The sequence below is a fragment of the Rhincodon typus genome, chromosome 11 (genome assembly GCF_021869965.1).
Source record: "Rhincodon typus isolate 14 chromosome 11, sRhiTyp1.1, whole genome shotgun sequence".
Taxonomy (NCBI): Eukaryota; Metazoa; Chordata; class Chondrichthyes; order Orectolobiformes; family Rhincodontidae; genus Rhincodon; species Rhincodon typus.
The window spans coordinates 18,318,712-18,390,800 of NC_063342.1; the positions used below are offsets into that span (position 1 = coordinate 18,318,712).

At 41.3% G+C, this 72,089-nt stretch overlaps 1 protein-coding gene across 1 annotated transcript; it reads left to right on the forward strand.

Moving 5' to 3' along the window:
* Nucleotides 1-1,722: 1,722 nt before the first annotated feature.
* On the forward strand, nt 1,723-35,473 carry LOC109930481 (claudin-14). Its single transcript, XM_020529964.2, has 2 exons — nt 1,723-1,774; nt 34,685-35,473. Exon 2 carries the CDS (start codon nt 34,769-34,771, stop codon nt 35,471-35,473), a length of 705 nt encoding a protein of 234 aa, XP_020385553.1. The 5' UTR covers nt 1,723-1,774; nt 34,685-34,768.
* Nucleotides 35,474-72,089: the final 36,616 nt, after the last annotated feature.

Below are 72,089 nucleotides of genomic sequence, written 5' to 3' on the forward strand. Positions count from 1 at the left end.
AATGTTTACTGTTGCCAGTGTTCTTAGTTGAGGAAATGAAAAAAAGTTGAGGATTTTTTTCCAAAATGTTTTTCAGCAGATTATTTTGTTCCTAAAGCCATTCCGATTAAATACAATTACTTCCTGGGTCTTAAATGACATTCTGCTTGCATCCGAGACATACAATGTCAATTTACTTCAAAGAATTTTGAAAATACACCTCAGAAGCTCCAAGGGCTATTGGCTCTCCTATGGAAACCAGGAGAAACCAATGAAGACTACCATGGATTGTCGCATCACATTGTAATTAGAGATCTTTTGGGTAATTTTGTCAAAATGGGCAATATTCTGTTTTATGTCGCTCCTCAAGTTTGTTACAGTTGACTTTGCAAAAACAGAACTGCAATATCTTACTAAAAATGGAAACTTAATCTGTCCTTTGACCCAAAAGGATCGAAGCAAAGTTTTCACCTTTTAATCTCAACAAAATCATGTAGGATCTATGATGCAGCTAATTTGTATATGTCATCTTAGTTCTTCCCACTCCCTAATGTGATCTGTTTAGATGGATATGGGCAAAATACAGGCAAATGAGACTAGTTTAGTTTGGGAAACTTGATTGATGCGGACAAGTTGGACTGAAGGGTGTGTTTCCATGTTATCTGACTCTATGACTCAATTTGAGATGAAAGAATAGCATTCTTATTTATTAGACACAAGCTGAAGTTGGCTGTCAATATACTGAGAAATAATTATAGTTGAAAGTGAGATCTAAACATTTCCTAGGAAGTCATGTGTGAATGATGATCATCCTCAACACTTGGGACACTCTCACACCTTGCCAGAAAACATTCTATTTATAGTCATACAATAAACAAATTGATATTTTAGTAACATTCCAAGTGACAAAATATTCCAAAAACCTTCCTGTGTGGTTCATCTCTCCAAAGTTGACTAACCTGCCTGTCAAAATCTTGCTTTATTTCTTTGACAAAATAGTTCTATTGGCTGTAAGTTCACATTGAAATACTGATAAATCAAAGTTACAGCAGGATGGCTGTCTGGCATATGTGCAACATCAATAAAGTGATTAATAATGTAATTTTATGCTGCAATTTCAAGGTAATTTACTGTGTTTTGGCAGGATGTCAGAATTGACTTGCATGGGTATTACACTACGATGTCATGAAGAATGAGACTAGAAGTGATTTGAGCTCAGAATCTGGAAAAGTGTATCTGTTTATGTCAGAAATATTGACAATAAAGACAGATAGAACTGCCACAATAAAAGGAGGTAGAAACGTTAAAATCTTTATTTTGCAGTTGGTATTCATTTAGTTACTGTTCACATGTGCTGTATGGAATTTCATTTATTCTTTTCACATCCATAATGAGAAAAGAACATTGAGAAATCAGTCAGTTTGCTCTTTAATTCTGATTTATTCCATTGCACTGAATGCTATTTTTACTATGCAGGAATTTTTTTTGGTGACATATTTTCAATGAAACATTCTGTTCTTGTCATGCGAGAAGACCACATTTTATTTTCCAATAAAATCTCTCCCTCCCTCATTTGAAAATCTTGGACTTTTTATTTCCCTTTAGCTCAATGTAAAACAAACTGGTCATAATTGGCAGTGTTTAGTGTCAGGGAGAGGAAAAGAAAATGGAAGAATGAACAACAGAATCCATTGTACATGACCCCTTCAATCAACAACGAAATGGATGAATAGAGGGGGAGAAATTTGTTCCTGGTTAAATAAAGGTGGGACAAAGCCCCTGGAATTTGTCTGAGGTAAGAGTCAATAACCAGCCCTTTTCATAAATTTTATTCTGCTTGAGGTGTGAGTAAATTGGGCTTAATCGTCATTTCAGTGTGTTCTGGAGACACTAATTTGAGCAACATCATGTGATAGAGGGCAGTTAGGGGTTAGGTATCATAATGGGATAACTTCATGAGACCAACTGACATATTCTTGTGTCCAAGTTATTTTTTAACATTCCCGTAAGGTAGTGTTTGATAGCATATGGTTTTAATTCATCTAACTACCAGTAAATTCCACAATTCTTAAATCTCAACAACATAATATCCTAGTTGGAATCATCTGTCCAGCCTTGTTCAAAGTTATTGAGGCAAAATCTGTGTAGTGCAGATGTGTTTTCTTCTCCCTTTCTTCAATCTATTAATATATGAAGGTCCAATGGGCAGAAAAAGAACTATTCTTGTTTTTCACCTTTAAAGATACACCATTCAAAGCTTAATATTTTCTATGGCACCCTGCTCCATGATCACTATTCACTATTAAATTATCCCTTGGAAACAACTGCCACATTAAAATAGTTCTGTATTTCTGAATTAATCACTCCATACTGATGGACACGTTAAATAGACTATATATACTTCATGTAGTGGTCTTGTGATGCAGTGGCTATCCATACCTGTCTCTGAGTAATCAGTCCTGGATTCAAGATTCACTCCAGCTCAAGTCAGGTGCATTCATAATGTTGTCAAACAGGTTGAATATCAACCCACCTCAAAGGTAAGAGATTTCTGATCAACCACATGTTGGAAATAAAGTTGCAGCTTCTCTTGTCACTATTCTTGGCTACAATATGCATGTAAAAGTGGATTTTGTTGTACCAACTTGGACTCCTTGGAGTGCTGGTTGGCTAGACAGCCAGTAAGGATCATATTGGTGACAACAGCATGGATTTGATCCCTGTTCCAGCTGAGGAAGATTTGGGATCCACCTCCTTGCCCCACTCATGGTTTGGGTAATGGTACTGTGGGTTGAACCTATCTTCAATCAGAGAACTCATGAGAATCCATGAAGAATTGGTCTCTGGTATAAGGGAAATCTAGCACTGAGGACTGTTTGGAATTGGGGCTGACTGTATACAGTTATGTTGAGGGTCCTCTTTTAGTGCAGTTGTAGTGCCCCTATCCCTGGACTAAGAGACCTAGGTCCATGAGCCACCTGTTCCAGAGGTGTGTAATAACATCTCTGAACAGGTTGATTAGAAAAATAGTGGACAGTTATGTGAGTGACAATGGGACAATGAGTTGGCTAGATCTTCGCAGAACATGACTGAAGCAGTTTATGTCTGTTGGTTTTGTGTTGATCTGGTAAACATTTTGCTTAATATCTTAGCAATAACTGTCCTCTTAGTATTATTAATGTGAAGATGAGAGCTAACGTAAATAAAAGAACAAATAAATTCATTAAAAAAAAACTCAGGCTTCAGGCGAATGAGATTTTCTTTAAAAATACTTGTCATAAAGTGGTCAAAGGCAAATTGAACTCTGAACTCTATCCTATTTTATAGTTAGTATCTGTAAGAACAGTTGAGCAAGAAGGTGACTTGATTGTGTTATTTTAATTAATTTTTGGTGAAAGTTTGCATATATTTATTTACTGTATTAGCTACATCTTAAGCATTACCTGAATAGATATTAAATCTGGAACAAGCCTTAGAAAATGTGATCGGATTCTATCGCCAGTCCTTGCTGTCCTAGTTAATAAATAATTGATCCATTAATAATGCCAACTTTATGCTATCTCTAAAAATGGAATCCATATGTGATTCTTTGCTTGGCTAATGAAAATTAGACGGCTAATACCTCGAATGGGTGGGTTGTTTCATGAGGAAAGATTGTACAAGCTAGGCTTGTATACTTTGTAATTTAATAGATTAAGAGGCTACTTGATCAGAACACACAAGAGAGGTCTTGACACGTTGAATGTAGAGAGATGTCTCCTGTTATGGGAGAATTAAAGTGTGACTGTTTAAAAATCAATGATCACCCAACCAAAACAGAGATGAAGTGAATTTTTTACTTGTAGCCAGCCATGAGTTTTTGGTACTTCCTTCCACAAAAAGTTGGTGGAAGCACAGCTCTTGATATTTTTAAGGCAGAAGTAGATAGTTTCTTGTTAAGCTAGGGATGAACGATTATAGATGTGGATTTGAGGTTAAAATCAGATAAGCCATTATCCTATTAAATGGCAGAAGGCAGAGAGTGGGGATAAAGGAGTCTTTTTCAAGATGGCAGCCAGTGACTAGTGAAGTTCTACAAGGCTCCATTTTGGGACCTGAACTACTCACGTTATAGATTAACGATGTGGATGAAGGAGCTGAGAGCATTGTACTAATTTTTCAGGTAAGATGGCTGAAGGGACAGGTAACGTTGAGGAGGCAGGGAGGCTGCAGAAGGAATTGGACAGGCTAGGAGAGTGGGCAAAGAAATGCCAGATGGAATACAATGTGGGATATTATGAGGTTATGCACTTTGGTAGGAGAAATAGTGGTATAGACAATTTCCAAACAAGGAAAGGCTTCAGAGATTTGAAGGACAAAGCGACTTGGGAGTCCTAATTCAGGATTCTCTTAAGGTTTAACATGCAGGTTCAGTTGGCAGTTAAGAAGGCTAATGCAATGTTAGCATTCATTTGAGAGGGCTAGAATACAAAAGTAGGGATGTACTGCTGAGGCTGTATAAGGATCTGGTCAGACCACGTTTGGAATATTGTGAGAACTTTTGAGCCCCAAATCTAAAGAAGGATGTGCTGGCCCTGGACAGGTCCAGAGGGGATTTACAAGAATGATCATATGAGAAGCAGTTGAGGTTTCTTGGTCAGTACTCGATCGAATTTGAAGGATGAGGGGATTCTGATTGAAATTACAGAATACTGAGAGGCCTGGATAGAGTGGATATGGAAATGATATTCCCACTAGTAGGAGAGACTAGGACCTGAGGGCACAGCTTCTTAGAGAAGAGAGAAAACTTAAGAACTGAAATGAGTAATTTCTTCAGCCTGAGGAACTCCTTGGCACAAAGGGCTGCAGAGGCCAAGTCATTGAGTGTATTTAAGACAGAGATAAATAGGCTGTTGATTAGTAAGGGGATCAAGGATCACGGGGAGAAGGCAGGAGGATGGGGCTGAGAAACATATCAGTCATGATTAAATGGTGGAGCAGACTTAATGTTTGGAACAACCTAATTCTGCTCCCATATCTTACGGTCTTATTTTCTGGTACCACAATTGCAATGACAGTGCATTCTGGTATTGTTTTCTGCTGATTCCTTTGAGTGAATGTCACTATTAACAAATTTGTTTCTTTTTTAGCTTGTTGGATCTAGTTTCGCACAGTCTGATGTTTTACATTAACACTGTACTGAGTCCTGGAAAATGTAATCAAGAGATAAACTTTCAGCTTAATTTGGAATACGGTACCAATTAAAACTTTGGCAGCTATCCCACATAAATTAAATAGCTACTGGATTTCTGCCTGTACTACCAGGCGACCTTCTTTAAATTGCAAATTGAGAGGTGAAATATTACACCTTCCTCTATACAAATATTGCATATTCCTTATAAAATAGTGGTCAGTCATGAGGAAGAGGAAAGCAGTTGTAATTATGGAATGAATAACTTTTATCCTGCCAAAGGTAACATTTTTCTCCACACTGCAAAGACAGTGGGTGTATTGAAATTCTGTTTTCAACAAAGTCTACCAGAGGTTAGCAAGGAGCAGAAAGAATCAAACCAGTTCCATTGAGGTTAGTTCATTCAAAACCAAACTTTGCTTTACTTTGACCATCATAATGCTATTATTATTTTACCTGGATTGAATCAAACGATTGGGAGATTAAAAAACTTTTTACTAATGACAGCTATATTGTAGTAGACCATTTCAAAACAGGTAATTTGATAGTTTGGATTAGGCCGTGGAATTATGAGGAGAGAAAGGGGAATTTTTACATTGAACAAGAAGAGCCTTGAAAGTGATCTTAGGCCCAAAAAGGCATGGAGAAAATAAGCATTAGTATGGTTAGCATAGACACAGGCCCTATGAAGAGAGGATATAGCGTTAGGATCTAACAATAGTTCAAATTCAAATACAGTTCAAATTCAATTACCTGATGCTGGGACTCAGGAATGAACTTCAGTGGACTGCCATATCTGCTAAATCATCAAATTCAGGGGAAAGAATTGACTAAGTTCTTAGAATAGTATGATGGGCACTGCAGGATATATTTTGGTGACACTGTGACCAGTAAGATGGTCCCAGTTGTCTTCCTTTGGCCTGTAGTGGTGAACTGCATATCACACAGATACAACATTCTCAATGCTGACGCTACACTAATGCTCTATTTACTAAATGACCCTTTTGTTGGTCCTGGGCCACATTGACTTCTCCAGAGAGCACATACTAAATAGTTCACCTCTAGATCCTGATAAAGATGAAAACTGAAAGTAGTGTGTCTTTATATACACAGGAGGCATGCCGGGAATTAATCGTTGTGAACCTATTGCATTTATTTAGTAATGTCGCATGTATATCTAGTAATGGCAATGCAATTTTTGAGGTAATGCGATTTTTGTTTACTTGTTCCTGGATGACTGATAGATAATTAATGAGTAGAAACATATTTGATTTCCTTGAATGAAAATGGACAAGTTCTATTGGGCATGTAATGCACTTCACAAGATTCCCAATGACATGGTCATCGTTGTGTGGGAGTTCCATTAAGCCTGAAATGGTCTCATGTGGAGGAGGATGGCCACGGCATCAATTCACTCAGATATTTCAATCAAGCACTTTGGACTGAAGCTATTTTTTTTGCCAAAGTCCAAGCTACGTTGAGTTTTCTTCTGTCACAAGACTCGTCAAGTTTTCTTGTCATTTCTGTCCAAAGTTGCAGTATTAACTACCCATCTAATCCCACCCCCTACAATGTCTGTTAGAATCATAGAATCCCTACAGTGCAGAAGCAGGCCATTTGGCCCATTGAGTCCACACTGACCCTCCGAAGAGCATCCCACCAAGACCCACCCCCTTACTCTATACCTGTAACCTTGCATTTCCCGTGGCCAATGCACCTAACCTGCACATCTTTGGACTGACTGTCACATTCGATTCCAGCCCCATCTTACCACACACTGTTCTCAGAACATAATCAGATATCCTCTGAAAGATCGCCCCACTTTGCTTGTGCCATCTTTAAGGACTGGCATTCCAAAGTTGTCCTGCTTGCTCAAGGACAGATTGTGAAGATAATGAAAGAGCTGAAGATGGCATTGAGATTCTCCAAGAGGAACCTAGAGACCATGGTCAAGGGCATAGTGTAAAGGAGACCTTTGGAGGGCCAACAGAGGATGCCATGCCTCCAGACCCTGGCATCTGATCTGAGATTGCCATCCAGGACAGTGCCCTATCCACAATCTGGAAAAATGGCCTGCAGTGTCAAAAGAAGTTCAGACCTTCCCTGCTGTGCTAGCATTTTCTCTCTGCTACCGCACAGTCACTCTATCTCTGCTACTGCTCTGACCTCCCACCAAGGTTCACACACTGCCACTTTCACTATCGCCTGCAATATCGTCCCTCACCCTTCTCACCCAACCCATGCCTGACACCAATAACCCTGTACGGCCTCTGCACTGCCTCTTCACCACCTTTCAACTGTCTGCTCCAGCTCTAACAGGCATGTTGCCCATTTCCATCTTATTCAATCGCTCCCTTTCTCTCATAGCAGGGGAAGACAGTCCATACCAGGGCAGAGTGAGGCCGAAAGAGGTGTAGGGGTGCCCAACATTAAATGTCTCACCCCCAATGAGGATAGAAACCCGGTCCTTTTAGGGGATTACTCCTGGGGTGATTTGTAGAGATATCCATGTCCTGCCAACCATGTAAGAACTACTCTTCATTCCGTACAACTCTCTGATTAGCCCCTTTGTCAATCTCATTCATTACTCACCACTACTAAATACAGCCCACAGGTCTGTCTCTCTCTTGTGTCTGGCATGTACCACCAGGATCTCCACCACGTCCTCAGTGAAACGGGCAGCTTCCCCACATGTTACTTCCTTGATCACTGAGGATGAGAGTACAGAGGCCTCACAGGAAGCACCAGTAAGCTTGCTTCCTGAACCCCTACTAGTTCAGATACTGACAGTTCAGTGGGAACACTAGATCTAGTAAGTGCGGGACTGCAGTCTGGTGAGCACCTCCCCATTCTCAACTGGCCATGGCAGCAACAGCCCAGGCTTTTAGCACTCGGCATACTCCCAAAGATCAGGCCCAGAAAGGAAAGGACCCTGTTGAGTTGATAACCGGGAACTTGGTCTACATACGCAGGGAGTTACAGGAGCTGCAGACAGAGATGTGGACACAATGACCCTCATTGCCCAAAAATTTCAGCAATGTGACCATCTGTATGCCTTCATGGGCAGGTTGGTGGTAGTCATGGAGAGTTAGGCCCACTGTTCTCAGTTGGAGAGGCACACACTAGCACCCCTGGCATTTACTCTCAGGGCTGAAGGCATACAGACAGGGGTACAGGAATCCATGAGCACGCCTCAGGTGCCCCTTCCTTACAAGGTGCCAGGGTGGTGTCAGGATGCTCCCACCTGGAGGAGGAACCACATATAGCTCCTTCACAAGTGTCCTCTCAGGACAATGCAGAGGGTACCGCGCCTTCCATCTCCACCCTGCCCATCTCCCCATCACTAATCCTTGGGAGTTCATAACAAGGAGGGTCAAGACCCTTGCATGTTTATAGTGTCTGGGCACAAACTTGCCCCAGGGTCATCTGCCCAAACTTTCAGGCCAACGAGCTTCACTGCTGATCACACTGCCTCCATCTGACTGTGGAACCAGCAAGAGGAGGAAGAAGATGAAAACCTATAAGGGCATTTTGGTGATAGGGATAACAATGGATTTATACCGATGTCACTGAGTTCACCTTACATTTGTAAGCTTTCTCTGTCCAGCAGTGAGTTACATTATTATAGCAGCCGGCATTAGCTAATGGTCACAGCTGGAGTTCCATGGATGGAGGCCTGTGCTGAGAGCCCACTGCTTCATGTAGAAGCAAGAGAGACAATGCTTACATATGGTATTGAATCATGCTTGCACCGTCTGCCCTGCTCATACATCTCTATTCTTTTGCGGCCTCCGGGTCCAAAAGTGTAGCTGTAAATGGGTTCTTCAGCAATATCTGTTGCAGTGAGGCACCAGGTACAGAGGGAGACAATGCATTCGGATAGCAAGGGCACTGGGAGCGCACAGGTCTGTATCCTCTACAGTACATGGCTCTTTGCTGTATGGTTTTCTTTGGAAAGCCTGAATATCAATGGGTGCTGCAGGCCCCCTTCCTCGCAGGTTGAGTCACTGACCCTGCCCGCTTTAATCCTCACTGACATATTCAATTTACAGTCCCTGTCAGCACTCCCTGTAAACCCTATTAACAAGGTCCCCCCCAGGTCCCCACCCAATCTGTTGACATGAGCCTGAACCTGCCTAATTCCCAGAGACAAAAGTAGAAATTACTAGAAAAGTTCAGCAGGTCCGGCAGCATCTGTGGAGATAAATCAGAGTTAATGTCTCAGATCGAGTGACCCTTCCTCAGAACTTTCCTCTATCCTTGGTATATGAGGTGACCATGACAACTGTGGTCATATGCTGCCCTACTTGAAGCCAGTACTCACCATAGATAAAGCTAACCGCCCCCTCCTAGTCTGCCGAGTCTCATTCCTCTGGCAATAGCTGCCTTTGTAACTCCCTTCCATATCCCCAAACTCCCTTTCCCTTTAGTTTCTGTGGAAGGAGCTGACCATGGCCTACCCACATGAGTATCTCGAATAGACAGCTCCAAATGAGAATTGCTCAAACCCCTGGTGGTAGTTGTATATTTCCCTGTATGGGTTAACCCTAAACTCCAGACTGGCGCAATGGAGCCACAGGACTGACCATGACCCACCTCTCAGACTGCAGAGGCATAGAGCCCCCCGCAAGCCTGACTCGCCCTAAGTGGATGCCTGAGCATGGCCAATCTCCTGGACTGATATTGGAGGCTGCCCTTGACTTAGTGCGCAAGGACCCCATGACTGATGTGTGTCTCCAGGACTTCAGTGTCGAATACTCCCATTAGAGTTGGATACATGGCATTTTGGTTGAAGCACATGGTGTAGGTGTGAGATTGACGTAGCACAGGATCCCCCTTGACTATGGACTGCAGACCAATAAAACAAGTTGCCTGGTTATGTGATTGTGTTATTTGGTACAACAGTAATCCCAACATTGTGATGGACTTCACTGCTTATCTCATCCAATTCTGCCACAAATCTAACCATAGTTCATGTCACTCAGACCTTTATAAGATTCCACCTGTTATTTTGTCTCTGAGGTTTGGCTTGCCCAGTGATCCACACTGCTTCTTCAAGAATCAAATTCTCACTGGTTTATAAAAATTCTGACATGGCCTCATCTGAAACTCTGACCATGGTCCTGTTCTGAATGAATTCTTGCTACAGCCCCTCATATGCTCAATATTTTGCTGGCGGTCATTTATGACTGAATACATACTTGCCCCAGGCCTCCAATTAAATTTAGCACAATCTATCATTAAAATTCTTCTTACACTGAAGTAATCCTAAAATGTCCTCAATATATCTTCATACAATGCATCAATACCCTGCCTTGCAGCAATGTTGTTCACATTGGTCCCACCGCATACATTAATGCACTAACATGGTCTTTTCGCCTTTTGTCAACCAAGTTTGAAGCTATCGCTCATCAATCTTTTCTCGCAAACATTCTCCCATTCCTAAGTCTGGTGCAGTCTACTGCTCACCCGCATTGCTCCTCAGAATGGTACCTTCACACTTTGTTTGAGCTCTGAGGCTGCTCCTTCAGCTGTGGTTGTGACAGTCCTGCTACCTGCTTGCTTCTGGTCCGTGCTGTCAGTGGTCAGTGCTGTCTGGCCTCCTGGTCTGTTTCTCAACCTTCTGCTGTGCTTATAATGTTCCCTGATATCCTGGATGAGTCTTGAAAAATGTCTAATTTTTTTTCTTTTTTGACCTGATTGCTCGCTTCAACAGTTGCATTAAATTTGTCTGTTTTACTTTTCTTCGCTTTTTCTGGTGTCACTGTTTTATTATATGAATGAGGTCTACCTGCAATTGATCTCCCAAATAGTGCGTCTTAGGTTCTTACTACTTTCCATTAAAGCTCTCTATTTGCACCACACTGGCGACACAGTTCCCCAGTAAGGCTTTAGTAGAGCTTCTCCTCTCTTACGGTTCTCACTATGTAATCGTGTCACATTACCATTATATCATTATACGGTCTACTGAGATCTCATTCATCTGTAGCACCTAAGTCTCAGGGTAACTAGATGTAACAGCAAGCGGCAATGGTGTCAGGGGGCACTGAGTTGGGCAGCTGCACCAATTGAATGGACCCTCTGTGGAAGTAAATACATTTTGGGGGCGAAACAGGATTCATGAGTAGAATGATCAGAAAGGCAAAGGCTTTCCTTGACCAGATGTAAACCACAGGCTTAATGCGAGGTACACACTGTGTCTTCCATGTTCAACCTTAGTTTCCTTCCCTGTTTGAACTGACCTGATACTAATAGAATAAAGAGTCACGCCTTCATGATCTTTGTGTGCTCAAAGCTCATGTTGCATATGAATGGGCAATCGGGGCCAATGATACTCACATCTCATGAATGAATAGAACCAAATGAATAACACCTTTTGGTGTTTTTTTTTATTTTCAGTACTTTAGCGTGTGTTTTTCTTATTGTACATATCTAAATGGTAAAGAGATTAAATAAATACATTGTTGTCAGCGCAGAAAATCTAAGAATCGATGCAGAAAAATATGTGGAATGGACAGGAATGCATAGGAACTTGAAAGAACTATTTGGTTTAAAAACCATGTCCTCTTTATTGTCTTCAATCATATGCAGTAATGCTTTCTTCTCTCTCTATCATCTGCTTAAATTGTAGACAGCAGCGAACAATTTCTCCCCTGTACATTGTGCACTGATCCCTAGATAATGCATAATGTGCAGATGACAGTGATACTCAGCCAACCACCAGTTACTGGGTGACAGGAGAGAATTCTAAATCATGTTGTAGCACAATGACTGTTTGGCATTTGTATTTCAGGGCAAGCAGAGTGGAAAAAATATTGCTATTGTACATACTTTTATTCATTTCGATTGACCCTTATGCCTTTAGGGTAGCTTATAAGTGTGAGTAATTGCCGCTGTTGACAAAGCAATCTTTTCATAGTCGGTTAGGTCCATACTTCAAAAACTGTGGTCTGCTACAGGGAGCTGGCTAATTATTACACCAAGTATAATGTAAATAAAGCAGATAAGTGGAGACTGCTGCTTTGAATGCTGTGTCATAATTAGATGTATGTAAGAAAGGCAAATTTTCTGTCAATGTTGCGCTGATGCTAAATAATCAAAGTTTGTGACTTGAAAACTCGAAAATATTTTCAACTTGGGATTTTAATTTCTCCAGCTTTTTAAATATGACTAACAAATCAATCACTTCAATCTGTATTAACTTTGGCTGTCGTTGTTGCTACAGAAGTTATTTCCAGCAAGTAGTTGCGAAAATGAATTTATTCTGTAAGTGAGGTGGACCTGAAAACACCGGAGAAGTAAGCTTTGCACTGATTTTACGGTCTACCTCAGAAATACAGCAAATAATTACATATAAGATAATTCAGGCCTTGGTTTGCGGTTTTCATTCAAAAAAAGAGCATCATGATGTAATGTGATCTCCTAAGTTCCAGTAAAAAAATCACGCAATCCAATATAATAAAAATCGAATCTGACAAGTGTGAAATTTGAGTGTGAAGTCTTTCCCAAGGGAATAGCATGCTTCTGAATTTGTGCATAGGTCTGGTTTCTCAATGTTGTCCCAGTTGGTAATGCTCACTGTGTACTTGTGTAAAGTGACTCCTCTTAGGTAGTGCAATATAATTGCAAAAACACCAACAAAATTTCCAAATCCCAAGTAATAGAAAATGGCTTATTTGATGTTCAGCAGTGGCGTTGCCAATCAGCAGGGTGAAATTAGAGAGCTCCTTTATCCAGGTGTGGTCATTGAAACGCACAGCTATACTGCTCACAATCCAAATTGATGCAGGAAACATGTGAATTTCAACCAGCCCAGGACGGAACATGCAGACCACACACATAGTCTACTGTATTCGCTGTTGACAACGTGAACGTAGACTGGGCTACTGCTTCGCAGAACACCCACATTCTATCCGCAAAATAGACCTTGAGCTTCCAGTTGCCTGTCACTTCAACACAGCACCCTGTTCCTTGGCCAACATCTCTGTCTCGGGCTTGCTGCAGTGCTCCAGCGAAGCTCAGCACAAACTGGAAGAGTAGCACCGCATTTTTCACTTGGGAGTTCTGCAGCCTTTTGGACTCAATATCGAGTTTAGTAGCTTTCTCCTATTTCCTTTCCCCAACCCCTACACTCCAGGCCTTGTAATCACATGGTCTGCTTTCACACACAACCATGGAACCCATTGTTAGCCACTAATAGTCCCCATCAGCAGCTATTCATTCTCCTAGGCTGACCGTTATCTATTCCTTTGTCTATCCAACTGTCCTTCTCTCTCGTTGGGCTCTATTGCCACCTATCATTTACTCCTTACCCTTCTTCCCACTCTATCTTCGGCATAAAAATCAACATTTTCCGAGCTATCATCAGTTCTGAGGAAGGGTCATTGGACCCGAAATATTAACTTTGATATCACTGCACAGGCCTGCTGAGCTTTTCCAGCAATTTCTGTTTTTGCATTTGCAGTTCTTTCAATTTTTACAGAACATGCAGCCATCTGACTGGATGCCATAGCAGGAAGGTCAGGTTTGTGCGACGCTAGCCGCACTTAATGCTCTGCTGTACTACTGAAAGTCGGATGGCATAATATCAAAGTGATTGGCATTGTGGATGCAGCCGTGGCTGAAATTCCTTGGCCATGGCATTGTCTCTAAGTTGCAAAGCTGAACGCTTCAATTGTGGCATTGACTTGCGATTCCAGACGTTGCTGCTGTGCATGGGTCTCAGAGGCCCGCGTAGTCAGTCAAAACATGAGAGGGAATGCTGATTTTGGGCAATATTTGAAGATCTTCAGGAAGGATCTGAAGTGGGGCAACAGGTAAGAGAGTATGTCCCCAGGCTTTCAGATTCTGAAATCACTGGAACAGGGGGTTCTTTTCCCTCAGGGCCAGAAAGCTCTGCGGACTACAACACAGAACTTGAGATGGTGCAGAAAAGATTTACAAGGATGCTGCCAGGACTGGAAAATTTGAGCTGGGGCGTTTTTCCCTAGAGCTTCGGAGGCTGAGGTGTGATCTTAAATAGGTTCGTGAAATTGTGAGGGGCATGGATTAGCTGAATAGCCATGGGTTCTTTTTCCCGGAGTAGGAGAGTCCAAAATTAGAGGGCATAGGTTTAAGGTGGGAAGGGAAAGGTTTAAAAGGGACCTGATGGGCAACTTTTTCACGCAGAGGGTGGTGCATGTATGGAACAAGCTGCCAGAGGTGGTGGAGCCGGTACAATTCCAACATTTAAAAAGTATCTGGATGAGTACATCAATAGAAAAGTTATAGAGGGATATGAGCCAAATGCTGGCAAATGGGACTAGGTCAGATTGGGATGTCTGTTCAGCGCAGATGAGTTGGACCGTAGGGTCTGTGCTGTTTGACTCTACGACTCTAAGACATGTAAGAGCAGATGTGACTGTGTCAATGCCACTCGTCTGATACAAAGGGCACCGATACAGTGCCACAAAGAACTTAATGCCCTCACACAGGTGGTCAAGTTGTGATGCACCTTTCCATTCCATAGGCTATCAACTCGATCACTAACCTCATTCGTTGTTCCAATCTCCACATGCCATTCCCTCATTAACCAGCAACGGATACCAACCACATACTGGGCCTCTCATCTTGATGCTTCACTTTGTTACTTAACACAGCTGCAAGTTATACACTCACACCTCACAGCGTCCACATGCCGTAAGCTATTCAGCCGTGACAGGCAAATCTGTAACCACATGTTACTCCATTCATGGACACACTTCCCTTTCTTTTCCAGAGTGCAATGGCTCGTATTAAACAGCATCAGTCATGAGTCGGCAGTGAGCATCAGGGTAAGGATGAGCTGAGGGAAAGCAGTGTGGAGAATACAGAAAGGGCATGGTTACAGCATCTGCAGCTTATAGCTCAGAACAGCCGTGGCTGCATGTGATGATGCCGTATAGGAGACGCTGGGATGATTTGAGTGGCCACCAATAAAACTGTGGCTGGCAGCATCACTGAAGCCGTTGAGAATGATGGTATGTTCCTGCCTATTGCATCTGCTCTAATCTCACTGCACCCTCATACCACAATCTGTTCTGACCTCTCAGCTGCAGATGCTGTAACCATGCCCTTTCTGTATTCATTCACTTCTTTCCCTTGACTCAACCTTACTCTCGTGCATTAGTGCTTTCAGATATCCAAGATTTCTTGCCAGGCTGGCTAATGATACCCAAAACAGATCATATGTCCGGCTAGCGTTACAACACAAAGACAGACATCCAAATCAAATCAGCCTCCCTATCCCTGTATTCCCAACATAGTAAAATGAAAACATTCAATGACCCTCAAAATTGACCCCAATGGTTCCTAATCAGACTTTGTGAATAATCGCTGTTTGAAAAACAATTTCAAAAAGCATTTCTTGGGTCTGTAATATTAATGTACTAAAGTGTCCACATTTAATGTCAATGCTTTTGTAGAGTAGGATGAGGGTAACTTATAAAAATTTGAAGTCACCATCTTTGGAAGAATTAGATAATGCATTTAGGCACTTGGGAGTGCACTTCTGTCCAAAAGCTAGGAAAACAGAGATTGAAAGATTGGTACAAGAGAATCATAGAATCCCTACAGTGTGGAAGCATGCCATTCAGCCCATTGAGTCCATACTGACCCTCTGAAGACCATCCCACCCAGACCTCCTCCCTACCCTCTCCTTTCATTCTCCATGGCTAATCCAGCTAGCCTGCACAACCCCGGACACTATAGCATGGCCAAGCCACCCTAACCTGCAGGACTGTGGAAGAAAACCAGAGCACCCAGAGGAAACCCACGCAGACACAAGGGAACGTACAAATTCCACACAGATGGTTGCATGAGGGTGGAATCGAACCCAGGTCCCTGGCGCTATGAGGCAGCAGTTCTAACCACTGTGCTACCGTGCAGCTCCAGAGATTGATGGGTGGGGGTGTGTGTCCACTTTACCCCACTACCAGAGAAAATGCCACCCACTTTCTGCTCAGCTTGTGTGCCGTCACAGTCTGCGGTTCGGTGTTACCCGAATCGCCCCATCACAGTGTCACGATGACGTTGGGACAGTGGGAGAACTCGGAGACCGGGCCTGTCCTGAGGAAATCGGAGGGCCCTCAGCCACCAAACCAAACCCCTGCCTGGGTTGAGCAGTGCCCAGACTCCACCCTGACCTGTCCACTCCTCCCCTCCAAAATCAAAGTGAAGCTGCAGAGAAACACAAAGGTGCTGTCTCACAATGCTGGGGACTCCTGGGGGCTCCAGCATGTCCTGGTTGGCTATCAGAGGAAGACTTTGAGATGGCGGGGGGTGCCAAAAAGTCCCTCACACGTGTTCGTGGGAGACCCTCTGTTCCTCCCACCCTCCACACCCCCCACCCACCGCCACTTAGCCACTCTAACCGTGGCCTTTTGGAATTCCTGCTGTAGGACTCTTCCCCCACCTTTCATGCTATTGCTCCATGTGCCAGTCATCCTCCTGTAGTCAGTGGAAGCCAGAACAAGGAATTAGGGGCATGGGGTTAGGGACCTTAAAACCAGAACGAGTTTTGCTCCAGCAGTGATGTCAGGAAGTACTTCTTCACACAACTGGGAAATGGAAATGGAAAATCTCTCTCCTAGACTACCCCAATTAGAAGAAAAATACCTGTCACCTCAAGGCGGAGTTGGTAAACTGAGGACTTTCAGAACGGAGATGGATGGTGAAAGTATTAAGGGCAAGGGAGCCTAGACAGAAACTGCATCAGCTGGGCCTAGAATTGAATGTTGGAAAAGGCTCAATGGGCTGAATGTTCCTTTATGCTTGGGAAATTGGCACGTGTCAAAGGTCAATAGAAACAGGTTGAAAAGACAATAGCAGAAAAGCCCTCAGTGCTAAAATGCGTAATCTTCAACAAGCTCCTAAACAGTGCAAATTTCATCCCAGGCAAACTGTGGGCAATTAACCATGACCTGGTCCAGCGCTATGAGAAACCCTGGGAAGAAAGATATAAACACCTGACAGTCCACCAAAACAAAATAAGAGCACAACACCTAAGATTATGGCTAAGGAAACTGCTAGACCTGTTTCTGGCAAATAATACAATCTGTCAGTCTCTCTTGCTCTCTCTCCTTCCTCACTCTCACCAATATGTCAGACCCCTTTGGAAGGGGAGTCTAATGGAGTCACCGTTTTATTGATCCAGGAAATATTTCTTGTAACACAGTGTGGAGCTGGAGGAACACAGCAGGCCAGGCAGCATCAGAGGAACAGGAAAGCTGATGTTTCAGGTCAGGACCCTTCTTCTGAATATCTCTTGTAAAACTTGTTCATCTGCTCCTGAAATATGAAGGTGAAGACTGTGTGAGGCCCCAACCATGCGTTGTAGGGGTGAAGCCTTTCCATACGCTGAAGAACCCCTCTTGTTGGATTACTCTGACAAGGACATTCAATCCATTCTTGTAAAGAATATCTAGAGGTGAAAAGTGAAGCAGATAAGTTAAAATTGGAGCAGTGGAGATTAGAACTAGAACACCAACAGAAAACAGAGGAAAGAGAAATCCAGGAATTGGAAATAGGCAGAAATAGAAAGCAGAGAGAGAGTTCCAGGAATGGGAAAGAGAAAAGGGGTTTGAATTAAAACAGCTCAAGCTAAGAGAGGGAATCCAATGTAAACATTGAATGCACCTACTGAAACTGGAAACACAAATGGGAACACAAAACGTCATACAAAAATAAAATAAAGATCTGCAGATGCTGGAAATTTGAAACAAAATCAAAACCTGCTGGAGAACCTCAGCAGATCTGGCAGGATCTGTGGAGGGAAAAGGGTTAACATTTCGGTTCCAGTTCTAAAGAAGGGTCACTAGCCTCAAAACATTAAATCTGCTTTCTGTCCACAGATGCTGTCAGACCTGCTGAGTTTCTCCAGCAATTTCTGTATTTGTTTCACATTTTATAAAAAACCTGTCCAAAACACAAGCGATAGGGGAACAGTATCATTACTGCTCACGATTGTATTGTCACGATGCCTTAAATAACAGGTTTATTATATTTTTATCAGACAGAAAAAAAACTGCATTCTATGAAATGAACTGATTCACTATTAACAATTAATCATTGAACAAGATAACTAGAGGATTCATCCCAGTTACAAAGGAACCTCTTTTTTCTGTTTCAACGTTGTCTATATTTTAACAGCTGCTAGTTGCTATCAGTTTAAGCAAGATTCTTCTTGCAAATCAAGAAGGATCTCCTTCTGTCAGTTGCACATGTTTCCCTGAAACAAAATATGAGGTTGTTCTGCTAGAGCATCAACACTTGCTGGTAATTTATTCCGATACATTGAATTTCACTTCGGTTACTGAGTGAGACAGCCACCTTGATGATCAGGTACTAACATGTCAGCAGTTCTGAAGAGTATGAGTCATTGTAAGTGACTTTACTACAACAGTGTCTTTCTTGTGAAACTCTAAAGTGGATTTGAGCTCTGTGCTGAATTTTGTTTTGAAAACAAAACTAATTCTTTCTTTGGCTGTCCTTCCTGCACATTTACTCCACATTTATGAATAATCAATGGACCTTTCCTTCTTTACGCTGTTACATTAACTTACCTTCTTGTCTCATCATTTCCAGAAAATTCACTAGCTCTCACTCCTCTCTTTTTCAACATCCGAATCTCATTTTCCAGTCACATTTCAGTTTTTTTTCACCACCAGCTGGGGAGACATTGAGTGACCTTATGAACACAACTAACGTGTCCTTCAATATTGCTTGATCTATTTCTGTTATTCTGTTTCTCATCATGTTTGCTCCCTCTTTTCTTGCCTATTCAGACTAAGGCATTCGATTCAGTAAATCATCAAGCTCTGTGGATTGTTCTCTAGAGAATTAAATGAGCAAGAAAATTCAGCACAGTCTTGCAACTGCTTCATGTTACTATTACTGCAACTATCTAGAGTGGGCAACCTGAAACCGATATCATCAAAATCTGCAGTGTAGTAAAGCAAGACTGTCTGATAGCCCCATACTTTTAAAATGAGTGGTTCTTCACACCCCCGAAGATCACTGCCCTCTGGTGTGAATATTAAACACAACCCAAATGGAAATGTATTTACCCTCAGTTTCCACCATGCTGAAGCTAAATTGACCCCCACAGACATGCATAACCAGCATTATGTGGATAACTGCAGTGCCATTGCTCACTCTCTACTAGATTTGCAACTCCACCTCCACTTTAATCTCTTCAATTCTACATGCAAATTACTCTCCCTGTCCTTGAATGTTGCCAGATCCATGCGTATATGTCAATCTAACTGAGTCAAATATTCCTCCTCCAATATGTATTGAAGGAAAGCCTATGGAATATGTAGAGTACTTCCATACTTTGTCAATTCTCTCAAGAGGTCATCATTGATGAGAAAATAGAACACCAACTCAGGCATGCCAGTTCATCCTTCTACAAACTACACTAGTGAGTATTGACAACAAAGATCCCAATAAGTCTCAGAAGTCACCAAGTAATTGTCACCACACTCCTGTATTGCAGTAAGGCCCAAAGTGTACATCAGTGACAGATAAGAGTGTAAGGAAATGCCACAAGCAATGCCTCCACCGCATCCACCAGATACAATAGGTGAATCATCAAACTAATGCTTGGGTCCTTTTTGATGTCAAAGAACAAAGAACAAAGAAAATTACAGCACAGGAACAGGCCCTTCGGCCCTCCAAGCCTGCGCCAATCCAGATCCTCTATCCAAACCTGTCGCCTATTTTCCAAGGATCCATATCCCTATGCTCCCTGCCCATTCATGTATCTGTCTAGATACATCTTAAATGACGCTATCGTGCCCGCCTCTACCACCTCCACTGGCAACGCGTTCCAGGCACCCACCACCCTCTGCGTAAAGAACTTTCCACGCATATCTCCCTTAAACTTTTCCCCTCTCACCTTGAAATTGTGACCCCTAGTAATTGAGTCCCCCACTCTGGGAAAAAGCTTCTTGCTATCCACCCTGTCTATACCTCTCATAATTTTGTAGGCCTCAATCAGGTCCCCCCTCAACCTCCGTCTTTCTAATGTAAATAATCCTAATCTACTCAACCTATCTTCATAGCTAGTGCCCTCCATACCAGGCAACATCCTGGTGAACCTCCTCTGCACCCTCTCCAAAGCATCCACATCCTTTTGGTAATGTGGCGACCAGAACTGTATGCAGTATTCCAAATGTGGTCGAACCAAAGTCCTACACAACCATAACATGACCTGCCAACTCTTGTACTCAGTACCCCGTCCGATGAATGAAAGCATGCCATATGCCTTCTTGACCACTCTATCAACCTGCGTCGCCACCTTCAGGGTACAATGGACCTGAACACCCAGATCTCTCTGTGCATCAATTTTCCCCAGGGCTTTTCCATTTACCGTATAGTTCGCTCTTGAAATGGATCTTCCAAAATGCATCACCTCGCATTTGCCTGGATTGAACTCCATCTGCCATTTCTCTGCCCAACTCTCCAATCTATCTATATTCTGCTGCATTCTCCGACAGTCCCCTTCACTATCTGCTACTCCACCAATCTTAGTGTCATCTGCAAACTTGCTAATCAGACCATCTATACCTTCCTCCAGATCATTTATGTATATCACAAACAACACTGGTCCCAACACGGATCCCTGTGGAACACCACTGGTCACAGTTCTCCATTTTGAGAAACTCCCTTCCACTACAACTCAGTCTCCTGTTGCCCAGCCAGTTCTCTATCCATCTAGCTAGTACACCCTGGACCCCATGCGACCTCACTTTCTCCATCAGCCTACCATGGGGAACCTTATCAAACACCTTACTGAAGTCCATGTATATGACATCTACAGCCCTTCCCTCATGTAACAACTTTGTCACTTCCTCAAAGAATTCTATCAAGTTGATAAGACATGACCTTCCCTACACAAAACCATGCTGCCTATCACTAATAAGCCCATTTTCTTCCAAATGTAAATAGATCCTATCCCTCAGTATCTTCTCCAGCAGCTTCCCCACCACTGACGTCAGGCTCACCGGTCTATAATTTCCTGGATTATCCTTGCTACCCTTCTTAAACAAGGGGACAACATTAGCAATTCTCCAGTCCTCCGGGACATCACCCGTGCGCAAGGATGCTGCAAAGATATCTGCTAAGGCCCCAGCTATTTCTTCTCTCGCTTCCCTCAGTAACCTGGGATAGATCCCACCCGGACTTGGGGACTTGTCCACCCTAATGCCTTTTAGAATACCCAACACTTCCCTCCTCTTTCTGCTGACTTGACCTAGAGTAATCAAACATCTATCCCTAACCTCAACATCCGTCATATCCCTCTCCTCAGTGAATACCGACGCAAAGTACTCATTAAGAATCTCACTCATTTTCTCTGACTCCTCGCATAACTTCCCTCCTTTGTCCTTGAGTGGGCCAACCCTTTCTCTAGTTACCCTCTTGCTCCTTATGTATGAATAAAAGGCTTTGGGATTTTCCTTAACCCTGTTTGCTAAAGATATTTCATGACCCCTTTTAGCCCTCTTAATTCCTCGTTTCAGATTGGTCCTACTTTCCCGATGTCAGCTCTAAAAATACTCAGGCAAAGCTCCTGTGAAACCAGCTGGATCCTGGGATGCAAAAGTCAACTCTCCACTAGGTCCTATTTTCCCAACTCTCAAATAGCCAGCATTCCAGCAGAGGAGAAAGAAAAAGAACACTAACAAAGACACCTTGAGGCTGTCCTTGGAGTGTGATAGCATTAATAGTAATGAGTGGTTGGAGCTTGCTATCAATTGTTCAAAATGGCCACAACTTATCCGTCAGATTCTCAGTCCAAATGCCTTAATGATGAGGCAGAACAACAGCAGATAAGGAAGGAAATGGAAGCAATTCTGCACTCTGAGTCCCACTACTTCATTTGACATTCCGCCCATGTGCCCAAAGATCTATGGGACAAAGATCATTCTCTTCAGTCACATGAAGCCCCAGAGCAAAATCTCTTGATGCTGAGTAGACACCTTTCACAAATTGAGGGACAGTTAGTAACTACTCTCCTGTTGGCATCAAGAAAGATCAGGAACATAGTAGAAGAATAATCGGGTTGTCAATCAGCTTCAATATTGAAGTGCATCATCTGCTGAAGATTTTTTTTTGCCATGGTGTCTGTTTCCACCCTAAGCAACAATTTGAGAAGTGATTTTTGCATTTTCATGCAATCCTATGACTATATACATCACCAGCAAATATTAGCAAGACCCAGACTCATGTTTCAAGTGTAGATACTTATTCTGGTCAATGGTCTGTACCCAGAAACTGTCTTTTCTGACTCATTTACTCTTGATTCACTCACAGGATGTGGGTGTCGCTGACAAGGCCCATGTAATTATTGCCCTTTGATAATTGCCCGTGAGAAGATGGTGGTGAGCTGCTTTCTTGAAACCTGGCAGTCCAAGTGATGTAATCAATGTCGTTGGGTCAAAATCCTAGAATTGTCTTCCTAACAGCATTGTGGGTCAATCCACAGCAGTTGAACTGCAGTGGTTCAAGAAGGCAACTCACCACCACCTTCTCCAGAGCAACTAGAGATAGACAATAAATGCTGGCCAGCCAGTGACATTCACATCCCACAAACATTGTAAATGCATCCACAGTCCAATTAGAAATGTACCTTCAGGGTTTTGACCCAGTGACAATTGTTATGGACCAAGCCAGAGCCCCTCAAAAGTTTTAAGAAGGTAACCTAGACCCTAACTTTTCTTATTTTAAAGGCAGCTGTGAAGTGAGTGTTCCAGGTGTGATGCAACTGGTCAAACCACTCAGCTTTAAACTAAACAAGATGTATTTAAATACTACAGTTGAAACATGAACAAAAGAAAGCAGAACTTAAAGTAACTTAACTAATGGAAAAACTAACCAATCTGATACAGCAACTTAACCAATTAACTGTTCCGAGATAATAACATATTCAGGAGGTGGCTAGATATAGCACTTGGCGTGAAGGGGATCAAAGGTTATGGGGAGAAAGCAGGATTAGGCTATTAAGTTGGTAAATCAGCCATGATCGTGATGAATGGTGGAGCGGGTTCGAAGGGCCAAATGGCCTCCTCCTGTTCTATCTTCTATGTTTCTATGTAACATACCATAAACACACCCCTTGGCAAAAAGGTACATTCAAACACAGATTCTTACAAGCAGGAGAGAACAGCATCCAGAGAGAGATTTCAGAGAAAGTCAGAGGAATGCTTCACTGAAGCTTGCAACGCTTCTGGTACTCAAAACATCTTGTGACTGCTGCAGCTAAAAAAACTAGTAAAATCCAGAACTGAGCAAACTGGTCACTCCCCTTCTGTTGTTAAACTGTTAGTCCCTGGACTCTTCATCACCTCTGCCTTTACAACCTCTCTTCAAAAAAAAAGGATGAAATAACCTTTTAAAGTGAATCATCGTCACAGAATGAAGTAACAACAAAATAGTTCCAATTCTTGCAGGGGATTTTCAAGCAGTGATGTTCCCATACATCTGCTGCCCTTGTCGATCAAGGGGTTTAGAGATTGTGCGGTTTGAAAATGCTGTCAAAAGAGCTTGGTGAATAACTGCAGGGCATATACACCCTTATCTCACTGAGTGCTTGTTGGTGAAGGGAGTGAATGTTGTGGGCGGTGATTGGAGTGCCAAAAAATTGGGCTGCTTTGTCCTGGATGGTATTCTCAAGGGTTTCTCAAGTGTTGGTGAAGCTGCAATCATCAGGTGAGTATTACATTGTGAATATCTTCCAATTTGTAGGAATCATTCTGGAATCTGTAGAATCTTCAAAGTAGTTGAAGAGGTCAGCTCACTATACCATCTTCTCAAGGGCAACTAGGGATGTCAATAAATGCTGGACAACAAGCACACCCAGATCCATAGGTGAATTACAAATAAATACATAAATAAATATGATTAACAATGCACCTACTATCTCTGAAGCCACCTCCTTCAATATTTTGGGATATACTCCATCAAGTCACGTAGATATATCAACTTTCAGCCCCATTAATTTCTCCACTACAATCTCCTTACTAACACTAACTTCCTTCAGATACTCATTCTGGAATTCTGGGAGATTTCTGGTATCTTCCTCAGTGAAACCAGACACAAAGTGAAAATGTAGCTTTTCCACTCTTACTCTATTTCCTGTTATAAAATCTCCTGATTTCAGCCTTCTGCAATAAAGGGATCACACCGTCCTGGAATCACGTTTAATGTCACAGGAATGTCTTTCTGATCTCCTGACCTTGGGTTCACCTATTACTATTGCCCTTCCCTTGTTTCTTCTTCCCTTCCTTTGTACAGTGGATCCCATAGTGCAGTGAACTTGTCTCTCGCTGCACTTCCCTGAGACATCATCACCTTCACTACCTTCCAAAATGGAATACCAATTGGCATGAATTCATAGACTCAGGGGAGCCCAGCACTACCTGTTTGGCTTTATTGGACTGCTTGATAGTCACACATTCCCTCTCTACCTACACACTTCTAACCTCTGGTGTGACCACCTCTCTATTCATGCTATCCACATTGTCCTTTGCCTGGTGAATGAAGAACACAGATTCCAGGCCCTACTCAAGTTCTGAACCTCAGAGCTGAAGCTTGTGCAGCCGATGACAGGTCTTGCAGATGTGTTTGTCTGGGACTCTTAATATGTCCATGACTTCATATAAACCACAGACTTTACACTGCATTTGGGCCAGCTGACTTGCCATCCTGTAACTCCGAAAACTATTGCTTTCCTTACAATCAATGAAAATTTATTATAAAATATTACATGTAACCTACCTAAATGGGCTTATTTTTGAGTACATTGAAAATCTCTGCTCTTCTAGTTAATGGCAATAAAGAGAAACAAATTAATCATTTTGGTGATTGAAAATAGTACACTTTTGGTATGGCTCGTGGAGTAGTGGGGCTTGACTACCCACTCACCAGTGTCCTAACAAATTTTGGGGTCTCTTCTGGGATATTTTAGATAAGGTCAATGTGAAATTGGATATGGGGTAACTGTAGATGGTCAAGGATGAAAGGACAGATGCCATTTTTCTCATATTAAAATGTAAGATAGCATTGAAAGCAGCTAGACCTTTTTTAAAGATAGAGGAGGTATCTCTGATGAGTTTACAAGTTTTAATTAAGGTTAAATGAACAGAATTGGTGAAAGAGGTAAAGGTAAAATTTTGTGCAATGCTAAGAAAGCAGAGATAATTAACATAATGCACAGCATTTAGGATTGATGGAAATACAAGAGAGACCGAGAACTCCAAGTACTACATTACCAGAGTTAGTTATGATTGAGATAGAGTAAAAGTATTTTGAAGATGAAAAAAAAAGTGAACCAGTTAAAAATAGAATTCCAAAAACCAGAGAAAGAAAAAGAAGAATCTTTGGAATTGAAAAGGATAGAAAGGAGATTAGAACATTAAAAACACAAATTTCAGAAAAAAGAGTGAAAGAGAGAGCACTTCAGAGGAAAGGGGAAGAAAGAAAGAGCACTTTAAAGTCTGGAATTGAAGTTTCAGGAGAGAGCAAAGGAATATGAGAGGGAATTGAAACAGGAAAATTGGCTGAGAAAGCTGGAGTTACAAAAGAAGACCTTAGATGTACAGAAAGATTCTGATGTGGAAAATCCTTACCATGTCCAGGAATGATGCAATTAATTTTGTACAGGCTCACCAAAACCTGAGGATAATCATAGAATTATAGAATCCCTACAGCACAGAACATGTAGATGCATTCTTCGTGTCATTTCAAAAAGTAGCAAAACAACTTAATGGCTGAAGGAAGACTGGTGTTGCGGATCTTGTGAAGGTGGGGATAATTTTAAGTAAGTGCTTAGTAAATCTTCTTTAATTGAGGCTCCACAAGCAGATTCAGATTTAAGCAAGTTGACACAATCAGCCCACTCTGAAGCTGAAACTGATGGAGTTTCAGAGAGTTATTACGTTAAAATGGGATTCTGATTAGGAAGCGATGACACTCTCTCAGAGCCGCAAGTGATAAGTAGACAGTTGTTCATCATATAACAGCACCATCCATTTATCATACAGAGATATTGTGGTTCTCATATAAAATTCCCATGGCAGGATATGTAGGAATATGGAAAACTCAGGTATTCAAAAATAGGCATTTTTCCTAGTCAGATCTTCATAAGAATGTAGTGCAGTTCTGTATAATATGCCGTAGATGTTAGACAATGGGAAAAGCTCAGCATAAAATTAAACATTCACCACTAATCCCCAAACCAGTTTTTGAATGACCATTCCATAAAGTGTTAGTAGACTGTGTAAGATCATTGCTGACAATGCAACATTGATGACAGTGAAACGTGTGTTCTTACAAATATGGATATAGCAACTCAATTTCCAGAGGCTATTTCTTTGAGGACAATTACAGCTAAAGTAGAGATGGAAAATTAACTCAGTGTTTTATTAATTATGGACCATAAATAGGAATAGTCAGACTAAGGTTCCAATGTTATGTCTAGAAATTTTCAAACTATCATAAGTAACTTGTGTGTGGAGCAGTTGAAGTCCACAGTACATCATCTACAAACACGGGGAGTTTTAAAGAGATTCCATCTGACTCTGAAGACAGAGATGAAAGCATATTGTCAAGAATCCTTCAGGTTTGGGATATTTTCTTTTTCTTTTATTTTTATGCGCGATATGAAGACATCGCTGGCCAGGCCAGCATTTATTGCCCACCCCAGAGGGCAGTTAAGAGACAACCACATTGCTGTGGGCCTGGAGTCATATATAGGCCAGACCAGGTAAGGATGGAAGTTTCCTTCCCTAAAGGGCATTCGTGAACCAGATGGGTCTTTCCAACAATTGACAATGGATTCATGGTCATCATTTGACTCTTAATTCCAGTAATTCATTGAATTCAAATTCTACCATCTGCCATAATGGGATTCAAACCCGGGTCCCCAGAACATTACCTGGGTCTTTGGATTAACTGTCTAGTTATAATACCACTAGGCTATCACTTCCCCAAAACAGTTGGATTTCCCATTATTTATCAGCAGAGATTTTCTGAATGAATCTACTGGGTTTAGTCCATTTGATATGATGTATGGTTATGAAACAAGAAGTTTATTAAAATTGGTCAAGAAAGAATCTTTCAAACAGAAGGCTGAATCCCTAATGTTGGAGTGCATGTCTCTGGAGAGTCTCACAGGGGCATGCAAAGTAGCACAGGAGCATTTGAAACTTAGAATGGGCAGAGATGCTGGAAGTCAAATATTTTGAACAGAAGATGAAGTGTTTCTGCTGTTACTCTTCCCACCAAAGTCACAACAGCAACTTTTCTAGTTATTCCCTAATAGATCCTTCATAATCAGCCTTATGCTCTACTTGTAAGACCATTAAGCTAATTCATTTCAAACAAAGACCATGAGATATAGTTGGAACAGAAATAGGCCTTTCAGCCCATCCAATCTACTCCGCCTTTTAATGAGATCATGATTGGTCTGATAACCCTCAATTGTACTTTCCTGCCTTTTCCCCACAATCCTTGATTCCCTTTCTGATTAAAAACCTATCCCTCTTAGCCTTGAATTTACATAATTACCCAGTCTCTGCAGTACAGTAAAGAATTCTGCAGATTCACCACTCTCTGAGAGAAGAAATTCCTGCTCCTCTGTGTTAAATATGTAACCCTTTATTTTGAGATTATGCTCTCTCATCCTGGTATTTCCCACAAGGGAAAACAATCTTTCCACATTTACCCTATCAAGTCCCTTAAGTGCCTTATATGTTTCAACAAGGTCACCTCTCACTCTTTAGACTCGATTGAGTACAGGCCCAATGCACTCAAGCTCACCTCATGAGACAGTCCCTGCATACTGGTACCAGCCTAGTAAACCTTCTCTGGACTGCCTCCAGTGTCAAGATATCTTTCCTTAGATAAAGTCTTTTTTTAATGCTTGATGATGTCTGTTCTATCTGGCTTCATTCTTCACCAAGCTATGTCAAAAAACAAAGATAATCAATATATTGTTTTGTACCCCGTTAGCCCTTTATAGCTGGTATGCACTAGTGTAAAAAGATGCATATCCTGAAAACTTGGCAACGATTTTCTGTCTGTAAACAGGCATGAAAGTTACCACCATGTTCATTGCCATTAATAGGTCATCAGCACACTTTCTTCATCTTTAAGATTCAAATAAGTAATTAAAGTAAAGATTAAAACTTCAATTTTTCTCTATGTATTGAAAATCTGGTACAAAAGCAGGAAGCATTATAAGATCAATTTTAGAATTATAGATTAATAGAGTCATAGAGCTAGATCCTGGTAGGATCTTTGTACAGAAACAACCAGTTCTGGCAGGTTATCATTTTATATTCAATGAAAATTAAAATCTGAAAAAGTTAATTACTACTCATAAGAGCAGTAATAACTGATCAAAACTCAAACCTAAAATCTGCTATCCTTCCCTAGTCTCATCTACACATGATTTCAGACCCACAGCAATGTTGTTGACTTCTAACTGCCCTGTGAAGCAAGCCATTCTATTGTATCAATGTAAAGCCAGAAATTGCTCGAGAAACTCAGCAGGTCTGGCACCATCTGTGGAGAGAAAGGAAATATAACGTTTCAGGTTCAGTGAACCCTTCATTAGACTTCAAGACATCGAGAGTACAGAAATTGATCTAGACCGATACCCTCTAAGTGCTGGTTTTAAATTGCTCACAATCTATAAATAGCTCATGTAGTTCCATCTAAAAATAAATTGCAATGAGCGATAACACATTAAGCAGCTCCTAGGCTCAATCACACAGCTAAGTTCAGTTCTCATGGATAATGTGCTGCAACAAAGGTATGTCTTTTACACACTTTTGCTCTCTACTTTGATCTGCAACTAATCCTAAATTGCAACCTTGCTCTGATTCCTAAACACAGTGGCGAGACTTCCTAGGAATTTGTGACAGAACCATCCTAAAACGTGCAGCCCCTGCCAACTTGTTTCAACATGCACACAGTGTCTTCATCAGCTCCTCCTGGTAAGGGAGCTGAGGACTTGGGAACAAAACCATACAATCACCCCAGGAGAGGTGTTAGGAAACATTTCATGCAGAGGGTGGGCGAAGTGCCATACTCTCTTCCACATAAAGCTCATCTGGTCATTTTAATCGTGAAATCAATAGGTTTGTACTGCCCAAGGATATGAAAGGAATAGAGCCATAATAGGTGGGTGGACTTGAGGTAGAGCTCAGCCATGATCTCACTGAAAGTCAGCAGAGATCGATGAGATGAATGGTCTGCCCTTGTACCTATGCTAACTTATGCGTTCATTTACTGCCCGCTAGGTGGAATAAGAAAGTACAATTCTGGTGCAGTCTTAAAGCTTGCTGCTAATTCAAGATCAGTGAGTATATTACTCAGTAATGGAAGTAAAGGAATAGTAACAACACAGGTTCGCAGATTTACCAATTTGGTCATAGAGGTGTTGCTATAGAAATCCACAACTGCAAGAATTACCATTCAATACAGACAGAGGTTCAGTGACCTTATAGGGGTGGCTAAATCAAATCAAGGCCGCAGTGCTAATTTATATCATCAACTGAATTCACTGTTTATGTAGCCTCATTCATTTTGTTTCCCAGCAACAGTGTCAGGGCAACTAGATTTCCACAAAGAGCAGCATGTTCAAGCACTGTATCTTTGTTACTCAAAATAACTCTCACATCTCACTGATCTTGAGGATTCTGTTGGTTGACAAAGGTGTTTGATTTAAAAGGACCGTAAGTATTCGCCTCTCATTCTCATGGCTTGGCTGGCCTCAAATTGGGAATGTCTCCATGATCCTCACTGGCCTATAAAATAGCCTTCTGTGCCTGAGGGAAATATGGTCATATACACGCTGTCAAAGAAGGATTAATCGACAACCATGAAACCTCAGAGTCTGCAGGATGGGGAGATGTAAGATTTAATAGGCAGACAGACAAAAGAGCTGGTTGGAGAAATTGTTTACTCAAATTAGCAAAATAAACCTGGTAAAGGCTGAACGAGGCTCATGAGATATAGTTTCTTGTCCCTGCTTAAAGCATTAGAATGACTTGACAGTCATTCACTTCATTCTTCAAAGACAAATAATATTGTGTTCATAGCTAAATAACCTCTACTGCCTCTTCTATCATAGCACTGATTCTTATTTTATTTGGCTAAGTCTGAGTTGTGTTGAGTCTTTTAGAAGGATTTTTGCTGCAGGTTTTCTCACTCTATCTTACCCAAATCACTTCATTAATTACCTACCTTGCTCCTTTGGTGTTCGCCAATGTCAGATTCCAGCCCTGATTTACCATGTGCCATTGCTGTAACACTCACTGCTTGTGGGTATTTGTAGAAAGGTCAGTATCCTTTGTCAAGTGTCATCTTCCAATGGCCATCTTGTGCCTGGACAAGCATTGGCAGCACAGCATTTCCCTTTACCAGCTACCTCATGGCATAGCAGCCACAAAGTCACACTGCCCATGGCACAAAGCTGACATGGTTGGCACTCCCCTGAGCGTACAATCTCTTGCCCTAGTCACTGTTTCCCCACCAGACCACACAGTTTGCTTCTCCTTCCCTATATCCTGTCAAACCACCCCATAAGTCAATTCCAAACCATCCCAATGCCAACTGTAGGCCCTCAACTTGTCATGGTTAAGTTGGGGAATATCACATATAGGCAAACAATTGAACAAGTCCAAAACATGAGCTTTTATCTAGAGCCCAGAAAAGACAGCAAAAGCAAAATTGATAGAGACTGAGGCTCACTCCGATAATACAAGCCAGATTTTGGGTATCATGACCAATGACTATTTTACAGTCAAAAATGCACCCAGCTCTCTTCTATTGGAAGCAGGTATCAATGAGGTTCATTCTAACTTGTAACACCTTAGGCAGCTGAGCTCTTTCATGGACAAGGATAGATTCCTCATCCTCAGTGTCATCAGCCTCCTCCTCAGGATACTGCCCCATTCCCCATATTCTCAGCATCCAGCACATTACCTCAGTCCAAGCAGCGGAACCACATCTTCAACATCTCTATATTCTGCTCTCCAATGGGTCTTGGTTAAGGCATGCAGCATTATATCTGTGCTCCACGTTAGTCAGGGCATTGCACAGTGATGCCATGTGCCATGATTGCAGTGGGTATGCTCACAAACCTGTATCAGTTAGACTGCAGTCCAGGGAGGGTAATGGTCAGTCCTTTAGGGCCAACAGCAGCAGGCAAGGGAATCACGTATTGGCGACTGGGGAACAGCAAAGGCAGCTGTCAGGGGTCTGCCCAGTCATGTCTAGGAGCTGCTTGTCAATGTTGGCCAGAGTTCTCGGCAAGTACAGTCCTGGGTGTCAGCCTGTCGATCATTCAACAGGGTTTAAGGAAGGGCTGCAGGGTCAGCGAGGGTGATCACTGCCAGAGGGAGTCAAGGTTATTGGGAGGAAGCAGAAGCTTTTGTAGAGTACAAAAGGACGATGGGGAGAATGTGGAACAGAAACAGAAGGCATTGTAAATGAGGGTATGGTTAGTGCTGGTGTGCATCACCATGTGCTCCACTAAGTGAGGATAGAAGAACAGGGTGAGTATCATTAGGGCGTGATGCCAGGGTTCAGGGGGCACAGAAAACAGTTGTAAATAGTGCTCATTATTGTGGGTCTCCACTTGGGGGATGGATAGAAATGGGCTGTCGAGATAAGGCAAGGTAAAAGAGAACATGGCAGCTCTAGAGCAAATATTTAGTGACCAGGAGGGGCCTGGTGCTGACAGTGCCCACTGCAAGCTGCGTTCCCTGCCGTCACCTTCCATTCCCTAGATGTGGAGTGCTACTCGAAAGTGGGAGGGGGAGTTAAAGTCGATGGTAACTGGAAGGTCAGGTAAAACGGGAATGTCAGGAGGTGTTACACCCACCCCTACACTTCCCCTCTCACCTCCATCCAAGGCCCCAAACAATCCTTCCAAATCCAGCACAGATTCACCTGCACTTCATCTAACCTCATCTACTGTATCTGTTGCTCCCAATGTGGTCTCCTCTAAAACAGGGAGACCAAATGCAGACTCGGGGACCATTTTGCAGAGCATCTGTAATCCGCATGCACCAACCAACCAACCAACCAACCAACCGGTTGCCATCCACTTTAACTCCCCCTCCCACTCCCCTGGTGACATGCCCATCCTTGGCCTCCTCCACTTTCAGAGTGAGGTCAAACGTAAACTGGAGGAACAGCACCTGATAGTACAGCTGGGGAACTTAGAGCCTAATGGCCTGAATGTTGACTTCACCACCTTCAAAATCTCTCCACCCCCAACCTGTCCATCTTCCGACTCACCTCTATGTGCTCCACCCTTTCCACTGACCAACAACAATAACCTGCTACCTGCATCCATCTATCTCCATCTCACCCCTGCTCCCAGCAGGCCTCCACCGCCCCCGCCGTCTCTCTATATATTTCTGGGCACCCCCTCCACACCATCCTGCCCCCCCGCCCCCACCCTACCCCCCACAGTCCCAGTCCTGACGAAGTGTTTTGGCCCAAAACGTTAACTTCCCTGCTCCTTGGATGCTGTCTGACCTGCTGTGCTTTTCCAGCTCCACATTTATTGGCTGTGACACTCGAAGCTGTGGGAGTTTGGCAGAGGAGGGTGGCACTTGCCTCACACAAGGACACACTCACCATGCCCGGGCCCGCTAAATCCAAAAGGCAAACAGTATAAGGCAGGCTCCCTCCACTCCACCTGGGACTGCACTTATACATAGTGGGAAGGAAAGGTTTAAAAAAAAACTCTTGAGGGTACGTTGGCGACACTAGTGACATCGCTGTGAATAAAGCTTCATGGTTATTTCAATGTGCTCACAATACCACAAAATCTGTTTGGTCATGTCTCTGTGTAGTTCCTGCTGTAACTGTTACACTGTGAGGTCAGACATCAGTTCACGTGCACGATATTCCCTGAAGCAATGCCTGATCCGAGAATTTGCTGCACTGTGTGCTGACAATATGAACATCATGGTTGGAAGGAACTCCAGCAACTGGACACCATTGCACTAGGTGCACATTATGTTGGTTTGGCACCCCTGGGCACAGTTGTCAAAGGTGTTGGTTTTGCACAAACTGGCCAACAATGTTTGGCTCAGGGAGGTTTTGTAGCACACAGTGAGACAACACATCAGGGTCATCATGGAACTCAGAGGTATGTGTCCTGTGTAATGAATGGGTCTATCTGTAAAGCCTCACATTGCTGGGGTGTGTAGGCCCCTCTTTACAGAGCAACACACTTATTCCACGTACTCCAGATGTAGTCACGGCTATTTCCTTTGTCACTGCACAGTTGCAATTTCCAGGCTGATGGCAGGAGACAGCATATGTACCTCAGATAATGATTTTTGGGTTATGCCATTATGTGTGAGGTCCCAGTCATCTACATCCCCTTCCTGGCAGCCCTCTATGTCACCCCATAGGCTTCACACCTCCTCGGGTCCCTATGAATTTACACCACCTGTCACCTTCACCACCCTGTCCCTGGCATAATGAGGTGACATGCCAAGTGTGATCATACACTGTATCCACCTGGAAGCCTGTCTTGAACATGTTCAACTCCTACTGCTCTCTGGGAGAGCAAATTCCAAGTGTCACACACTCCCTTGTCAAGAAATCCCTCCTCAGCTCAGTCTTAAATGTGTTTTACCTGATTTTGAACCTATATCCCCGGTTCCCGCTTGAAACAGCCTAGCCACATCTACCCTGTCATTCCGTGTATGAATTTTGTAAGTTTCAGTGACATCATCTCTCATTCTTTGAAACTCTAGGGAATTTATATAGTAGCAAAATGTCTCGAAAACAGAAACAACATAAAGCATCTTATTGTACTTTACAGCAGTGCTCTAAAATAAGCTAGGATACCAGCCCACATAATGAGATATTAGTTTAGATGACTAAAGCTTGGCTAAAATAAAACAAGGTGGGTTTAAAGGAATGCCTCAAAGGAGAAAAAAGAATTAGAAAGGCAGGAGGGATACAGGGAGGATAGTCCACAGCTAAGCAACTAAAGGCACAGGCACCAATGGTCATGCAGTTTAAATCAGGGATCCACAAGAAATTAGAATTCAAACAGCATTTGTACCTCAGGGTGTTGTGGACCTGGAGGAGTCTGTAGAAATAGGGCAGACAGAGGTTACAATGGGAATGAAAACAATGATGACAATTTTAAAATTAAGTGTGCTCAACCAGTTGAGGCAAAGAAAAGGAACACAGTACGCACTAAGGATGATGAATTGAAGGCATGGCCGTACTGGAAAGTTTTGAAAGTGGGTAAACATACATTAAATGGAAAACAATTAACTTTTCATGTCCTGTTTACTACTGTTCACAAATCCACTTTTAACAGATTTTTCTTAAAACAATGCGTGGTTTCAGGTGTAATCTTTCCTTGCTATCTCACTCACAAATTATTAAGCAAATAAGCAATATTTACTTGCATAAATCTTGATAGGATACACTTGGTAACTTTTAATATTTCGTTATTGTTAATAGGTTTTACGAGAAAAGAGTACATTCGCAGAAAAACTGGTGCTGCTGCTATATCTAACAACTATAGACAAAGAAGCAAAAGGCAAAATGGCTCACATGGGAATTCAGATCATTGGGTTTTCTCTGGGCCTCCTTGGCCTATTTGGAACATTGATCACCACTATCCTACCACATTGGTGCAGAATAGCACACATGGGTGCTGATATTATCACGGCTATGGAATTCACAAAGGGACTTTGGATGGAATGTGTCTGGCAAAGTACTGGCATCTACCAATGTCAAGTCTATCGTTCACAGCTGGCGTTGCCTCCACACCTGCAGGCAGCTCGTGCCATGATGGTAATTTCCTGTTTGCTTTCTGTTTTAGCCACTTTCTTTTCTGTCATGGGTATGAAATGCACCATGTGCTTCAAGGAATCTTCATTCAAAAATAACATTGCCATAGCTGGAGGAATATGTTATATCCTTGCTGGTATCATGTGTCTCATTCCAGTGTCATGGTCAACAAATGACTTAATTCGAGACTTCTACGACCCAATGATTCCACCCGGAATCAAATATGAAATGGGAGAAGCTTTATACATTGGCTTTGTGTCAATGAGCGTGACACTTATTGGAGGGGCTCTGCTTTGTCTGTCCAGTCCTCAGCAAAGGAATTGTAGGCCTTATGAACCACAGCCTTCATTTTCACAGACTGCAACTGAGTATAGGCTACCAGTTGTTTATAAGGGCAACCCAATTTCACAAACATCAGCCTCACATAGCAGTTACCGCTTACAAGATTATGTCTGAAATGTAGCAAAGAGGGACTTGAATTTAAACTTTTCTTTGTTAGAAATAAAACATGTACAGGAGTGTTCTAGATCAATGGAAGAACTAAGCCGCTTCATTTAGCAGTAAGTTTTGTGAAGAATTTACTTTATGTAAAAAATATACATTTCAGTATACTGTAAATTAGTATTTTTGTGGACAATGTGCTCATTTGGATCTTTGCATTTAAATGGTCAAAATGAATCCTAAATTATAGGGAATGAAGTCTTATTTGTGCCAGGCTACTGGGAAATGTGATGCTTTTCTACACAGATTTTAAAAACTAAAATAAGTGCTAATATGTAATTAATTATTAACTTAAGAGGCTTTAGAGTGCCTGCATATGTTATTCATGTAAAAATAAATTCTGTGTAAAATCTATGCAACATTCTCCAATAGATACTGCCTCTGATGCTGCCTGGCCTGCTGTGTTCCTCCAGCTCCACACTGTGTTATTCTCCAATAGAAAATGCGTTGTTAGAAGTTCAACACTTGATGTTTAGTTAAAAAAAAATCAGGTTTGAAGGATAATAATTTAAATCCAAATTCTTATGAAACTGGACTGGTATCAAAAAGAATCTGGTAGCCTTCGGGGTGTTAATTTTGTCAGGTGGCTTTTCATAGGTCGCATACCAATTTCTGAGCTTGCTTTTGTAGTACTTTGCTTTCCAAGCAAGTCATTAGAATTTGAGACTCCCTAAGTTTTGTCCCTTGTTTCATTTAACAATGAATGACAATACTTTATGAGCATAGTGATATTTATATCTCATTTCTCTGGACTCACAAATACACATGAGCATCCAAACAAGAACGAAGTTAGCTACAACTTTTAGAGATGAGGATTGAGAGGTCAGGTGGCTGGTTAAAAGGGAAAATTTAACTAAATGTGAATTAATTTGTGTCTACTTTCTGTCAAGATCACTAAATAGATATCAGGGAGGCCTTTCAGCCCATTGTTTAACCATCACAAAACAGCATCAACTATTTTTTCAATGATTCCAGAATTTTTTGTAAACTATATTAAATGCCATGATAGGATTTGAATACATATCCCCAGAACATAAGTCTGGTGTTTTGCGGTTACTCGTCTCTCTAGTCCAGTGATATTACCATTGGATTACTGCTTCCCACTATAAAGGGAGGAAATCGATGCCCATGAGATTATTAATGTGGAGGAGATTGAGCATAAATGGTGCCTGGAACTGTCCAACTTGTCAAGAAGTTTCAAGAAGTGTCAACAAGTCAAGATATGTCAAGATCTGTCAAAATTTGTTTTTATGAATGAGAGTCCTTTTCCCAATAGAATAATCTGTAATTAAGAATTTTAAGTATAGCATATTATTTCTCCTCCTGTGTGCATTGGTACATGTAAATATTAGGTGAGTCAGCATGGTAGGTCAATGGGGGAAACATGGTTCGTCAAAATAGACTCTAAGTTGATGTAGGCAGTATGAGGGGTAATGGGAAGTGGGTAGAGGTATTTTGGTGGCATGGATTGGCTTTGATGGCACATGAGGATTGTGTGGAGGTGAGGGGAATGAGGGAAGAAGGAGGTGGTGTGAGGGGAGACTGAGGGCTGGAAGAATGTTTTATGCTTTAATTTAATCTTTAACCATGGTGCTGAAGTGCAGAAGTAGGCTTTCTGCCCACCTTTCCCCATAAACTGGAAACTTCCTCATCTCTTCCCAAGTTACCAGTGTTATGGAGAAGGGGAGGTTAAATGAAAGAAAATCCCTGATATTCACTTTATGAGTAACAAGTAACAATTCATTATTTAACCCTTACTGTGAACAAATTCATAGAACTACCAACAAACCAAACAAATCCCACCTAACTCCTAATTATTCCCTAACTGAACAAAATTCTGCTGGTATGCTACAGCAATAACACAAGACCCACTTATATAACCCAAGTAGTGAGAAAAAAAAAATTAAAACTTAGTCTTTCAAAGTCCACACAGAATGTGTCTTCCAGAATGCTTTGCCTTCTCCACTATCTCTCAAGTCATAAATGTCTTTCTCCTGCTGATCCTGCTGTCAGGGATGTTTTCTCTGTGAAGACCCTTAGTTAGAAGTGTCATGGTATCTTCTGTGGATAAGACAGTGCTTTCTTAGAGACCTTATTGATTTCTTGTGAGACCTAGGTGCTTATTTCTTAGATGGCAGATCGCTGTCACACCAATTTTCAAAAACCCTTTACTTATATACCTTGGATGACATATCCATTTTCTTACAATAGCATTGGTCTGAGGTTGTCCAAACCATCAGATTAAATTCAATTGGCTTTTACTCACTAAGTTCTTGGTTTAAATTAATTGGCTGATTCTAGCTAGTTGCCAAAACATCACAACAAGCCTAACGTTTCCAATTACACATATAATTGATACATGTTTCAATTTCAGAACTGTCTGTACATTTTCAGCTACATGCAGACACTTTTATCTGTATAAATCTCTTAAGCTTAGAAAAGCGCTTTATCTCTTGAAGGAACCACACACTCTACAGAACTCCGTAACACCCAGCCCAACTCACAATCTTATAACACATCCCCCAACCCCAGATCAAAAAATGTGATGTGCAGGCAAGTATTTATAAAGCTTGAGTATGTAGATTTTTTTCTGTTTCTTTCCACCACTTCATGCCTGACATGGGGATGAAACTTGGGGCAATTGCTTTCCTTTGCTGTTAGAAACAGGTCTGGAGGTGCAGTCAGGGAAAGTATGGAAATGAGATAACAGGATTGTACCCCAACAACATTCCACCTCACTCCAGATTTTCCAGGATAGGCTGCTGGTAAGGTCAAGATTCCCCATGGATGAAACATATAGTTTATTGGTGTTGTCGAACAGACAGAGCTAGGGGTTCAGGTACATAGTTCTTTAAAAGTTGCGTCACAGGTGGACAGGCTGGTTAAGAACGCATTTGGCATGCTCGCCTTATTGTTCAGACCATTGAACATAAATTGGGATGTGATGTCGAGGTTGTACAGGACTTATGCAGTACTGTGTACAACTCTGGTCACCCTGTTACAGGAAGGATGTTATTAAATTGGAAATAGTTCATGAAAGATTTACCAAGATGTTGCCTGGATTGGAAGGTTTGAATTATAAGGACAGGCTGAATAGGAGCATATGAGGTTGAGGAGTGACCTTATAGAGATTTATAAAATCATGAGGGGTGTAGGTAGGGTGAACAGCCAAGGTCTTTTCCTGAGGGTCTTTTCCCAAAACAAAGGGGCATATTTTTAAGGTGACAGTAGAAACATTTAAAAGGGACCTGAAGGGCAAATTTGCCACATAGTGATTGGTTTGTATGTAGAATTAACTGCCAAAGGAATTGGTAGATGCAGATACAGTGACAACATTTCAAAGACATCTGGATGGGCACATGACTGGGAAAGGTTTGGAGGGATATGGGCCAAATGCAGGCAAGTGAGACTAGGTTAGTTTGGAACAGCTAGTCGGCATGGACGAGTGGGACCAAAGAGTCTGTTTACATGCTGTATGATCTATAACTTTATCTATAACTCTATAATTAAGAAGCCAATAAAGAGCCATTTGAAACACTTTCCCAATGGAGCACAGATATTGTTTTAAGTGACAAGTACATGTGAATGCATAGCAGACAGTCTTTGAAGGGTCAACTCACCATTATTGCAGCACAATAAGGAATAGTTTGTAACAAAAACCTGGGCCCAGATTGAGATTCACCAGTAGGCCCATTTCCTGAGGTTACAATCCCATCTTCTTTCTGCCTGGCAGAGCTGGCCCACATTACTTTAATAATGGAGCAGTGGGGAAGCAGCGAGGTTACAGGGCCCACTTCCTTTCATTGGGATGTCTGCCTGGTTGAGTAATCGAGTGTAAGGCCCTCTCCACTCCCTCATTCCCCTCTAATCCCACACACTCCAAACCCCAACTCATGTCCTTTCATATACTCCAAAACTGTTCTCTGCCCCCTCCTGGTCTCTAACTGCGTTATTCAGATATTCTCACAGCTCCAGGATTCTGCTATCATTCCAAACTATCTTCTTAAATGACTGTTAAGTTTTGAATAACCATTCATCATTTTGTTTTATTTCCTCCCTGCAATTTCCTTCCTTTCTGTGTTTAAATAAATGACATGACACTGTTCTGTCTGTTTTACTCCCGGGAGATCGGAACTGCAGGTTGCCCCTGCTACCTACTGTCTCCTCTGTGACCTGTTTTCTATGACTACTTCCTTTTAACCTTTCCTGTTTTTGGCAGCATTCCCACATGTCTACAGCTTGCAAGTAGCTACCACATAGATAGACCTTCAGAAACTGCAGGTCTCCACACAATATCAACAATGCACTTTTCCATGTAACTTACCAGCTAAAAACGTCTTTGTCTTGTTGTGCCTTTCCAAACAATCCTTTGGCAATTGATCGCACTCGTCAAGATGGTCCTTTCAGTGAAAAGACAACTCCCACGACCCTCATACCTCTACATTGATCCCTGAAACCAAACCACATTCCTCATTCCCAGTGTTGCCAAAGTGCTAACTTGTCGCGTCAAGTGTTCTCAAGGATCCTCTCTCAAGTGATGTTGTAAGCAACAGTAAATGTCAGGGATAACACAGTGTGGAGCTGGAGGGGCACAGTGGGCCAGGCAGCATCAGAGGAGCAGGGAAGTTGACGTTTTGAGTCGGGACCCCATCGGCAGTTCTTACTATCTCTGAGTAAATGTCAGGGGCTTGGTGAAACACACTGTCTTCCTCTCTGCAGCCTTTATTTCTGTCTCTGGAAATTTAAGATTGAGAAATGAAATGGGCAGTTTGTTTCGCTGTGGACTAAGTTTGCATTTGACACCATTGTTACATTCTGGGTTTAACCTTGTCAAATTTTAAAAATGAGTAAAGCATTAAGCATTTTGATATTTAACATAATCATTTCTTCACTCAGTTAAAAATAAATGCTTCAATTGATGGAAGTTTTTTTTCTCTTTAAAATAAATAAACATGTTATTGTCTGCTGCCTGATTAGATGTTTCTCTTTCCAAAGACTTTGTCTCCAGGCTGGCTGCTTTCTGGCCCCTAGTCAAATTGTCCAGCCTTTATGTGTGGGTGTAGTGATTATTTTACCATTCATTTACAGGATTTGGGCATCGTTGTCAATTCCAGTATTTATCCCCCTTGAAAAGAAAGTGGCGAGCCATCTCCCTGAAACACTGCAGTCCATCTGGTAAAGGAACAAACACTGTTAGTGAGGAAGTCACAGGATTTTGCCCCTGCGGCACAGGAAGAACATTAACATTTTTCAAAGCCAGGGTTGTGTGTGATTTGGAGAGGAACATGCAAGTGATGATGTTCCCTGCTGCCTTGGAGTATCTGGGGTTTGGAAGAAACTGCAAAGATTTGCTGCAGTGCATCTCGTACATGGTAAACTATGTAGCCAATTGTGTCAATGGCACAGGAAATAATTCCTTAAGTTCTGAAGAAGGGTCACTAGACGCAAAATATTAATTCTGCTTTCTTTCACAAATGCAGTCAGACCTGCTGAGTTTTTCCAGCAATTTCTGTTTTTAGTTCCTATTTCCAGCATCTACTGTTTGCTTTTTATTATATTTCTTTTTAGGTGGTTGTCAGAATGTCAATCAAAAGTGCTGCTTTCTTCTTTGAATGATATTGAACACCTTTACTTTTATATCATCACATTCCATATTGATGCTTTATAGATTTTGGGGAGTCAGTTGGTGAGTCACTTATTTAAGAATGCCCAGCTTCTGACCATGTTGTCACATATTTAAATGTCTGGCTCAACTTTCTTTCTAGCCAATTTTGATCCAGAGTAGGTTGCTACTGGGGGATTTGTCAATGGTAATGCTGTTAAATGTGGAGGGAAAATGGCGATATTGTTTCCTGTTGGAGATGATCATTGTCTGGCTATTGGTTATCTCACTTGCCAGGGTTGTGTGTGATTTGGAGAGGAACATGCAAGTGATGATGTTCCCTGCTGCCTTGGAGTATCTGGGTTTGGAAGAAACTGCAAAGATTTGCCTAGATCATGCTGTGAGCATAAATTGCTTTGTTATCTAAGGAGTTGGAAATGGAACAGAACACTGAGCAATCACTGGTTAACATCCCCTTCTGACCTTATGTTGGAGGAAAAGCCATTGCTAAAGCAACTAAAGCCAAGAACACTGTTTTGAACAACTCCTGCAGCAATGTCTGGTGTTTCAGTCAATGATTCCTTGTGAATTTCTATAGTGGTTGGGTACAGCTAGGTAATTTCCTTGTTCATTTGAAAGGACATTTAAGAATCTGCTCAAATGAGCAAGGGAGTATCAAGGAAGGTCAAGATAGCAATAATCTTGAGAGAGGCAATGAGGCTCCAGTATGGTATGTTGCCTCCTGAATTTAGGGTCAAGGATGTCACTGAGCAGCTGCAGAATACTCTGGAGGGAGGAAGATGTGTGTCAGTGAAATGAAAATTATCATAATCCATATTGGTACCAATAACACAAGTAGGAAAAGGGATGTGGATCTGTGGTTGTTTTCAGGGAGCTAGGGCTAAATTAAAAGTAGATGCTCAAAAGTAGTAATTGCTTAGAATTCTTCAGGCCCTATAGGCTATTGAGTATGGAAAGAGGAGGAAAGTACATTGGAGAGATGGTATGTAGTGGAGGCTTTAGATTTCTATTACATTAGAACAGATTCAGGGGGAAAGCAGGACCTATACAATCTGGATCATTGTAGTTCAACAGGTCATGACCAGCAACAGCGTAGGAAGGTTTCTTGTACTGCCAAGGAGAGGTTAAGATAGCTTGGCAGGCAGCTACAAGGAAGAAGAGCACAACTGGAAATAGAAAGCAGAAAATGAATTCAAAAATTGAGTCTGGAATTCAGAGGAATCGAGAAGCCAGCAAAGCAGTTGTCAGTGATTAATTGTATATACTTCAATGCAAGGAGTCTGGTGAATCAGGTGAAGGCACAAAATGAACACTGACATCATAGTTATTCCTGAAACTTGACTTAAAGAAGGATAGGAATGGCAGCTCAACCTACGTGGTTCAAGTTAAGTTGCCATGGTCTTATCAGACCACGGGGCTGCTCTCTCATTGGAGAGAGACGACTGGTGGTGATTTAGCCTGACGGCCATCACTCCTCAGGCGAGGGGAGAGGTTGAGAAGGAGTGTCCTTCGTGGTGACCTCAGCCAGTGTGGGATTTAAACCCACACTGTTGGCATCTCACTGCTTCGCAAACCAGCCATCCAGCCCACTAATCAAAATCAATCTCCCTTTCTGGTTGCAGGGTTTACAGAGATAGTGAGAGGTAGTTGCAATATTGGTTAAAAAAAAAGACGATAACATCTATGAGGATGGATAATATGCTAGAAACATAATCAAATAAGCTAACACAGATTGAACTGGGCAACAACAGCAGAAATAGTATTGCTAATACAATACAAAGACCACAAAAAAGTCAAAGGGAGACAGAAGAGCAAATATGTAGGCAAACAGTTGAGAGGAGAAGAAACAACCTGCAACAGGCAAGATGTTGCGAAACTTGAAAGGGTTCAGAAAAGATTTACAAGGATGTTGCCAGAGTTGGAAAGTTTGAGCTATAGGGAGAGGCAGCAAAGGCTGAGGCTATTTTCTCTGGAGCTTCAGAGGTTGAGGGCTCCAGTTTTTTGGGGTGGCACAGTGGCACAGTGGTTAGCACTGCTGCCTCACAGCACCAAGAACCCGGGTATAATTCCACCCTCAGGTGACTGTCTGCGTGGAGTTTGCACATTCTCCCTGTGTCTGCGTGGGTTTCCTCCAGATGCTCCGGTTTCCTCCCACAGTCCAAAGACATGCAGGCTAGGTGGATTGGCCATGCTAAATTGCCCATAGTGTTCAGGGAGGTGTAGATTAGGTGGGTTATAGGGGGATGGGTCTGGGTGGGATGCTCTGAGGTTCGGTGTGGACTTGTTGGGCCAAAGAGGCTGTTTCCACACTGTAGGGATTCTATGAACATGATGTTAAAAGATTCAACCAATTTTGTTACTGCTTTACCATCCTTGTGGTAAGATTTGTATATATTTAAATTTCATTTATTTTTGAGTTTGGATTTTTGAACTCTTAGTGGCCTGCGGAGATTCTGAGTGACTGAAGGGCTTTAATGATTAGCTTGGAAGTATCTCTGTAGCCATGGCAATTTCAATTAAAGTAGTTTGACAGAGATAATCTCCAAGAACTAATTGTTTATTGTTTACATTGGGAAAGTTTATACGCAACATCAGTAAAGTCATGGAAGGCGTCATTAACTGTGCTATCAGGCAGAATTTTGTTGTATTTGTTCATGAATGTAGGCATCAAAAGCTAGGGTGCTGCCAGACAGAAGAAGGGGACTATGCAGGGAATAAGTGCACCTCACTTGCAAAGCATTTATCAGCCTCGGAAAGTTGTGAGAGTGACAAACCCTTTGTGGATGCCACCCAGACCAAGACCTGAGGGTGGTCCAGCTACTCAGTGGAGGTCAAAGAAGCGTGGAAAGGCAATAGTGCTTGTGAATTTGTTAATGAGGAGTCAGACAGGCAGCTCTGCAGCCATAGATGTGATTGCAGAATGGTATATGGCCTCCTGGGTACCAAAGACAAGGATGTCATGAAATGGATCCAATACTTTCTGAAGTGGGAGGGTAAACAGACAGAAGTCACAGACTTTGATGAAACAAATGGCATTGGAAGAAACAAAAATTAAGTTCTAAAGCAGGTGTCAGGGAGTTAGGTAAGAAACTGAAAAGCAGGAATTCAAAAGTGGTAATCTCCAAATTACTCCCAGGGCCATGTGGTAGTGAGCATCAGGATTAAAAAGAATAGAACAGATGACTGTGTGGATCAAGAAATATTGCAGGAGGGAGGGCTTTAGATTCCTGAGGCATCGGGATTGTTTTCTGAGGGAGCTGGGACCTGTACAAATTGAACAGGTTACATCCGAACAGGAACGGCACCACTATTGTCACAGGGAGGTTTGCTAATGCTGTTGTAATGGATTTAAACTAGTTTGGTTCGAGGATGGTACCATAACAAGTAGTTCAGAGGGAAGAGAAGCTGAGATGGAAATACAAGCATGAGAGTCTGGAAGGCAGCAGAAATATAGGCTAGATCAGAAGGAAAGGCATTTAACACAGCCCAATCGTAGGGAATTTTAGCTACCCAAATATTAACTGAGATAATTTTAGCATACATAGTACAATATTCTTGAATTGCATCCAGGAGAATGTTTCTAGTCATTAGGACAAAGTCCAACAAAGGAGTGTGAAGATTTGGATCTAATATTTGAAAATAAGCCCAGGTAGATGGAAGCGATATCAATGGGGAAGCATTTTGGGGGTAGTGACCATAACACAGTTAGGTTTAGGATAATTATGGAAAAGGATAAGGATGAGCCAAAAATAAAAGTTTTAAACTGGGGAAAGGCTAATTTTAATAAAATGAGATACGATTTGGCCCAAGTGGAATAAGAGCAGTTTCTTGCAGTTAAAACTGTATCAAAGCAGTGGGAGACACTCACAGAGAAAATAGTGACAACACTGGGTAAATATGTTCCTGTAAAGACAAAATATGAGACCAGAACTGGAGAACCCTGACATAAAAATTAGGATTAGGTAAAGAAAGAAGCTTATGGCAGATATCGAAGGCTCAATATGGCAGAGTCCCTAGAGGAACATAAAATGACAGCGTAAACAAAAAAGAAATTAGGAAAGCAAAGAGAATGCATGAGAAAATATTGGCAGGTAAAGTAAAGGAAAACCCCGAGTAAAAAAAAACAACCAGGGAAAGAATTGAGCCCAAAAACAAAGTTGCTGGAAAAGCTCAGCAGGTCTGGCAGCATCTGTGAAGGATAAAACAGAATTAACCTTTCAGGTCTGGTGACCCTTCCTCAGAACTGATGGTGGCTGGGAAAACGTCAGTTTATATGCAGAAAATAAGGAGGGGGATGGGGTGGGGAGTAAATGATAGGATAGAGCCCAAAGAGAGAGAAGAGCAGTTGGACAGTCAAAGGAGTTGATAACGATCAGGCTGGGGGTGGGGGGTGAATAGTTGTTAATGGGAACTGTTAGTGGCTAACAATAGGTGGTGTGCAATGGCAGGCTATGTGGTAACAAGGCCTGGTGTGTTGGGTAGGGGTATAGGACTTGGGAGAGTTTAGGCCCTAAAATTATTGAACTCGATATTGAGTCTGGAGGGCTGCAGGGTGCCCAAGCTGAAAAGGTATTGTTCTTCCAGCTTGTGTTGAGCTTCGCTGGAAAATGCAGCAATCCAGAGACAGAGGTGTTGGCCAAGGAATAGGGTGGTGCGTTAAAGTGGTAGGCAACAGGTAGTTCAGGGTCTTTTTTGCGAGCAGAACGTAGATGTTCTGTGAAGCGGTCGCCCAGTCTACACTTCATTTCTCCAATGTAGAGGAGACCACATTGTGAGCAGCAAATGCAGTAGACTAGATTCTGGGAAGCGCAGGTGAAGAGTTGCTTCACTTGGAAGGTATGTCTGGGCCCTTGGATATTGGAGAGGGAGGAGGTAAATGGGCAGGTTACAGGGGAAGGTGCCATAGGGCTGTGGGAGGGTGTTCAGGGTGAAGGAAGTGTGGATCAGGGTGTCCTGGAGGGAACGTGCCCGTGGAAGGCAGACTAGGGAAGGGAGGGGAATATGTGTCCGGTGGTGGCACCTTGCTGGAGGTGGCGGAAATGGCATCTGATGATCTTCTGGATGTGGATGCTGGTGGCATGGTAGATGAGGATAAGGGGAACCCTATCGCTGTTGCGGGAGGTAAGAGAAGGGGTGAGGATGGAAGAGCGGGAGATGGGTCGGACCTGGTTGAGTTCCCTGTCAACAAAGGAGCAGGAGAATCCTCGGTTGAGGAAGAAAGGTGGACATTTCGGAGGCTCCTTTGTCGAAGTTGGCCTCATCTGAACATATACGATGGAGACGGAGGAACTGAGAGAATGGGATGAAGTCTTTACAGGACGTAACGTGTGAGGATGTATAGTCCAGGTAGCTGTGGGAGTCGGTGGGTTTGTAATGGATATTAATAGCCAGTCTATCCCCAGAAATGGAAACAGAAATGTCAAGGAAGGGAAAGAAGGATTCAGAGATAGACCAGTTGAAAGTGAGGGCAGGGTGGAAATTGGAGGCGAAATTGATGAAGTTTTCCAATTCCAGACAAGAGAGGGAAGCAGCACCGATGATATCATCGATGTATTGGAGGAAGAGTTGTGGGTGGGGGCCGGAGTAGGACTGGAATGAGGAATGTTTCACATACCCCATGAAGAGACAGGCATAACTGGGGCCCATGCGGGTATCAATGGCCACCCCTCTTACCTGAAGAAAATGAGAGGAGTTAAAAGGGAAGTTGTTGAGGATAAGGACAAGCTCAGCCAAGTGGAGGAGGGTGATGGTGGGTGGAGATAGTTCAGCTCTTTGCTCCAAGAAGAAGCGGAGAGCCCTACGACTCTCCTGGTGGGGAATGTACACGTAAAGGGATTGCATGTCCATGGTAAAGAGGAGGCATCTGGAACCAGCAAACTGGAAGTTTTGAAACCGGCGTAAGGCATCAGAGGAGCTCTGTCAGTTTTTATTTAGACAGAATAGATAAATTTAGAATGAAAAGATAAATCTGTATCTGGACCTGAAAGACATGGACATAGATACGGTGGATTGAAATACACTGTTTTCATTCATACAGATGTCAATAAAAAGCTGGTATAGATTTAAGATCAGAAGAAGAGGCTAAGAGGAGATTTGAGGAGAATATTTTACACTCAGAGGGTCATGGGATTCTGGAGAATTCACTGCCTGAAAAGGTGTTTGATTCAGAAACTCACATAAAATTTAAGCAGTGTTTCGATATTCATTTCTGTTGCTGTAGTAATCCAGGAGTATTGGCCAAAACCTGTAAAATGGAATTATTGTAGTCAGAAAATTGTTGACAAACACAGACATCATGTGCCAAATGGCCTCCTTCTGTGTTATGGATGTCTATGATTCTATTAGGTTAACAGATTCTTACAATGGAGATTTGAAGCCATAGTTAAATTAAGCCCATCGAATTGACAGAGAAGGCGATTGTCTCTGGTGTGAGTTATGTAAACAGGTTCTTTTGGGATCCAAAATGGAGTGTTTTTGGGATTATATTTTTACCAATCGAAATCTTTAAATTTGTGTTATATGTAAGTAGTTAGTTTATTCTAGTTTACTTCCATTTTCTTTGTGCAATAAACTGCTGTTTTATCGTTAAAATAAAATTTGCAGCACTGTGTGCTTATGTTTCAATGAAAGAGCACATTGTTAAAACTTTTTAAAAATCCATCAAACCAGATTTCAGTTTGATATTGATTTGTCCCATAATAACATCAGCTGGGATCATAATGATATACATACACAATTTAAAATCGCAGGCACTTACTTCAGCTATTCAGTTACAGAACTAGCAGGCTTCCATCAACATGTCATGCTTGAAGTGGGCCCAGTTAAGATGGAGTCTGAGATTTTTATACCATCAGTTCACACGCTATGATACGGTGGCCATATCATGAGTATGCTTCTTAAGGTATACTGCATACTAGCTGTGAGACTTAGCACAACACAATGCCAGTCTAATCTATAGTTGTCCATTTTACAGGAGGAAAGTTGTCAGCAGTAGAAAGTTGCCCCTCCATATGATGGAACAAAACTCTCAGGAAATCAAGAAGAAAAGTTACAACAACAAAGAGTTTAGCAACTGTCCGTTCAAATTTGACCCATTTGAATGTTTTTCCTTTGGATGTTTTTCCATAGAGCAGTCCCAAACCTCCCTTGAGGCTGGACCACACTATATGTCAGCTGCCCGATATACTCTGCAGATCTCTGTCACAATAGCTGAATTTTTTTCAAAGAAGTTGCTTTTATACGTTGAGTAATATATTAATACTTGATAGAACAGTGATTTATATATAGATTTGAATAGAAGATTAACTTACATATAATAATAAGAGGCTAATAAAAAATTGCATTGCTTGAAGATTAGACTGGTGTATAGTACTAGATAGAAATGTACGTGGGTGCTATGTATTTAGCACATGGTTAAAGAGTAAATAGCTACATAAAACTGGATAGAAAAGTGAACTTGTAAATTGTAATGGCCAATTGCATTTGGCAGCATGCTATGAACCTTATTTCAACTTCACTACTCTAAAAGAGATCAGTGGAATTGATTGCAGTGTTTCAGATTAATCAAACAGTATGTTGGGATCAAGAATAAAGCGCTCAGAAATTAAGATGCTCCTCAGTTCAAACCATGACAAGCAATGCTGTTAGCACCAAGAATCAATACCAGCTCTTGACTACAACTGAAAAAAATTGACTGCATTTTTAAAATCAATTGTGCATGTTTTGTAAAAATATTGTCAATAAATGAAATTGACTTAAACTGCACAATAGGCAAAGTTGTCATTGTTGCAATTATGAATAAGGATTCAGGTAGTAATTTGTTAGGTATTTCTGATATTACTACATGTTCCTCTCCACTGTTTCTTTTCTATGCCTCGTGCTCATACTAGCATTTTGGGAATTTTTTATAATCTGGAGTTGCCTATTACCATAACTGTATAGGGAGATGTTTCTAGGGTAGATGTTAATGATAGATCAAGTAGCAATGTTGAATTTAAGGAAAGCATCTGACTATATTGGCAACTAGATGCTTTGTAGATGTAACATTATTTGACATTATTTAATGTGATATAAAAAACTGCAAGCTGCTGAATCAAGAATAGCTTTGTCATGAGGATGGAAAAAGTATTGATATATCCAGTATGTACTCTGAAGCACCATAAAATGATTTTTCTCTTCTGAAATGTTGATTGATCTGTGTCTTTCCAGAGTTTGCTCTTCTTTCAGATTTACAGCATTTGCAGTTTTTCCTTTAAAATTGTACATGTGGCATTAGCTTTTGTTTTTGGGATGCATTTTCTTTTCTGCATGAGGTAAAATGTGATGGTTTAGTTGTGCATGTGTGCCTCTTGCATGCTTTTTCAGACATGAGCACTAGTAAGTAAATAAGTAACTTAAAAATCATGTAACACCAGTAGAATGCACGGTGCGTGACCATAAACTGCAAAAAATATTTCACAATAACAATAACCTGACTGCAAAATTGCCCTTGCACACTTTTTGCTTGTTTTGTCATTCTGGGATATTTTGCAAACTCCATGCATGTCAGCAACATACTTTCTACATCCAGTACAACTTCAGCTCTAGGCTGATTCAGGATTCTGAACAAAATATCTCTTTCTATCTCTTTATGAAACCACCCACCTTCCATGTCTCCCTGGTCCTAAGAATTGTTGCAACCAGAATTTGTAATCTTCAAGCCATGTTGATAGAATGGGTCCTGAATGAATCTCTGTCTCTTCATCCACATAAACGCACATCAGAGAATGCGGGAATGAGGTAGGAACATACTCTTCCCGTCCAAGGTTAGATATGTAAGCACTTTAACTTTAATTTCTGCATACACAATCATAGTTAAAATTAAGCTGATTGACTTACTACTCTGCCACCATATTGACTTACGTCTTGTCATGTTATTTTAACACGGTCAGGAGACTCATAAATCAATGTTAATCAAAGTCCTATGATCAAATAAGTCAGCATTTATTAATGTCCTGTGAACCTAAAGCAAACTGCCCACCTTTGATATGGCAGAGCGATAGAGTGCATAGATATCAATACATAGCATGGCAATCACAACAGCAGTAGCCTACATCCTGGTGCAAAATCCATCCCTGGTAGTTCTTGACTGCCTGAATAGCAACTGCAGAAACAAAGAGGAAACTCAGGACAAGAGTATATACTGTAGAAATTAATTCATGTGTGCTGATTCCAAATACAGAAAAAAAATTGGGTTTGAAATTCAATGCAAGAGTCTAATTGAGCAAGAAAGTGAGAGATCCTATGTACCAATGGATGAGTTAGAAAACTTTGAAATTGCAGGTGGCGCCACATAACTGCATAGAGTGATGCAGGTTCTTATGGTTGTAAGGGATGTATCTCTATTGTAACAACTGCTTAAAATGATATTATCTTTTTGAAGTATTGCTTGTATACTTAATCTGTGTAGGTTTTGATTTGTACTAAATAAAAGGTCACAAGAAAGTGAAATTCTGTCGCTAATTTCTTCAATCTAGGGTTACTTGATTAATCATTATATAGTATTAATTATTTTGCTTTCTGGATTGTTACAGTAGCTATAAATAGAATTCCATAAAACAAAGAAAGATTTGACATAATAGAATAACTTTTACAAACTTGGGTCATCACAAAGTGTGTTACAGCTAACGAGAATCTTGTTGAAGTGTAGAGACTACTGTCATGCATGCTGGGGACAATGGGTGACCTTAACCAACAATGACAAATGCAAGTTGTTTTTAACAATTTCAAATTAGATTTAACATTCTAAAATTCCCGAGCCTTGCACACCTTCACCTCTTAGCCTCCTTCACAGCACAGATAATGAAAAGAAAACAAAAGAGCTGGAAAACTTCAGCAAGTAAGCAAAATAATGTCACAAAATATTACTAAAATTAAAAGTTAAATATCATATTAAGCAACCAAATGCTAATTTCAAAAAAACTGATTTCTTTTAATGTAGGTTTATTGATGGATCACAACATTTTGTAAAGGTTACAATGCAACCTGATCACATGCAATGGCAATTAAATAAAATTGGGCATGTTTAACATATGACACTTTTTGATCTGTATCTCACAGGTTCTATTTGTTCATTTCAGACACAGACATGTATCAAGAAGTTGACATCTTATGAACACCAGTTTCAAATTTTGGTTTTCAGGTCAATTGATGTCTAAATCTGAAGGTTGACATTGTTTGACCTAATTTTTGATGTGAATTTTCTGCTTCAAATACTACCATTCAATCAACGTCATCTGACAATGCAGCATTTATCGTCTAAAATGAAAATGTAAAAGTGCTGAAAGTACACAGAGTGGATGATAGTGGAGGAAGAAACAGAGTTAATACTTCAGATCAGATTTCCTCAGAATTGGAAAATATTCGACATGTAACAGTTCATCAGTACAGAGGCATGACGTGCTTATTAAAAAGATGAGTTGCAGTTTCTCATGTTTGTGGAGCTTCTTTGGAGCTATACAGAAAACTAAGCAGAAAAGTCAAAGTGGGAATGACTAGGGAATTAAAAATGGTAGCCAGCCTGAATCTCTGGGTCACATTTTTGAGCTGAATAAAGGGGTTGCTCAACACTGTCACACAATAACATTTGAATGCCCCAGTTTAGAGGTGATTGTATTGTCAGCAGTAAATAGCCTACTAAACTGAAAGAAGAACAAATAAATCATTGTTTCACTTAGAACAACTCAGGCAAGAATAGCAAGTTCTTTTCTTTATGACATTAGTGAACCTGTTGAGTTTTATTTAGAACAATCCAGTAGCTATCATGATTGTGTTTGCATTGGGCTGTTTCCCCAAGTTTTATCAGGATGCTCTTCCAGATTAGACATCAAGCTTTTGCATAATGTAGCTCCTATTCCAAGGCACCTGACCAACCAAACAAATCTGAAGCATGCATGGCAGTTAGATATCCATATGCCCAGACTTGAATTTATAACTGGGTTGAGTCACTTGTTGCAAGAGGGAATCAATTGGTAAGTCAGCCACCTTGCAGCTGTAGTGACAATGAAGGTGATAGCCGTAGGGTCTTTGCAGGGATCAGAAAAGATCAGACATTCTGCAGGACATCCAAAGACAATATAATCTGCACATCCACATCATTAACTGCATCATTGCTGAGAGCACTAGACTTTTGATGAATAGTTTGAGGATATCAATGGGAGAAGCAGAGAGTTTGGTGGATAAATCACTTTTGTCATCTGCAACAAACATTAAAAAAATTTCAGTAGTAGGTGCCTTCTGTTCAATATCTCCCATGTCACTCCTTCTCACATTTATCCCTTTGCCTCCGACAAATGCCACCTTCTCTAACTACAAATCAAACTGGTCCTTGTGCAGTATATTTGTTGACCTTCATAGGATACAAATGTAACTGTAGGGAACACAAAGAGGTGGTCTACAATTGAGTTTCTGTGATTCCCAAGCTCAAGATTCAGATGGTTTCTGATCACCTTGAGAATGGAGATTAGAATACAACAAAGATACATCCTTTATGAGCAGAAGAACCTGCATCACTCTCTGTAGTTATCTGGTACCAATTTCAAAGTTTTCTAACTTATCCATTGGCACGTAGAATCTCTCACTTTCTCACTGAATCAATTCGACTCTTGCCTTAGCCTAATACAATTTGTATCTGCAGTAACAGTCTAATCCTGGCCACTTGCTGACATTTGGAAGTCACTAGAAATGGAACCTGGAATGTTGTAGATTTGATGCCATAGTGAATGTTCATGTGGATGCAAAGAGTGACATCACCTGTCCTCATTGATCAGGTCCTCCAAAGTTTACTGGCCATTCCCACAGATGTGGAGAAGCTGCTGGCTGTAATTTTTGTCCTTGTTGGCACTCTGGACTGCCCACTGATGCAGCTATGTCTGCGTTCAACCCTGGTCATCAGACGTAACTTCTCACCAACATCTTCATTTTGGAGACCCCTGAAAGGCCCTGGAGTTCAGCCAGTATCTGACGGTGAGCTTTACATGGGCCAATTGCACTAGCTCCCCATAACAATAAGGGCGGCACGGTGGCTCAGTGGTTAGGACTGCTGCCTGTTAGTGCCAGGGACCTGGAATCGATTCAACTGTCAGGTGACTGTGTGGAGTTTGCACATTCTCCCAGTGTCTGTGTGGATTTCCTTCTGGTGATCTGGTTTCTCCTCACAGTCCAAAGATGGGCAGGTTAGGTAGATTGGCCATGGGAAATGTAGGGTGACAGGGATAGGATGGTGGGTCTGGGTGGGATGCTCTTTAGCGGGGCAGTGTGGACGTGATGTGCTGAAAGGCCTGCTTCCACACTGTAGTGATTCTAGGATAAAGGCATAGTAGATGGCGCACCTCCCACTGGTTGTAAAGTAGGGATTACAAACTTATTTAGAAGGAATCTTAAAATCACAGGGCCCCGGATTTGTGAAAGGGTGATTCACTCAATAAGTAATTGTGGGTTTGTAGCGCTAAGGTAGCGGGGCTGTGACTTGGTGGAATGCTCTTTGGAGGGTCAGTGTAGACGCAATGGGCCAAATGGCCACTTCCATACTATAGGGATTTTATGATTAAGCAGGTGGCACTGGCAGTTCTATCTTTTCCCAAATGGATTGCAGAGTGTTAATACCATACTGACAAATCCCATACTTGTGAGTATGTGAACTCTCTATCACAATGTGAAAGGTCATGGAAAATGTTCCAATGACTGGAACAAAGTCTCTTGTTCTGACGACATTCTGTTTTGGCTCTGGAGTCATGGTTGTCACTTTCATCAACTGACAGTAGATGTGATAGTCCTCTCCAACAGTTTCTTCCTGCTGCTTTTGTTCACCCTCCACTTACAGCTGCCATACGCTTCACATACCCAAATTGCCAAACCCTACAAAGTGAAGCAACACAGCTTACTCAAGTGACAGACTGAGTGGCAAAGTGAGATGTTACACTAAGCCCCAGCTCTGGTTCTTCTCCTGCACAAGATAATCCTTCCAGGTGCACAACACACATATGCAAATTATATGGGCAGAGTCAGGTGATTAGGGTGTTAGTACATACCGCATGTCAGATGCAGTTGTAATCAAGGAGCAATCCTATAGAGGCCCTGTGGTTATATTGAAATGGAACCAAATGTGATCTATGCAAGTCACAGTAGCAATAGGACATAACACCCTCAGCTGCTCCCTAGCTTCCCAAAGTCAGCTGGAAATGTAAAACATGTTTATAAAAGAAAGCTGATCATGTATTAACAATGGCCCTTCATCAGAATGTACTCCAATGTCAAAGGATTTCATTGTAGTTCAACAACCAACCCTGCAATTATTCATTATTAACATTGAGAATACAATTACAGGATCAAAAGTGTCACCTTATTCTTTAGGAGTTAAAGTTCATCCATACTGAAGTTGTATACATGGGACTGAGCTGATAAAAGTGGTTTTCAGTCAGCTGAAATAGTGGAGGGTCCTGGTACTGAAGGTGTAATACAGAGTGTGTCAATGATAAAAGATTGGGATTAGTTAAACAATCATTGTCCAGTGATTGTGACTATTTTGAAAAAGTGCAAGGTTAATTAGTAATTGCACGGTTTAAATAGCTGACTGTGTTTCAAGTCACACTAACGTAAAATGACAGCTACAGTCATAAGGTTACACAAGTTCACAGCTCTGGGAATTAGAAGGTCCAAATTCATTGAGCAAAACTTAGGGCACGTCTGCATGGTCTCTGGCTGTAAGACAGAAATTCACCAGGGGCCAAGTTGTCAGTCTATCAGCTTATGGTTTCGGTTAGCAAGCTTTCAATCAGACCTCTATGAAGTTTTATTACAACATTTTACACCCAAGCATGCCTGCAACCACTTTGAGTCCAGAGAGCACCGAATGATGTTAATTGAACACTGATGACATTGGTATGTAGCAAACAAGGTCATTCCTTCTCACAGCCTCTGAAAGCTGGATTCCACTACTTTATTTTTCACTTTTGTCTAAAATTTCGTGTTCTTATTTTCACGTGATTAAATAACTTATGAACACCTTTAAATAGCATTGGAAAAATGTTCACTCTTAGAAAAAACGTATCCAAGATCATTTATATTTGCCCTTTAATCTTGATTAAAATGCAAATACTCCTTCTTATAAGGCACTGGACAGACATCATATGTCATGAGGCTTTTGCACATTAATTCTATTTCAGCCTATTACTGGAAATTTCTTGGTGAAATTGCTTTACTTTGTTTACTAGATTGTGCCATTAAGCAAACTTACTTAAAATACATTAGTGGCTGAAATTAGTAATGAAAACATGTTACGTAAGTGCAAAATAATAATGTGTTTGTTTTACAATTTGCAGAAACATAACTAATTAGAAATACTATCAGTTGTTCTGTATATCTTGGGGTCATTTATTACATATTTTGATGAATTCCTACAGAAACATATGACAAGGAGTTATAAAATGCACTTCTGTGCTATCTATTTGGAAAGTTACATTCTTCCGGCACTAACCATCAGTTCTTTGTTTATTCATTTTAGATGATAGAAAATGCTATTTTTTGTAATCTCTTGGCAGAATGAGACCATTGGGTGATAGAATTTTAGGGGAGGTGACAGCCTAGTGGTATTATCGCTACAGTATTGTCTGAGCAGTGACATGATGCCTGCTTTAAAGCACAAGCATTTTACCTCTGCATCTGTAAGTATTTTTTTTAATTTGCAGATAAATCATATAATCATTGCTACAAATGTAAGAGTTTGTAAGATAGTTGATTTTTCTATTCACGCTCATGGCCTTTTATTTAAATCATTCACAGGATGTGGGCATCTCTAACTAGGCCAACATTTATTGCCCATCGCTAATTGCCTAGATAGTTTAACTACATTAGACAAACAGGAAGCTGGAAGAATACAGCAGGCCAGGCAGCATCTGGAGGAAAGGAGCAGTCAATGTTTCAAGTATCACTCTTCTTCAGGACCGGATACTCGAAAGGTTGGCTGCTCCTTTCCTCTAGATGCTGCCTGGCCTGCTGTGTTTTTCCAGCCTCCTGTTTGTCTATGTTGGATACAAGCATCTACAGTTTTTTTGTCTCTAACTGTGTTTAACCACATTGCTGTGGGTCTGGAGTCACATGTAGGCCAGACCAAGTAAGGATGGTAGCTTCCTTCCCTAAAGGACATTAATGAACCAGATGGGTTTTTTCCAACAATCGGCAATGTCTTCATGGTCATTATCAGACTCTTAATTCCAGATTTGTATTGAATTCAAATTCTACCATCTGCCTTGACGGGATTTGAACCCAGGTTCCCAGAACATTACTTGGGTCTCTGGTTTGACAGTCCACTGATAATACTACTAGGCTAATGCCTCCCCGCTCCCACCCCTCTCCACCCGCCCAGCGACCTGCACTTTTCTGGTAACCAAGAGCTGGAGAGCACTTTCTTGCATTTGATACACCAAGGCCAGGCTTCCTCTATTCTCTATAAAGCAACAGTCAAAATGTGGAGGCAATTGCTTTAGGTCAGCAGACACTCAGTTACCTGTCACTCCATTCAGCAGGTCACTCTTTCCATGGAGGTAGATGTTAGCACAAATGCCTGGAACATTATGACTCTCACACAAGAGATGGACTCCTCAATCAGTCTCCAAGGCTGTGCACTGGCCCTGGAACATCTGCTGGAAACTCATACATTTCTTACCGATGCTCTTCAAAGTCTTTTTTCAAAGATGATCCTTGAGGTTCAGTGTCTGTATCCAGCTATGTTTGGACAATCCTGCACCTTCTGATGGAGGAGCTATACATCACTGTCCAGTAACTATTCCGGCTCTGATATGGATCACCATGTTCCAATCTGGCTACTCAATGCAGAACCCACTGAGGTGTGAGTTGTCCAGAGTGTCCAGGACAGGTTTGGATGGATTGTCTTTCTTCCAGAATCTAACTGTTTGGATCCTTCCCTGAAGATTGAGGGGGTTCATTGACAGATTCATCAGCTGCTGCTATGGTGGGACTCAAAATCTAGGCCTCTGGATTATTAAATCCAATAACATTACCACTACACCACTGTCTTTGCAAATAAATTGTCATTGGCCTTTACCAAAATTGTAATGTATAGAACCCAGCCCAATTGTTGTGGGGATTTTAATCAATATGCCAGAAATTAGCCCCCAGTGAGACAGAAAAGCCAATACTGAAGTCAGCCGACAATTTCTCAGACTGAAATAATTGAACTGTTTTTATACATAGTATACTGTACTCTGGAGTATTAAATATTACATTTATTTTAGAGGACATTTGGGAGTGATTAATTTATATTTAACCTGTAGTTTCCTGAGGGATATTTGAGTTTTGGTATCAATTCTTAAATAAACGTCCTCTTAAATAGAAGGCAAATTATGTACTTAAAAAGAATAATTACACCTGATTATGTTAATTACTGAAAATAAATATTAAGTTTTAAAAGTTTTAAAACCGCACTACTTTATATTGCAACTGTATTGGGACTATAAATGTAAAAAATAAATGACTGGTGGGCAGCAATATATCTGAGAGGGTTGCAAAGTAAGTTTATGCTAATTTGCAAGGAAAACAGCAGTCGTGAAGATGATAGGGACAGTGTGAATACATTTTATGTTTGCTATGTCTTTGATAATGGACTGGAGAGAGAACAGCAAAGAAATGTAAGGTTCTTGTGAAGATTTGTAGCTGGGGTTGTGGATCAAGTTGTAGGCTTACTCGACGAGCTGGCTGGTTATCATACAGACATTTCGTCACCATGCTAGGTAACATCATCAGTGCGGCCTCCGATGAAGCGATGTTGTTCTACTCCGCTTGGAATTTATATGATCCGATCTGTCAAGTTGGGTTGTGTCACTTCCAGTTCTGTTCTGCATGGGTTTTAATTCCACATGTTTGTTGAATTACATTACGGGTTGAAAACCAGGCCTCTAGATATTTTCCCATGCGTGTCTGTTGTTGGCTTGAGCTAGGATAGTCACAAGGAACAAAGAGCCCATACCCATGACATGTAGGACCAACAGTTTACGAAATACCTTGCAATGACTGCAACAAACAATACATTGACCAGTCTGGAAGGAAACTAGCCATTAGGATACACAAACACCAGCTAGCAGCAAAACGACATGATGAGCTTTCCCTTATCTCAGTGCACTCAGACAATGAAGGCCATCAATTTAACTGGGAAAACATGACCATCCTAGCTCAATTAGACCCCATATACAAACCTATGCAGAACAGAACCGGAAATGACTCAACTTAACAGACCAGATCACATTAATTCCAAGTGGAGTAGAACATCACTTTGCCGGAGGCCGCACCGTTGAGGTTACCGAGCATGGTGATGAAATATCTGTACGATAACCAGCCAGCTCGGTGAGGAAGCCTACAACCTCAAAGAAATGCAACTCCATTTGGATTTCAGAACCAAGTTAACAATAAAAGAAATGTTAGCCTGACATCAACATTCAATATACAGCTTGCAAAAATACTTTCTCAGTCACATTAATATAATTATGTATTAAATCTGAGTGATTCACATTATTGTTCAGAGAGCATTTCAATTCACTCAGACTGAGAAGCTTTACTTTGTCATTCCTAAGATGAAAGATTGGATTTGAAATGTATTGCAATTTTAGTATTAGAGAGCCTTAAAATAAAATCAGAAAATTGCAATATTCAACAGGTCAGCTAGCATCTATGGAGAGAGAAACAGAATTAACAATTAACCTCACATCAGGACTGGGACAAGGTAGAAATGTAATTGAAAAGGGGCAATTGGAAGAAGAGAGAAATTTTGTGATAGCTTGGAAGGCAGGAGGGATTAAATGGCAAATGTTTTATGTTGCAAGGCCAAAGTGAATGATAATGGAAAAGGCAAGGAAAAGAAGATTTGCTCAGAGGGGGCATGACTCACAAAATGATGAACATTTGCTAGGTGTAAATAGAAACAAGGGGGAAAATGAAACAAAATGGAACTTAATGGAATAGGCAGCCACCAGGATATAATTGCACCCTTGGATGTGGAAAATATCAGTTGTGATCTTGTACCCTGGCTCAGAAAAAAGTTTTTGTGGAATGAGAGAATCTCTTGATTATTGAGGTTGATGGAGTTTCTATATTTCACACAACGTAAAGAGTCCAGCTCGTCCCCGCCTCCCTAACCTGTTCTTCCTCCCACCTATCCCCTCCTCCCATCTCAAGCCGCACCCCCATCTCCTACCTACCAACCTCATCCCACCCACTTGACCTGTCCGTCCTCCCTGGCCTGACCTATCCCCTCCCTAACTCCCCACCTACACTCACCTTTACTGGCTCCATCCCCGCCTCTTCGACCTGTCTGTTTCCTCTCCACCTATCCTCTCCTCTATCCATCTTCTATCCGCCTCCCCCTCTCTCCCTATTTATTTCAGAGCCCCCTTCCCCTCCCCCATTTCTGATGAAGGGTCTAGGCCCGAAACTTCAGCCTTCCTGCTCCTATGATGCTGCTTGGCCTGCTGTGTTCATCAAGCTCTGCACCTTGTAATCAGTTGATGAATGTCTTTATTGATAATGGGCTAATAGATAGATTGATCTGCCAACCTCCTGTGTTTTGCTGTGCCATATGTTGTATGTGCATATAGTAGGTGAACATCGATGTAAAACTTGTGGAAGAATCACTTGTTTGCCTTTGAAAATTACAATCCTAGAGAGTCCTAGTTCATCTTTGAATGACTAGAAGAACCATACTTACTTAGGAACAAAAACAGAAGTCACTGGGAAAGCTCAGTAGGTCTGGCAGCATCAGCGAAGAAAAATCAGAGTTAGCATTTCAGGTCCGGTGACATTCCCTCAGAACTGATTACAGCATCCACAGTTCTTTCAGTTTTCATACTTGCTCAGGAACCTGTTGAATGTGATGGGGCCTCCTACTGAAGATGATCATTTTGAACTATCGCAGCTGGACATCCTCAGGTGCCAAATTGCTGAATCAACTTTGCATCACATTGTACCAGTTTCCTGATAACATCTTGTGTAAGATGGGTAAAGGGATGATGCTTGTGCTTGCACCAGTCTTAATTATGGCATGTAGCATATGTTGTTCATTCCTTTTGGGATATATCACTTGGATGGAAGTAAGCTTTCAACTTTCAGACAATGTCCTTATGGTGTGTCACGCTGACTTCATGTGCTAGCTAACTGGGGTCTGTAACCCATAACATTGCAGTTTCATCTTTGATATCATTGACACGTTTACATGCCTTGGATAGAAGGTTGAAAATGTCTTTGGTATTCATCTTTGGTTGGATGTTCTTCACATGCTGCTCTAGAGAGCTATGTTGCACTTCGGGTCTCTCTGAGCACTTAGACTTTTTGCGCATTTTAACCCATTTTGTCGAACATTTCGTGCATATGTCATGAAACACTGGGGACTGTTTTGGTGAATGAGACAATCTACATCTCAAACATGACTTAGATATTTTGATGTTCTTGTTGATGGCTGGGATAATAGTGGCAGAAGCAAACAACTGAAGATGATGCTGTCGTACAATTGCTTTAAACTTGTGTCTTTCTTCCTGCAGTGCATCAACAGTGTATCTTCTGGTTTTTTAAAGGTTTAGATGATCAGTTTCATCAGCATAGAATCCCTATAGTGTGGAAGCAGGCCATTCAGCCCATCGAGTTCACACCGACCCTCCGAAGAGCATCCTACTCGGACCTACCACCTATTCCTGTAACACTGCGTTTCCCACGGCCCATCAACCTAACGTGCACGTCTTTGAACTGTGGGTGGGAAACTGGACCCAAAGGAAACCAACGTAGACACAGGGAGAACGTGAAAACTCCACACAGGCAGTCGCCCGAGGCTGGAATTGAACCTGGTGCTGTGAGGCAGGAGTGCTAATCACTGAGCCACCATGCCAACCCTCAGTTCAACTAAATCACTTTCAGTGGTGTCATCTTTACATTGACATCTGCTGTGAATCGTTTCATATTTTCACCCAACTGTTGCTGATATGACATGAACTCCTGTCGATAAATCTTAAAAATGAACTCTGGGCTGATGTTGATTTTCCAAGAACTGGAAAATCTTGTCAGGAATTTGGCAGTCACCACTCAAGCAGAGTGCACAGAGAGTAGGATGGAGACCTCTTATACTAGAATGCCACTTGTCATGACATAATTGAACTACCTTTTAAAAGAAGAGTCACTGGACCTGAAATATTAACTGTGTTTCTCCCTCCACAGATGCTGCCAGACCTGCTGAGTTTCTCCAAAAAATTCTGTCTTTGTTTCAGATTTCTAGTGTCTGTAGTTCTTTGTTTTTTGTTTACCTCTTAGGTGTAGTGCTTTTCTGAGATCTGTGCAATTAGACCATACTACCTACAGACTAGTCCCAGCTCTATGCTACTAAATCATTGTTCTCATACTTGCAGCTATCCAGCCCTGTTTTCCTGCAGCAACACCATCCTTGTTCATATTCCTTATAAATATGTCTGCTTGCTGCTCCTAAGCTTAACATCAATAGACTGGTTTTCATCTTGGAGTTGGGAATTGCAGATGAGATCATCTCACCATCCTGCCTCTGTCTCCATTCACCTGGCAAGCAGGATCTTCGGGGAGCCTAGGCTGTCAATGATGTGAGTTTCAGGACAGGAATGGATATGGGCTATGTCCAGAGCGGGATGTTAAAAGCCTATCTTTGTTTACAAACAAAACCTCAAGACAGTTCTGCCCAAACAACCAGGATCTCATCCATATATTGGAGAACTATGCAAATACTCAAATCCCTCCCCCTCATAATCCACACCCCTCTCAATGCTTTAACATCACCAGCTTATATGCCTCTCTCTCAGCTAGTCATTCTCACCCTTTACCTTCAGCCACTATCCCCATTGCCCATCAGTTATCCCCATACCCTCACCCCTTACTCACTACGCAAATTATGAAAAATGCTCACAAACCCTTTAATAAAAGTCAGAAGCTGCTGAATAGCCCATAAAACTTCCTGAGCAAATAAACAGACTTTAGAATTACTTTCTCAACAAATATCTAGACTGAACATATGAAAGCAATGGGAAAAGACTGAAAGTGTACACTTCATTAACTTTTTTTTCACTCACTAGATTAGGGGGTCAATAGTTCAGCTAGTTTTTATTGTCCATTCTTAGCCGCCCTCGAGAAAGTAGTAGTGAGTTGCCACCTTGAATTGAAGTGGTCTATTTGGTGCAGGTAGACACACAATGCTGTTCAGGAGGGAGTTACAGGATTTTATCCAAATGAATGGATGATGAGCGTCTTCAACGTGAACTTGGAGGTATTCTAGGCTACCATTCAATAGAGTGAAATGTACTCTAAATTTCATAAATTTGATAAACTTCTGAATGCACCTGAAGACTTTTCCATGTGATTTTTCAATGCTGTTAGTTCACATGCCAGCTTTCCAATGGGCAGAAGGAACAATCTGGCAAATATATTGTTTAGGAGGTAGTTGCATCTTATATTCATAGCAGTACTGTCATAACCTACCTCATTGAACACAGGTGCATGCATACTACAATATTTAATGATGAATTACAAAATTTAAAACATTGGGATAGATACATGGATAGGAAAGGTTTAGAGGGATGTGGGCCAAACGCAGGTAAATGGGACTAGTTCAGTTTAGGAAACTTGGTCGGCATGGACAAGTTGGGCCGAAGGGTCTGTTTCTGCACTGTATGTCTCAATTACTCTATAACTACAAAGGAGGCAAAACCTTTTAAATGCTTCCCATTGCCAATCCATGGTTTCCTCTTCCATTCAGCTGGTCTAACATATTGGTTGACTTATCCAGTAGACCTGAAAATAGAGCTCCAGTATGACAGGTACATTCATTTCTATGTATTACTGGTTTCTTATTAATTTCTCCCTCTTGATTGTCAGATATTTTTGTCCAGTGGCACTTCTATTAGATCTTGATCAGGATTGGAAAATCCAGCTCAAGGTTCTTAAGAGAAGAAATCCGTTTTTATCCCTCTAATCAACCTGTTCAGAGATGTTATTATACACCTATGGAGCGTGTGGGGCTTGAACCCAGGCCTCTCAGTCCAGAGGTAGGGACACTGCCACTGAGCCACATGAGGGCCCATGGAGAAGAATTCTATCAATATGGCAGATAAGCAGGCAAGGATAGTGGTAAAAGAATTAACAAATTAAGTATCTCCAGCATTCATTTAATTCTAATGAATCACACAGATGCTTTAAAATCAATGCTTTGCTGACAATGAAAGTAATGGAAATACTGTTGGAACCAGGATGAGGATGAGGATATGCATTAGGCTCCACACTTCTGGAAATTTCTTGAGATAAACATTCCCGGGCATGAAATTGTAAAATGCTTGCTCCATACGGGAAATTCTGAGGCCAGCTCAAAATTAAGCCTTGGAGTCCACAGTACTTATGGAATGAGTTAGGGTTAAGGTTAGGCCTACCCATCACCACTTGAAAATCGCTAGCCTGCAGTGAGCAGCAGGAGTGCTGTGGAGCTGGGAGAAAGGGTCCACCTCCTCCTTCTGATGCTGAATCAAGTTTACAAGATGAACTTTGCCTCTGTGACCACGCTTGGGAGAAGCTGAGTAAAGAAGGCCTGATGGGCAGCCCTGCATTGTGTCAGGAAAGGCTCAGTTAATAGGCTTCTTGTTTCTGAGCCAAAAGGTTTGGGGTTTGAGTCCCTCTCAGGCTGATGCTCAGGTGCACCATTGAGGACGGAGCATTGCATTGTCAGAGATGCCATTTTCAGCTGAGGTATTAAACTGAGGCCGTGACTGACTGCCTGAATGGATGTAAAAGATTCCACAGTGTTTATTATTGAAATGGAGTTGCTGGTGTTAGATTGGGGTGGACAAGGTCAGAAGTCACACAACACCAGATTATAGTCCAACGAGTTTATTTGAAATCACAAGCTTTCAGAGCGCTGCTCCTTCATCAGGTGGAGTTCACTGATGGAGGAGCAGCGCTCTGAAAGCTTGTGATTTCAAATAAATCTGTTAAACTATAATCTGGTGTTGTGTGACTTCTGACCTTATTTTTGAAGAAGCTCAAGGGTTTCTGCCTCAATGAACTGACCAACGTTTATCTCTCTATCAATATTACCAGAACAGATTATCTGGTCATTATTACACTACTCTTAGGGGGAGTTTGCTGTGTGCATTTTGGCTGCCTCGTTTTCTATATTACAGCAGCAACAATAATTCAAAAGTACTTAATTGGCAGTGAATTAGTTTGAGATGCCCAGTGGTCTTGCAAAGTGCTGTATGAATGCAAATTTTTTTCTTTCTACACATGCAGGCAATTCAATGCTTGTGTCATACAACAGCTCCAGATATAACATTTTTTTAGCTGTCTTGGGGTGCAAGACATTGTTCCTTGAAACTGGCACTAGCCACTTTTCAATCAAGAAATGTGGGAAGATTTAGCAAAGAGGGTTATGACCGAAGTAAAAACCAGTGCCTGAAGTCTTTCAGAATAAAGCTTTTTGCAAGATTGCCATCAAGTGGCTAACAATAAGCAAAATGTTCAGCATTGCTTTCTAAAAGGTTGCTTACTTTATTGTACTGCACAGTGAGGTCCAAAAAGGCACATCATTAAAAACTCGAAACCATCCTTCTGTGTTTATAATGTTGAATAATTCCAAAATTAAACAAGGACTTTGATAATCTCTCGGGTAAGATAATGTAAAAGAAAAATGTGCATGCTCTATTGTCTGATGATATTTTGATTTCAAACAAATGCAGAGTGAAAAATGTCAGTTCTAAATTAATAGAATAGCACCAAATATTGTAAGGAATAACAGAAACTAATGAGGGATAGGGAGAATGTTGTCATGATTTAAAGAATGTTCTTAAATATGTGCTGACAACTTAAGCCATGTGAGATAGAAGACTTGTACTTTGGTCGTCAGTGCAACTATATCAAAGGGGTGACTTTGAAGACATATCAGCAACAAAGAGAAAGTAGGGAGACACAGCTGTATGGAATTTCAGAGCCATGCTTATGAGGGACAACTGTGCATATGAAGATCAAAACAGATGCACTCCTGATTTTCATAAATTCTGTTTGCACCCCTAAGTTAAAAAATACATACATCCATTTCTGTCTCACCTTCCCTACATTCTTTCACGACAAACACCATCTGCAAACTGAAAGGAAAATCAAACAGATCTCTTCTCAATTTGTGTCCACCTTTTCCAGAACTTTATGCTTGAATCTCTCCAATCAGCTTTCCATCCTGCTATTATACTAAAATGGCTTTCATCAACATGAGTAATGATGTCCTGGGTGACTGCGATAAATTTTCCCTCCATATGCTCCCAACCTGTCGGCAGTTTTAATGTGACATACTTGACTGTATTCTTCTCCTATCATATCTGTCCTCTGTTGTCCACTCTTGCCTGGTTCCATTCTTGTCCATCTAATTGTAGTGGGAGTACCACTTGCACTGGTTTTTCCTTCATCCAATGTCTCTCCCAAGGTTCTATCCTCGGTGCTCTCTTATTCTCATCTACATGCTGCCCCTTGGCAACATCATTCAAAAGTATAAGTTAAGTTTCCACATTCACTCTGACATCCAGCTCTAACGCAAACATTTGAACTCTGTTGCTAAATTATCAGACTGCTATCTGACAAACAGCACTGAATGATCGGGAATTGCTTCCAACATAATATAAAGAAGACCAAAACAGTTGCCTGTTGTCTCCATGCCAAATTCTGTTCTCCAGCTACCAACTCAATCCCTCTCCCTTGACTGTGAGTGGTCCGTTCACAGCCTTGGTGTCAAATGTGACCTGAACTTCAAACCACACATTCATGTAATCACTGAAACTACTACTGTTTATTTTGCCTGACTCACACCTGCCTCTGCTCACCTTCTGCTGAAACCCTCATTCCTACCTTTGTCACGTGTAGACTTGATTATCTCAATGCAATGCTAGTTGGAGTCCTACATTCTACTGTCCATGAATTTGAGATCATCCAAAATTCTGTCCTAACTTGCAACAAATCACATTCACTCCTGTACCCACTAACCTACACTGGCTCCCATTTAGGCAATATCTTGACTTTAAAATCCCTATTCTTGCTTTTGAATCTGTTCATGGCTTTGTTCCTCTATCTTTTGTAATCTTTATCCATATAAACATTGTCTAATTCTGGCCTCTTGAGTTTTCCTGATTTTAATTGCTCTAATGTTAGCGGTCATGCCTTCTATTGCCAAGCCCACCAGCTATGGAATCCCATCCTTAAACATCTCCATATCACTACCTCAATTTTCTCCTTTAAATTATTCCTTAAATCCTCTCTTTGACCGAGCTTTTGTTCTGATATCTCCATAAATAGCTCTTTAACATGTGTTTTACTATATTCCTTTGAATCACCTTGGGATGTTGTATTACATTAAAGGCATTTATGAATCTAAGTTATTTGTAGTAGCTGTTTCTGCCAGCGTGGTTCTCAAACAGAGTCTACAAGATGCTCCAAAAGTGATTTGTATTACTTTAGGAAGCCATTTACTAGCAACTTGAAGAGGCATGAATTTGTTGAAGTAGTCTTGTTATGAATGGTTGGTGTAAATCAAATTCTATCTCTTCATGATATCCCAGTAAAGTGTATTTTTTATGCCAGTAGTCCTTCACAATACAGTAATGAAAGAAAATAAAGTAAAAGATTTTAAAAAGTGAAATATGTTCACTTTTACACCTATGTTGCAAAGTCATAGACTTCAGTTGAAATTAAAGATTTTCAGTTTTGTTTTTAAATACGTAAATTGAAAGGACACTAACAAGTTAAACTGGAGTTGCCAGCTGTTTAGAATGCTTGATCTCTACTTACCACGTTGCAACAGCTGCTTACAACTCTTAAAATTGCATGTCAGGGGATTCTCCAGACTTCAGGTTTGATACTGACCTTATGTTCCTCCAGGGCACTTTGGATGTCAGCACATATGTGCCAGATCGTTCAGATAACCCCTGAGGACAAACTAGCATGGACTGAGATCAGGTGATTAGGAAACCAATATGTGCTTTACACTTCAAGAGAATAATGGTGGTGTTCCCCAGGGAGGTTTTCTGGAATCCACCCAAGCGGTAAGCACAACATTGTTGATGTGGACTACAGTCCCAACATCTTGATGGACAATAGTGTCAAAATGTAGCTCCTCCCAACTTCCTTTGAAATAGCATAAGGTTTAGTTTATAGCTTTCAACACTCTTCAGGGTTTGAGGCAACTTGTGAATGTGATGCAGGTTTTCTTTCCTTCATATGGAACTTAGATAACTACTTTGGCCTTGGTGACCATGTCTGTTCCTTCCCAAGTGCTGTACTTAATTGTTAAAAGTGTTAATAATATACTTCTATGGCACGCACACCTTTCAGTCAGAAATCTATAAGTTTAAGTGTTACTCAAAAGGCTTTAAGCACTGGGCTAGTGCTGAGGGAGTGCAGTATTGTCAGAGGTCCTGACCTGTAATTGAGAAGTATACTTAAGGCTGTGCCTCCTATTTAGGTGATTATTAAAGATTCCAACAACAAATTGCATCAACATAGCACTTCTAACATAATAAAATAAATAACATTATTCTAATGTATAGCTCCATAGCATTATTTACAACATAACATGGACTTTTCTCTGTACGTTGGCTAACATTCCTGCTTTAACCTAAAGTACTGAAATAATTTCTCTTTGATAATCCATGTTAATTTTGTGTCCAGGTTGTGTAGATTCACTGACTCTGCTCTAAAACAGTGCCTCCTTCTTAAACCTTTACTATTACAATTCGTTATGACTTCTCTTTTCTATTAATTGCTCTTTTGCTTTTCAGTACCTGAGCCAGATAAAGTTTGAAAAGCTTGTTTCTCAATTTAATGTTGAAAGATAGATTTGAAGCCAAGTATTTCCTACTGAAATTTGGAAATGTAGGTATCAATTTGAAGAGGATATGCCTTTTCAGCTGGAATATTATTTCAACCTAACTTGAAATGAATTGTAATTATTTGAAAGATACCTTTTAAATATTAGTGGGTTAATGAGTACAAATGTATGGAAGTAACTGCTATCAATTTAATTTGAAGTGAAAATCAAAGTGCATGCTTATTATAAATCAGAAGGCAAGTAATTTATTTTACGAATTGACTTGACATTCACAAAAAAGATGATATAATTTTTATTATTTTGGCAAAATGGAGCTGGTATATAATTGGAGATTATTAATTTGCTTACACAATGGCAATGTCATTCCTATGTGATTATCCAATATGAAAATTCTCTCCTACAATAGAATGGGAATTCACCCGGATTTTTCCCTGGCTGAACACAATTGCTGCTAAAATCCTCATCCATAACTATGTCATTTCCAGCTTCAGCTATACCAATGCTCTTCTGCTCTGCCTCTCATTTTCCATCCTCTGTAAACTTGTAGCTTGTCCAAAGGTCTGCTGCCCATATCCAATCCTGCACCAAGTTCATTTTTAACCTATTGTCTCATTGATCTAAATTTACTTCCGAAGCCCTAATAACTAATTTAAAATTATTATCCTCACATTTAATTCCTATCATGACCTTGTGGAACCCTATAACATTCTTCAGCCTTAATTTCTGTTCTTCTGACTTCCCTTTTCCACAACTTCTTTTCCTTTGTGGCTTACTTTTAGATTTCTACAATTAAAACACTGAAATGGGCCAGCCATATAAATATCATGTAAGAAAGCACCTATTTTTTTCTTTTTGATTGTAAACTGGAAAACTGAAGTTGGATTTGCTATATAGCTAAAAAGTACCAGGAGAGATTTTCGTTCTGCAAATTGAAGATGTGAATGGTATAATATAGACTTTATCTATACAAGACTTTTATATTTCAGAACAGTGAGGTGGATACATTATGAGATGGAGTGACACCAGCAGTCTTTGATATGAGGATAAATTCATATAAATAAAGATAAGTTACCTCACAATAGTCTTCAAACGCCAGCACATCCTCCCTTATATACATGGTCCAAAACTGCTCACAATATTCCAAATGCAGTCTGACCAGAGCCTTATATAACCTCAACAGTACATTTCTGCTCTTGCACTCTAGCTCTTTTGAAATGAATGCTAACATTGCATATGGCTTCCTAACTACCAACTGAACCTGCATGCTACCCTGAAGAGAATCCTGAACTAGGACTTCCAAGTTCCTTTATGCTTCAAATGTCCAAAACCTTTCCTCATTTAGAAAATAGTCTAGATATAGTAATTGGGACCAGTGGACTTGTTGACTATGAGGTTCTTGATTAGTGTTGTTAACCTGGGTCAAGTAAGCTTTGGCTGACCAATATAATCAGGAGATTGGAATCTCCTCAATTGAAGACTGACTTTGTGCTGGGTAAAAAAAGACTGTGAGCTGGCTGTCCTCAGCTAGTGTACTGTGCACTACTAAATAAAGGGTGACTTGTTGCAGTTATTTCAGTAGCGATGGGAGAAAACAGGATATTCCTAAAGAACATTCACTTGCAAATGTCATCTTGGAGTTTGGGCAAGCTTTTCTGGCATCATGCCTCTGCTTGGGAAGCTTAACTCATTTGACCCTGCTGTCAAAGATTGGGACCAGTATGTGGAAAGAATGTGATATTTTCTCAGGGCAAATGTCATTGGGGCAGACAAAAAGCAATGAGTAATCCTTCTGACTGCGTGTGGACCGTAGCATTTTTGGTTATAAGGGGCTTAACTTTCCCAGAGACACCAGACACTAAAACCTTCCAAGAGTTTACAGAATTGGTTAAGGAATATTACGACCCCAAAACCTCCTCTAATCCTGAGATGCTATTGATTTCTTTTCAGCTGTTACAAATCCAGAGGAATCCTTATCAGGATTGTTGATGAGGTTATGACAAGTGGCAGAGGCATGTGATTTTGGGTTAACACTGAATGAGATGTTGAGAGACCATTTGGTATGTGGGATTAATGACTTAACCATGCAGAAATGCCTACTAGCTGAAATCCAACCGGACTTCAAATAGGCTTTGCAGCTGGCCTTGTTGTTAGAAAATGCGGCAAGTGGAGCATGGGAACTACAGGGCATCCCGATGGAAGTGGACACCCTCACCTGACCAACTGAGCTTAGGGAACACTGCTTGAGTGTAGGCAATCATAGAGTTTCATGCAGGGCATATCCTGAGCAGGGGAACCCTTGGCCAGCCCACAGCAGAACTCCACAACAAAGCTGAGCCCCAGCCAAGTGGCTAAATAGTTCTTCAGGATCTGCGCCAGTGAGCCATTGTAGTTGCTGCTAGAATGCGCACTCAAGACAGCAAAGGAGTCCTACAAGGCCTGACCTGAGTAGGAAAACTAGGAGGCAGGTACTCAGGAGGGAATATGCCCTGGAAAGTTCCCCTACACGTGGATTGGAACAATTAAAATGCTCAGTGATGCCCAAATCGGAGCCAAATAAAATTAAGATTTAGTTAAATAGTCACCTAGTTCCCATGGAGGCCGATACCAGCGCAACTTTATCTGTGGCTGCAGAATCTGTCTTTAACAATATGCTGTTGGGATTTCAACCTTTAAGCTTGCACAAGGGTGAAATTGCAGCAGGAATGCCAATGCCAGCCACATGCCTCCTCTAAGTGAGAGATACAATTTAATTCAGGGAATGAAGTTTGGTGCTGGAACCATGGAAATGGCCCTGTATGGTACAAGGCAAAGTTGATGCAAGGTCAGGTCCCGTGACTTACAAAGTTTGGGTAGGTAATACAGTCCTGAAAAAACACATGGCTCACCTGAAATCTGTTACCTCACAAATGCAGTAGGGGCAAAACATATCTGGCCCCTCCGAACAGCCAGCAGGCCTGGCAGAAACTGCAGGTGCTCCCCCTTCTGTCTAGTGTCAAGAAAACCTCAGAGTCTGAAATGGATGCAGCCTCGATACCATTGCTGCAGGAAGAAGAGGAAGAAACTCTCCTGAGTTATTCCAGACGCAAGAGACAGACCAAAGTCTGGTACACACCACCTGTGTCTGAGTCTGAATCAGAGGACCTGGGCCTGGGCTGAAAATGTCTAAAGAGAAGCAATGAGAGAAAAACCAGGTCTCCATCCGTTGAGTGGGGAGTGGGGAGTGGGGAGTGGGAGGTAGTGATTGGGACCATGTGGACCTGTTGACTATGAGTTTCATGATTATGGTTGTTAACTTGGGCCAATCAGGAAAGCCTTGGCTGACCAATATAACCAGGAGATTTTTTTTTAAGCAAAGTAAAGAAATATAACCAGGAGGTTAGAATCTCCTCAGTTGGTGACTGACTGTAAGCTGGCTGCACACCCAGGGCTGCTGCTGTTTTTGAGATGGCTGATTACAGTCAGTGATTCTGTTGTATTGGTGAAGTGAATGGATGATTTGGGAACAGGACCTGGCCTTTGTACCACTGCTTTAGTGTATATGCCCTAGACTGACCATTTGTGTGTGGACCAGGCCTTCGTTGATGTACCATGTCTTTGTGAGTGCATTGTACCTTCGAGTGTACCGGCCCTTCGTGGGTCGACTGTGCCTCAGCATATGCCTGACTCTGTCTTCACATCTGGACTATGCTTTTGTGTGTATGCCTGCCATGTGTAGGAAGCTGACCAATAGCTCCGTGGACTGTGTGCTTGTTTGCATGACCTTGCTGTGGCATATGAGACATTTTATCTTACGTGGACTTGAATCTACTGTTTGAACTGAGATTTTTTCTTTGATAGAATGTTGTTAACATGATTTGTTTTCAATTCATTGTGACTGATGCTAAGTTCGTTGTTAATTACTAGCTACCATCCTGAAAATGACCCCTTTATCCCTACTTTCTGCCTCCTGCCAGTGAGCCAATCCTCTATATCCATGCCACTCAGCAATGGCTTAGTGATATTATTCTTGGATTATTAATCCAGAGTCACTGATAAGAAGCTTG

Bases quoted from the DNA above. Each gene is read 5' to 3' on its own strand.
- LOC109930481 (XM_020529964.2), top strand. From the start codon at position 34,769: ATGGCTCACATGGGAATTCAGATCATTGGGTTTTCTCTGGGCCTCCTT.